At 46.0% G+C, this 64,509-nt stretch overlaps 1 protein-coding gene and 3 long non-coding RNA genes across 7 annotated transcripts; 3 read left to right on the top strand and 1 right to left on the bottom strand.

The window, feature by feature from the left end:
* Positions 1-10,083: 10,083 nt before the first annotated feature.
* Positions 10,084-11,776, top strand: LOC120694273. 2 transcript variants are annotated; one of them, XR_005683412.1, is made up of 3 exons: positions 10,084-10,548; positions 11,256-11,375; positions 11,464-11,776. It is a non-coding gene; the product is annotated as an uncharacterized LOC120694273 (long non-coding RNA). The 2 variants fall into 2 exon arrangements; XR_005683411.1 differs by lacking the exon at positions 10,084-10,548 and having other exon boundaries at positions 10,775-11,375.
* Positions 11,777-21,853: 10,077 nt separating this feature from the next.
* On the top strand, positions 21,854-23,527 carry LOC120694272. The gene is made up of 2 exons (XR_005683410.1): positions 21,854-23,126; positions 23,215-23,527. It is a non-coding gene; the product is annotated as an uncharacterized LOC120694272 (long non-coding RNA).
* A 1,273-nt stretch (positions 23,528-24,800) lies between these two features.
* LOC120694270 lies at positions 24,801-34,608 on the top strand. Of its 2 annotated transcripts, none has more exons than XR_005683407.1 (2): positions 24,801-25,050; positions 34,055-34,608. XR_005683407.1 is itself a non-coding variant. In XM_039977443.1 (2 exons), the coding sequence occupies exon 2, from the start codon at positions 27,339-27,341 to the stop codon at positions 29,661-29,663; it is 2,325 nt and encodes a 774-aa protein (XP_039833377.1). In that variant the 5' UTR covers positions 24,801-25,050; positions 27,309-27,338; the 3' UTR covers positions 29,664-29,910. The 2 variants fall into 2 exon arrangements, 1 of the variants encoding a protein (XP_039833377.1); XM_039977443.1 differs by lacking the exon at positions 34,055-34,608 and adding an exon at positions 27,309-29,910.
* A 3,244-nt stretch (positions 34,609-37,852) lies between these two features.
* Positions 37,853-39,282, bottom strand: LOC120694271. Of its 2 annotated transcripts, none has more exons than XR_005683409.1 (3): positions 38,957-39,282; positions 38,263-38,350; positions 37,853-38,174 (listed from the first exon to the last, which is right to left on the bottom strand). It is a non-coding gene; the product is annotated as an uncharacterized LOC120694271 (long non-coding RNA). The 2 variants fall into 2 exon arrangements; XR_005683408.1 differs by having other exon boundaries at positions 38,263-38,382.
* Positions 39,283-64,509: the final 25,227 nt, after the last annotated feature.

Genomic DNA, 64,509 nt, shown 5'->3' on the forward strand with positions numbered 1-64,509 from the left:
ACTATTCTATCGTTGCTACTTGATGTGGCTTCCGTTGCAAAGGTGAGTCCTATTGCAACAAATAAAATTAAATCGTTGTATTAGATAGGATATAAACTTCATATATTACTATAACATATCGTATAAAAACATAAGTGAAAACAATCTCTTGGTTAGGAAGAGTAAGGATTTATCCTATGGATGCTAGTGTCATGCATATTTTTACTTTCTTTTGTCATATTGTCCTTTTTTTTGGCTGTTGCAATAATTAATTATGCAATGCCTCATCGCGTGGCAATTGGAACAACTATTGCAATGTAAAGCAAACCATGGTCCCAAACTTTAACAACTCAAGTACTTGCCACGCCTACCAACGATTTCTAGCATGTTGCAATTTGTATCTATTGCCATGATTTAGGCTCTATTACAATGATTTTCTACCGTTGCAATAGCCTGATTTTCTAGTAGTGCGTTCTTCAACCGAAAATGGAAACAGAAAATATGCCTTAGATTACATATGTACTCAGAAGTTATCCACTGTGCGATCTTCATCCAATGCTTCTTGTGAGGTCGCCCAACCTGTACCTTACAGGCTTCCCTTGACTGAACTTACCAGCATTGAATCCCCTTCTGAATCCTGACTGTTGATTGGCAATGCACAATGACCCCCAAGGGTCACGGCTGGCTTGTATATATATAGTTCGTACAGCAACTAAGGCCGCGTTTGGTAAAACGTCGCGTCAAGATTACACAACAAGATGAATGTCCGCATGGAGTACTAAATGTAGTCTATTTGCAAAACCTTTTCAGGATGGATGTAACTTTTCGCGATGAATCTAGTGACGGTAAATTAATTGACGATTAAGGAAGGCACAACTCCCTACGATTAAGGAATCTGCCCGTGCTAAAGATAGAATCGATTACGATATTAGAGATAGAATCTGTTACGTAATACCCCCCTCAATCTGAACGGTGACCAAGCAGGTTTAGATTGCACCGAATGGAGTTGAATGCCGGAGCAGGAAGCGCCTTCATCATGATCTGCTAATTGATCTTTAGATGATATAGTTCGTACGTCAAGCTGTTTCAATGCAACACGTTCACGCACGAAGTGATAATCAACGTCCACATGTTTCATGCGCCGATGGAAGACCGGATTAGCAGTAAGGTAAGTAGCACCAATGTTGTCGCACCAAATCTTGGAGGTCGCGACAAAGAAATCCCAAGTTCACGAAGCAAAACCTGAATCCATATAACTTCAGCAGTCGCATCAGCCACACCTTTATATTCGGCCTCCGTACTTGATCGTGAACCGTAGCTTGTTTCCTTGAACTCCATGCAATGAGATTACCACCAAAAAATATAGCATAGCACCCGTACTATGTCGATCATCCACATTGCCAGCCCAATTAGCATCCGAGAATGCACTGAGAAGCATAGAGCTGGACTTTGGTAAACTGAAGACCAAATCAATGTAGAACCAAAGATACCGAAGAATACGCTTCACGGCAACCCAATGAACGTAGTCAGGGAGGACATATATTGACACAACCCGATTGATAGAGAATGAAATATCGGGCGAGTCAAAGATAGATTACTGAAGAGCACCAACACCACTCCGATATCTGGTAGCATTTTCAGGAGAAAGGACAGTCACCATCCGCGGATTGCAGCTTGTCGGCTGGTAGCATAGGAGTAGCAAACACCATAAGCTAGCTGAGAGCATATTAGTGCGCAGCAAAAGATCATGAATGTATTTATGTTGTGTTAAGGTGAGTCCATCACGGTGGTGTAGCACTTCAATTCCCAAAAAAATACCTCAGCAGTCCTAAGTCCTCACGGCAAAATCGTCCCGAAGTTGGCCAAGAAGGTGATCAGTGCCAGTAGAAGAGGAGCTAATATTATAATATCATCAAACATAGATAAGAAAATACATCTGGATGCCACCTTTGTTAAAGAGAAAAAGTGAAACTTCTGTTTTCGAAGCCGAGAATCCCAATTGTAACAATTTGGGGCTGAGACGAGAAAAACCATGCCCGAGGTGCTTGTTTGAGGACCATATAATGAGGTTTTCAAGTTTACAGATATAATCTGGATGAGACGAGTCTTCAAAACCAGGAGGCTGCTTCATGTAGACCTCTTCATCAAGAAAACCATGAAGAAAAGCATTTTTGAATGTCAATCTGCCGAATCACCCAGCCACACGGAGGTACTGCCAATGATAATAGGAGCCGGATAGTAGTGGGCTTCACAACTGGGCTGAAAGTATCATCATAGTCAAACACCATATTGTTGTTTGAATCCCTTAGCAACCAGGCATGCTTTATAACGATCAATAGAACCATCCGGCTTCTTGATTTTAAACACCCACTTGCAGTCAATGACATTGAGCCCAGGATGAGGAGGAATATGATGCCATGTATTATTCTTTAATAACGCACGAAATTCATCGGTCATTGCTTGGCGCCAAGAGAGGATCTTTAAGAGCATAATATGCGACTTAGGCTCAGAAAAAGAAGACCTTACCACAGAATAGGTGACCGTACCATCTGTTCTCTTCTTAGGTTGGTGACTGTTGTTTTTCAGTCTGGTGCCGTAACGATGCCCATCAGCGCGTACCGTATCCTGAACCGGATCAGCATGCATCTGAACATCTAGATCAGCGTCCGGTAGGGACGATGCAGCATCTGATGAATTGTCTTCACATGCACGGGAGGCTCGTGAGGGCCAGGGAGAAGATGATGGGCTCGGTGGAGTTTCAGTCTGTACGGCCGCGTCATCCTGTGCAGAAACCAGAGGCGCACTATCTGTGCTAATGATTGGCATGCTGCTCGGAGAGGAACCAGGTAGCTGCCCAACCAAAAGAAGATAGCTGGGAATTTTCCGCACGCAAAGGATCAGTAGGCAAACGAAAACACATATGATCACAACCCAAATTAACACTGCTATCGTCCAAATTATTGTTACGCAAATTTTCATGAGACGATCCTGAATTTTTGGAATCACGATGGAAGGGAAAAACCTGCTCATCAAATATGACATCTCTAGCAGGTTTTATCTTTTGTTTTATCTTTTGTCGCACAATGGTCTTGACCAGTGGAACCTTATCCCTAGCAGTCCAACGCTGGCCTCTAGCTTTCACCCTTTCCCCCTCACACCCTTATTGTTCACGATCACTATCGTCAGACTTGTGGCCTGGTCTCAAACTCTCGATTCGATCGTTAACCACTCAAACTCCAGAGAAAGCAGGGAAACAGACAACGTACTAAACAATATAGCGACGGATGAATTTTAGAGGCAGAAAAAGAATCTATCCTCGTCTTATTATTAGCTAAAGATAAATGTTTCTGCAGCTAGCTTGATGCTTATGAGTTCTATATTTTTCCACGATAGTGTTATTAAGTACTAGTGGTGATGCGTGTGCGACAACGAACATGTGATTACCCATGTATAGCTAGGTTGCTGTATACTTCCCTCTGTTCTGCGGTACAATGTTTTTTGGGTTTGTCCAGAGTCAAACTATCCTGAGATTGACTAAATTTATACAAAAGAATAAAAATATTTCTGACACCAAATCACCTTCATTAGATTTAGTATGAACTATATTTTCGTAATTTTGTAATCTGGTGTGATGTACGTTGATATTTTTCTCTACAAACTTAGTCAAACTTAAGATTGTGACTTAGGACAAACCCAAAAAACACTATTTTGCGGGACGGATATATTTGGTGCACATTTTAGCTAATCTTGAAACTTTTCATTGAGCAGGGCTCAGTCAGTTCCTAAACGTGGGGTTAAATGTATGATTTTGATGATGTCGGAGCCGCCGAGTGCGACCAAGATGTGTTGAACTCCTTTCGCACAGACATCAATCAGAAGTTGTGGCGTGTGGACGCGCTGCTTCTTGCCAGTGCCATCATGGCGGGATTCATAGTTGGGATAGGTGCCTATGGCCAGCACTACCATCACCACCCTATCACCCGTTTTATCTTCCTCGGTGCCACCACTTTGTTCTTGCCTATCATTTCCACAGTTGTCTGCAGCAGCACTGTATTGGTCTCTACCTTGATCCCTCATGGGATCAACGACTTGAATACGTCCAGCCCTGCTTTGGTCGCATTGTGCAATCCAGCCAAACACTCAGTCATTGTAGTAACCTGGGCATTACTTGTTCAGAACATCATGATCAATACCAGCGTAGTAGTTGCTGTTGATGACAGAGAAGGTCCAAGCATAGGGCCTCCTATTGAGCTGCTTGCTCAGGGGGTCTGGACCCTTTACCTTGGCATCAGCCACCTCACAGAGGTTACTGAGAACTACCAAACCTACGTCCTCATTGTTCTTTATCAACTTGAACTCTTACTCTTTCTCGTCACGATTGCCAAACTGGTATTCAAATATTATGCGGTTAAAAACGCACAACAATCCTTTGCTTTTGGGCGCAATCCTCGTCTTGTTTTTGGGTACATGCATCAACAGCTACCTCTAATGGCAAGCGAGCATGAGCCTCCCCGTCTATTGGTTATGGGAGAGGAGACAATACAGGTGGAGAAGCAACCTCAGGGGTATGTGTTCAAGGATGACTCATCAGGGGAGACACTGCTAAAAGCCACAGGCTTGGTGACTATTGACAGAGTCTGGCAGTTTGATAGCACGAGCATGCTTCTTCCAGCACCAGCACCACAAAGGTTAAAAGACTTGTGCTTGTCTTTTGCATTGTTCAAGTTGCTGAGATGTCGATTTGCAGGATACGAGCTAGCTTACTCGGGCTTTGATAATGCAATCAGTTTTTTCTGGAGCTTGTTGCTCAAGGATTGTGAGCCTGACAGGGTATTTGGTGTGATAGCTGATGAGCTTTCTTTCCTTCACGATTGTTACTACTCATCCCTCCCGATCTCTTATTCAATGTGTTGGCTGCCCATCATGGGCATCATTATCTCACTCTCGAGCATAGGTTACTGCATCTTTCTTGCAGTGTGGATGATAATCATCAATAGGAATTGTTACAATTATCAGATGGTGTGTACTATCCGATGTGAGAATGCAACACAACTACATTTGGGAATCCTTGAGTTGGATTTGATACCCCTGGTATCGCTTTTGGTGTTTGTCGTGATAGCTGAGGTGAGGGACATAGTTTCCCACATTTACTCCAACTGGACCAAAGTAGTCCTCACTTGCCGCCTTCTGAACGATGAGCTTTCCCCTTCCATGCGCAAATGGGCTCTCCATATTTTGGGTCGACACAGGTGTAAGCTGACGAAGCATTGGGACGAGGAAATGGGTCAATGCTCAGTGCTGCCTCTTGGTCCAAGTAGAACCCCGCTTGCACTTGTCAGGCGTCTCTTCGGTCTGCCATGCCAGAAGAGGAAGGTCGACTCAGCTATGAAGGTTTCTATATTTAATGCACTAATATTCAGCAGAGATAATGCTGGACAACTGAGGAATGGCAAAGCTTCTCTCTGCCGCTGGGGTCAAGAAGGCAAAATGTTACTCTGGGCCTGCAACAGCAAGAACGTGTCTGATATTATACTTACATGGCAAATCGCCACAAGCATCCTCGAGGTGAGGTACAAAGCTTCTTCATTTGTTACTTCATGTTCTTATAGGACTACTGCCGCTTGTCTGTCACGCTACTGCACGTACCTCGTGACCTGGTGTCCGGAGTTGCTCCCTGACGAAGAAGCTTGGAGCAAGAGCCTGTATGAGGCAGTTCACAAGGATGCCCGCCAGGCGTTGGCTGATTCTTCATCGACACTGGACTATCAGCAGCTGGTCCAACTATTGAGTGCCAAGTCCAAGCATGAGGTGCTCAGGAACGGAGTGGAGCTTGGAAAGCAGCTTGTGGAGACGATCGACGGTGAGGAGCGGGCGTGGAAGTTGCTGGCCGGCTTTTGGTCGGAGATGATCCTGTACGTCGCGCCGTCAGACAATCTGAAGGGGCACAAGGAGTCCATTGCCCGTGGCGGCGAACTCATTACGCTTCTCTGGGCGTTGCTCAACCATGCCGGAATCGTCAACCGGCCAACCAGTACTGTAGATACCACCTGCAGGGCGACTGCTTCTGGGAGTCCCGGTGACGCTAGCGGCGGTGCTGGTACGTCGGCCGCAGGTGTGGTTTAATACAAATATATAATCCCTCGTTTCTTTCAATTATCTTGGTGTTTTGTGTTGTGTGTGCTTCTATATTTCTTTGTGCGAGCATGATCCATTGTATTTGTATGCTGTGGCTATATATGTTGGTGCCACTGTAATCTGCTGATGATTAGTCTGAATGTTCCTTCTGTAGCTAGCTTGTTTGGTATCTTGTCCATTATGGTACTCAAGATCGGAGAACTGCATGTGTTATGACTTGTGACTTTTGCTTCTACATGACGGACTGGAATTCTTGGATGTGACCACCAAACACGTCTACCATGATAGACCCTAGCTAGGATACCTTAGCTATCACCAATTATCTCCATCTCAGAACATATCAAATCCGTAACTTTGAATTCAACACATTAAAAATTCAGAGTACATCCGCAAAGAGATGAGTAAATACATAGGATGTCCTATTCCCAAATCCAATACAAGTCCATCAGGACCATGCATGGAGGCAGCACTAGCAACAGGACAGGGCGGGCAGGATTGTGCGGCCGGGCACGAAGCGGGTAGAGCGAACACCGCCAGTCGGTGCGAGCTCCTGCCAGATCCAGAGCCGGCAAGCAGAAAGGGCCCGGCGCAAAAAGAGAGCAGAAATAGGGATTGTGCTGGACATTGGGTTTATTTCCGTTAATTAACGTCGGCCTATGAGAACTGATGAAAATTAAATTTATGAATGCCAAATGGTGAAGACGATGATAATTAATGTATTTGATGCTGTCTTTCTATGACCAATTATAATAAGCCGATTAATATCAGCTTTTTTTGTTGAAAACAAACGAAAATTAACTAAACTGACAGAAAAATGCATATTTTCTGAAGTGACGACGTACGTACCATTGTACTATCTCTCTGTAACTGGCGTTGACTGGTCCATAAAGGAAATAAGGAAAAAAAAGCCCTCATCTTGGTCCAAAGGAATAAAGCAATAGGCTAACCCAATGAATCATGCGAGGCTGCCGTCTCTTTAACCGACAAACTCTTTTGCCTTTTTAAAACATTAACTAGACGCTAGCATCATGTCCTTGAATTCAAAACTATTTGTACGAAGTTTCAAAAAAAATTGTACTAATTAAGGCTGAAGAGGTGGCATGGAAGTATGGAACTACGTAAACTTAACACGTACTGCTTCTGTTTTACTACAGAAAATGGTTTCTCCGCTCTGTTTCAGGAAACTGATATCTTCAACTCCTTGAAGAATCTGGCTTGGCGGGCAAGCAAGAGGATTCAGTACAAGAAAGTGAAGGATACCTTTGTGGGTGAAGAGTTATATTACCGAACCAAAGGATAACAATTGAAGTGTGTTGGACCTAACAAAGCAAAGGAGTTCATGCATGAGGTACATGAGGGCATTTGTGGCACCCATCAGTCAACACACAAGATGAAGTGGCTCAAACGTTGATCAGGTTACTTCTAGCCGATCATGTGATGGAGGATGGCTTCAAGTATTAGGCGGCCTAAACCTGTCTAAATCGCATCTCCTTGCATCCTTTATAACAGTAACGACCTATTTTCAAAACTAATTTAAAAGTCTCACTAAAAAATTGAACTTTTGGAATCCCTTCAAATTCCAATTCAAAACTCCTCTGAAAAACCGTGAAATGCTCCTATTCACTTTGGGCCAGCTTTTCCATTCTCTCTGCGTGGCCCATCCCTTTCTTTTCTTCTTTTCCCTCCCGGGTCTGCGGACCAACTTCACCTTTCCCCGCGCCGCGGCCCAGGTCGGCCCATCTCCCCGCAGAACCCGCCTTCAGCCCGCTCCCTTCCGTCTCCTGTGCACGAAGGCGCCCCGAACCCCGACGCCTCCGCCGTCTTCCACCTTGCGCCCCCGTCCCCTACACTCCGCCACGCCACGCGTCGCGCAGCCTCAGCCCCGTAGCGTTCGGCCCTGTTTTCCCCCACCTCGTACAGCGCCAAAGCCGGCCCTACCCCACGCGCTCGCACACCCATCCCCAGCCCCTACAGGGCCCCCACCTAGCCTCCGCCATGAACGGCGTCTCCCGAAGCTTCACCCCTTCGCACGAACCGCCTCTCGGGCCTATAAATACCTCTCCCCGGAGCTCCCTGAGCACCACCACACCGGCCTCAAGCTCTATAGCCCCTTTCAATCACTTCGCCACTCCCTCCGTCGTTCTCCACGCGCACTACCCCGAACACCGCCACCCCTCGCCGCATCGAGCTCGCCTCCGGCTGCCTCCTGCACCCGTGAGCTGCCCGGTGAGTACGCAATACGCGCCGCCTCCCATTCTCCCTCTCAATTTGGCCTCTCCTCTACTCTACTCTCTCCCCCCCTTCGCGCGCATGGCCGAGTTCGGCCTAGCCCGAGAGCCGCAGTGCCGCCTTGCCGAGTGCACACCCCGCTCAGCTTAATGTAGGCCCGCGCAGATGCCCTAGGTAAATCACCCATGCCATGCTCTAGCTCCTGGTCCCAAGCTCGAGCTGAATCGAGGTCAGAATCGCACAGATGCGTTACTCCGATGAGTTCACCGCCGCGCACCGCCGCAGACGCGCGTCTCCGGTGACTCAGCACCGCCTCCTGCGAGCCCAACCACTCCTGGACGTCCGATCGTGAACGGACGATCCAGATTAGAACGATCCCAGATCGGGCCCGGAACGTCCGATCGTGAACGGACGATCCCGATTAGGACAATCCCAGATTGGGTCCGGAACGTCCGATCGTGAACGGACGATCCAGATTAGAATGACACCAGATGGGGTCCGGACCATCCGATCCAAATCCAACGGCCCAGATCTGTTTGAACCCGAGTCAACCGACCGGGCACCGGTCAGCGCCGCGCATATTTGCTAAAGAGCCCCTGGGTTTTCTGCAAATCAACTCGCAGTCCAGCACAGTTCAAAAGTAATTGCGTCTAGGCCCTTGTTTTTATGATTTAGCACCTGAGCTTTCACAATTTGGGGTCCGCCGTCCTTGGATGCGCAGTTTTGCGAGCTAACCCTTGGGACCTCACACCGAAGCCCCTGTAGTTTCAACTAATCACGGATAAGCCCCTACATTTGCAGTGAAGCCCCTCAAAAATCACAAACCCTTAAATCTTACGAAACAACCCCCAATAAACCTGTAATTCATAGAATTACCCCTGGGCAGGGAATATGCCAGGAGTATTCCCTCCTTCCCCTTTTTCCAGAGTTCCAATCTTTAAACCCTCATAACTTTCTCAAATTTCATCCAAAAATTGTGAAACCACCACCAAAATTCCTCTAAATTATAGTCCCTCTAAGGCTCTCCAACATACAAGAAGGAGTCCTATTCCAAATAGGATTACATGCTCAAGTCCTAGTAGAACTAGAAATCCTAGCACCCCTTTTCCTGAATCCTAATTAGAGTAGGAATTAAGTCACCCTTTTAACAATCTGTTTGTTCTATGCTTTTCTCCATGAATTAATTGTTAGCTCCGTTCCTCACATGTGGTGGGGAAAACAGCAACCGTATCTAAACAGGCAGTCACTACAACTGAACTGGTCATAGCAAACGGGCTATCACCAACGGTTCAAAACGAACCGGCGGTGATGCCTCATCACCGCCGGGTCCAAAGTAGGTGGCCGTAGTGGCCGTTGGGACCGGCAGTGATGTCCATCATCACCGCCGGTTCGTGTTACGAACCGGCGGTGATGAGGTCGCCGACCATCACCACCGGTTCCAGCCACGAACCGGCGGTGATGAGAAACATCACCGCCAGTTCTTGTTATGAACCGGCGGTGATGAGGCTGTACAGTAAAAAATTCCAACCCCTTCTTCCTCCCGTCCTCAGATCTACCCCACTGCAGTTCCCATCGCCAGCCGGCTCATCAGCCCCAGCCGGCTCTCGCTCCAACTCCCACCCTCGCCGACCGTCGTGGCTGACCCCGCCCGCCACCTTCGCTCTCAAGCGCGACCACCCCGCAGCCGCCGCCGCCACGGGTGCGCCGGCGGTCGTCGCACGCGCGAGGGGCCTCGTAGCGGCGCCGTGGCTGCCACTGCCTTCGCGCGTAGGTCCGGGCCCGCTGCCCCGGACCCTACCCCACCCGAGCCGTGGAGGGCCACCAGGAGGCTAGGGCTGGGCGGCGCTGCCCTGGACGTGTTCGCGGCCGTCCTCCGCAGGCTCGACCACGTTGAGATCCTCATGGGGCCTGCGCAGGTGTACCGCTCCTGGCGCCGAGCCACGCGTGACTACCCCAAGCTCCTCAGCGAACAGTGAGAATGCAATCCCACACCCCAGCCTCCCTGTTCTAGGATTTTAAAGTTCCGTTCTGATTTTCCTTTGTTGCGAGTATACAACATCTACTTTCCTCTGCCTGTCAGCTGTTAGGTGAAATGTCTCAAATGTAACCTGTTGTGAACAATTCATTTTCTAATAGTTGAAATTCTACAGGAGCAGAAGTGGATCATAGCTGTTGTTTATGGTGCCTGTATATGCCTTTGAATCTGTAAGTACAAGCTCCACTTGTTCATATGTCTATTTGAGGCAGCGACATGCTACTAGTACTAGGTTTGTACTCAACAACAAACTATTTTGACAAAATGCGAAGTGTAATTTTACTGCTTCTCGAGCAAACTATGCTGGTAGAGTTGTTGATTATCTTGGCATGATAAACTGAACTTTCTTATCCTGCATTTCTATACTATAAAATCGAACATTTCTTTCAATATGAGCATCTCTAAATCTGTCACTTATGTCTGCAAAGTTGTGCTCTGTAGTTAGCTTTGTATTGGACTAATCTGTTTAGTACAATACAAAAACATATATCACATAGGGATGAACCTGAAGTTTACTGACAGATGTTTCAACTAATTTTGTAGTCATACAAATTGTATGTCTTGCTATTACTTATGCACTCTTATGAATAGGTATATGTGAAACTTCTGTGCACTAGTTCAAGGTTACTTTTTACAATGACTATCCTCATCTTTAATTGTTTATGGGAAATACTAGCAGGGTTTCTACCCTTTCTTTCCCCTAATGACTGATGGCAGTTGGTGCCATAATTTGGCTACCCCAAGACAAATATGCAACACTATATTCAATTGTCTCACTCATTATCATTACAGAAAGTGCTCACTGCTCTCATCTCAATATTTTTACACATCTCCATATACTTTATTATGTGTTTACTATTTTATGTTTAACATTTAGGCAGTAGCACATCTCCATATATTTATTGTAAGTTTATTTCAAATTGAGGAAGCTGAACTGAGCATTATGAAATTGTATGCTGATTCCTAATGATATATATCAAGAAGGCGTAATTGTAAGGTAATTATGTCTTACTTTTCACCTGCATGCTTCCACCTAATATATTGTTCCATTTTCACCAATCTAATAATTTGTTTTTATGGGTTAGAGAGACATGATGGGTGCAACTTGGAGTAGCATGTGAGCTCATATGCATTGCTGAAGAATCTTTTTACGTTTGTGTTAAGTAGATCAAGTCCTGTCAGATTGATTCAATAGTTTTCAACTGAGTTGATTGTAACTTGCTACTGGAATATCTATGAATATTTCTGCTCATTAAAATTACTACATATCAGCAACAATGTATTTGTTTTCTATACCACATGTTGTTCCTGTAATATTATTGGAAGAATAATGGTATGTTGCCAGTCACTACCTTGATCAATGGAACTTGATATGGACCGGATGTTTGATGGATGCAATTTGAATTACCAATGGATCCAACAATATTATGTAGCTATTAGCCTGTAATATATTATTTTTTATTAGCTGTATGCATTTTATGGCTGAATTCTGCTGCAATAATTATATATTATATATGCTATACAAATGGTGCAATATTAATATATGAATATATTTTTTTAATGGGAAAATGGTCATCACCGCCGGTTGTAGCCCCTCCCATCACCATCGACATAAATCCAACGCCCCCCGAACCGTTGGTGATGCTCATTTCGAACCGGCGGTGATGGGGGGCGCTGGAGTAGTGAGTGAGGTTGGCGGAGCAAGCTACACACAGAAATGTTGCAGAACCAGAGGAGATTCGGGTTGAGGTGTACTGACGGGGAGAAGGCGACGGCGGAAGATGGCTGGATATGAGCAAGCGAGGCGGAGGAAGAGTGGGGAAGGGGAGGCAGCCAAATTCGGATCGGAATTGTGTGTGGACATAGGCGAGCGTGGCTCAAAAAACTCGGTATTGAGGCTCGTTTCCCCTTAGCAATACCGAAGCAATCCAAACAACTGAATTTGAGGTTACCCAATATGCCCATTCCAGATTCTATGCCTGAATTGACACACATGCATGCTCCACGTCATGTGTTGATGTTTTGGATGGTTACAATAAATATATCTTACTCCCTCCGTTTTTATATAATTGACGTTCAGACAAACTAGATTGGCCTGTTTTTAGTAGAAAAATGCTGTCCGAAACGTCAATCATTCACGAATGGAGATAGTACATAGCAGCAGTAGCAAGGACCAATGATTTTTTTATCGGCCGATATTCACCGATAAATCCGATATATCCTTTGCATCGGTGGGGTCCTTTTTTCTGTACGGGCCAAAAATTTCGGCCTTCTCCCGCCCCCGCGCGCCTAGTCCATATGTTTTAAGCGAAATTCTATCAAATTTTTCAAGCGAAATTCTATCAAATTTTTTAAAAAATTTAAATTTGTCACAATATTTCCGATATATTCTGTTTATCCTGTTTATGGGTGACCTCCGATATTTTTAATTTACCGATAAAGAAAACCTTTGCAAGGAGACTCAATTATTTCATACGTATCGAAATCAAGAGGCTCGTCGATGAATGAAACAGCTATTCCTATGACTAGGGAAATTAAGGAACATTAATTAAATATTTTATTGAAGAATTAAAATGCATGATTATATAGTATAATAAGTAGACTTAGATCATGGGAGAATCCGAGCGCCTCAGGCACATACCATTCCTGCCAGAAGTCGACGTGTGCAGGGCCCAGCCACATAAGATATCCGGCGATCGATTTGAAGATGGGCACTGACTTGCAATTGCAATAGGCAATTCAACGAATCTCAATCGCGGCCTCACCTCAGCTAGTCTCCTCCGGCTTCGTTGACTGGAACACCAGCAGACGTCGTCTCGGATCCGTGTGCGAGCCAGCGGCAGCTCCGGCAGATCAAGAGGTGTTAGAGGTGATTTGCAGCACTGTCCTCTTCTCTCTTCCTTTCAGCAATCATATCCGGAGCACTGTCCTCTTGCTCTTCCTGCTTTTCTCCAAAATGGAGTAGAGGTGATTTGTTCTGGCTTTCCGGGCTCTGGTTAATATCGGATTAAAACAGCAGATCAACGGCTGTTTCAGCATCTCGATCTGCTACTTGATTTTCCTTGCTGCCCACCGATGAGCGAGCGTTGACTCGTAGTCGTAGGGAGGAGCACTGAGCCGTACGACCCATGCATCCATCGAAGTGAGCACTGAGCGGCCACAAAAAATCGATTTCTACTCATCCCACCTGTATGCCATATAGAAGATTTTTATTTGCAGCCTGCATGATTTCAGATTATGATGCCATCGCGACTTCCATAGAAATTTGAGTACTCCTCTCACGTGTTTTGGTGTCAAAACAAATAGGGTTATTAGATGACACTCTGCTTCTTATTTCTCGTACGACTACCTTTTTAGCGTGTTCGATCTACTTAACAACCCAATACTTGTGGCGCGCGTACTCATCTTGTGTCCTGCCCTACTCCTTATTCCGTTCTAGTGTTGAGTATATTACCAAATCGAACTGCTTCATTCCTCGAGTACATCATTGTGGAATTTTTTTCATCCTAGTTTTCGTGTTTGAATTATTACATGGGTATATGCCATATATTCCTCATAAATCACAGATGAGGACTTGGATTCTAGTAAATCATTTTAAAATATTATCGTATATGATTAACCACATAAAATAGCTTAAGGTCCAATAAATTACTTACAAAACTTATGAGAGTAGTGGCATATATTATAGTAAATAAGGCATGCAAAAGGACTTTGATTCTAGAAAATAATTTATGGCATTCTCATAAAAGGATAACCACCCATAAAGTCTATCTAGTAAATTAGTTAAAAAGTTTATAGGTAGCAAAGGCATATATAGGTCCAAGTATATCACATCACCGGACAACGATTCTAGTAAACCATATCTACAATTCTATACCATACAATACTTTCGTAAAGGATAGTCACATACAAGAAACATAAATTTTAGTAAATTACTTGCAAAATCTATTACTCACTCCTCCATTCACAAATGTATGACATGGTTGACTTTTTTAAAAAAACTTTAATTCTTCGTCTCATTCAAAATATTTTACAAGTTACCATTTATTTTGTTGCGATTTGTTTTATCACCTAAGATAGTGTGATCATGACTTATAAAGTTACATGTTTAAGTAAATTTTTTGAATAAGACGAAGGATCAAAATTTTGAACAAAAGTTAACCGCGCCATACATTTGTAAGTGGCGGGAGTACATTTTTTTTAGTTGGGACTCATTGTGGAATGAACACCAGCAAGGAACAGGGACCCTGCCGATATATGACTCGGACGAAACGAAAGACTGCTACTAGGCGCTCTCATATGGAAATAGACAGTCAGTGACGAGCATGTCAACTCTATTGTTTTATTTTTATCTTTTTTCCTGATGGTCAAAAATCTTCCCCATTGCCCAGGGCCATATGGCAGGAAACCGCAATATCTTTTGTTTTATCTTTTGTCGCACAATGGTCTTGACCAGTGGAACCTTATCCCTAGCAGTCCAACGCTGGCCTCTGGCTTTCACCCTTTCCCCCTCACACCCTTATTGTTCACGATCACTATCGTCAGACTTGTGGCCTGGTCTCAAACTCTCGATTCGTCGATCGTTAACCTCTCAAACTCCAGAGAAAGCAGGGAAACAGACAACGTACTAAACAATATAGCGACGGATGAATTTTAGAGGCAGAAAAAGAATCTATCCTCGTCTTATTATTAGCTAAAGATAAATGTTTCTGCAGCTAGCTTGATGCTTATGAGTTCTATATTTTTCCACGATAGTGTTATTAAGTACTAGTGGTGATGCGTGTGCGACAACGAACATGTGATTACCCATGTATAGCTAGGTTGCTGTATACTTCCCTCTGTTCTGCGGTACAATATTTTTTGGGTTTGTCCAGAGTCAAACTGTCCTGAGATTGACTAAATTTATACAAAAGAATAAAAATATTTCTGACACCAAATCACCTTCATTAGATTTAGTATGAACTATATTTTCGTAATTTAGTAATCTGGTGTGATGTACGTTGATATTTTTCTCTACAAACTTAGTCAAACTTAAGATTGTGACTTAGGACAAACCCAAAAAACACTATTTTGCGGGACGGATATATTTGGTGCACATTTTAGCTAATCTTGAAACTTTTCATTGAGCAGGGCTCAGTCAGTTCCTAAACGTGGGGTTAAATGTATGATTTTGATGATGTCGGAGCCGCCGAGTGCGACCAAGATGTGTTGAACTCCTTTCGCACAGACATCAATCAGAAGTTGTGGCGTGTGGACGCGCTGCTTCTTGCCAGTGCCATCATGGCGGGATTCATAGTTGGGATAGGTGCCTATGGCCAGCACTACCGTCACCACCCTATCACCCGTTTTATCTTCCTCGGTGCCACCACTTTGTTCTTGCCTATCATTTCCACAGTTGTCTCCAGCAGCACTGTATTGGTCTCTACCTTGATCCCTCATGGGATCAACGACTTGAATACGTCCAGCCCTGCTTTGGTCGCATTGTGCAATCCAGCCAAACACTCAGTCATTGTAGTAACCTGGGCATTACTTGTTCAGAACATCATGATCAATACCAGCGTAGTAGTTGCTGTTGATGACAGAGAAGGTCCAAGCATAGGGCCTCCTATTGAGCTGCTTGCTCAGGGGGTCTGGACCCTTTACCTTGGCATCAGCCACCTCACAGAGGTTACTGAGAACTACCAAACCTACGTCCTCATTGTTCTTTATCAACTTGAACTCTTACTCTTTCTCGTCACGATTGCCAAACTGGTATTCAAATATTATGCGGTTAAAAACGCACAACAATCCTTTGCTTTTGGGCGCAATCCTCGTCTTGTTTTTGGGTACATGCATCAACAGCTACCTCTAATGGCAAGCGAGCATGAGCCTCCCCGTCTATTGGTTATGGGAGAGGAGACAATACAGGTGGAGAAGCAACCTCAGGGGTATGTGTTCAAGGATGACTCATCAGGGGAGACACTGCTAAAAGCCACAGGCTTGGTGACTATTGACAGAGTCTGGCAGTTTGATAGCACGAGCATGCTTCTTCCAGCACCAGCACCACAAAGGTTAAAAGACTTGTGCTTGTCTTTTGCATTGTTCAAGTTGCTGAGATGTCGATTTGCAGGATACGAGCTAGCTTACTCGGGCTTTGATAATGCAATCAGTTTTTTCTGGAGCTTGTTGCTCAAGGATTGTGAGCCTGACAGGGTATTTGGTGTGATAGCTGATGAGCTTTCTTTCCTTCACGATTGTTACTACTCATCCCTCCCGATCTCTTATTCAATGTGTTGGCTGCCCATCATGGGCATCATTATCTCACTCTCGAGCATAGGTTACTGCATCTTTCTTGCAGTGTGGATGATAATCATCAATAGGAATTGTTACAATTATCAGATGGTGTGTACTATCCGATGTGAGAATGCAACACAACTACATTTGGGAATCCTTGAGTTGGATTTGATACCCCTGGTATCGCTTTTGGTGTTTGTCGTGATAGCTGAGGTGAGGGACATAGTTTCCCACATTTACTCCAACTGGACCAAAGTAGTCCTCACTTGCCGCCTTCTGAACGATGAGCTTTCCCCTTCCATGCGCAAATGGGCTCTCCATATTTTGGGTCGACACAGGTGTAAGCTGACGAAGCATTGGGACGAGGAAATGGGTCAATGCTCAGTGCTGCCTCTTGGTCCAAGTAGAACCCCGCTTGCACTTGTCAGGCGTCTCTTCGGTCTGCCATGCCAGAAGAGGAAGGTCGACTCAGCTATGAAGGTTTCTATATTTAATGCACTAATATTCAGCAGAGATAATGCTGGACAACTGAGGAATGGCAAAGCTTCTCTCTGCCGCTGGGGTCAAGAAGGCAAAATGTTACTCTGGGCCTGCAACAGCAAGAACGTGTCTGATATTATACTTACATGGCAAATCGCCACAAGCATCCTCGAGGTGAGGTACAAAGCTTCTTCATTTGTTACTTCATGTTCTTATAGGACTACTGCCGCTTGTCTGTCACGCTACTGCACGTACCTCGTGACCTGGTGTCCGGAGTTGCTCCCTGACGAAGAAGCTTGGAGCAAGAGCCTGTATGAGGCAGTTCACAAGGATGCCCGCCAGGCGTTGGCTGATTCTTCATCGACACTGGACTATCAGCAGCTGGTCCAACTATTGAGTGCCAAGTCCAAGCATGAGGTGCTCAGGAACGGAGTGGAGCTTGGAAAGCAGCTTGTGGAGACGATCGACGGTGAGGAGCGGGCGTGGAAGTTGCTGGCCGGCTTTTGGTCGGAGATGATCCTGTACGTCGCGCCGTCAGACAATCTGAAGGGGCACAAGGAGTCCATTGCCCGTGGCGGCGAACTCATTACGCTTCTCTGGGCGTTGCTCAACCATGCCGGAATCGTCAACCGGCCAACCAGTACTGTAGATACCACCTGCAGGGCGACTGCTTCTGGTAGTCCCGGTGACGCTAGCGGCGGTGCTGGTACGTCGGCCGCAGGTGTGGTTTAATACAAATATATAATCCCTCGTTTCTTTCAATTATCTTGGTGTTTTGTGTTGTGTGTGCTTCTATATTTCTTTGTGCGAGTATGATCCATTGTATTTGTATGCTGTGGCTATATATGTTGGTGCCACTGTAATCTGCTGATGATTAGTCTGAATGTTCCTTCTGTAGCTAGCTTGTTTGGTATCTTGTCCATTATGGTACTCAAGATCGGAGAACTGCATGTGTTATGACTTGTGACTTTTGCTTCTACATGACGGACTGGAATTCTTGGATGTGACCACCAAACACGTCTACCATGATAGACCCTAGCTAGGATACCTTAGCTATCACCAATTATCTCCATCTCAGAACATATCAAATCCGTAACTTTGAATTCAACACATTAAAAATTCAGAGTACATCCGCAAAGAGATGAGTAAATACATAGGATGTCCTATTCCCAAATCCAATACAAGTCCATCAGGACCATGCATGGAGGCAGCACTAGCAACAGGACAGGGCGGGCAGGATTGTGCGGCCGGGCACGAAGCGGGTAGAGCGAACACCGCCAGTCGGTGCGAGCTCCTGCCAGATCCAGAGCCGGCAAGCAGAAAGGGCCCGGCGCAAAAAGAGAGCAGAAATAGGGATTGTGCTGGACATTGGGTTTATTTCCGTTAATTAACGTCGGCCTATGAGAACTGATGAAAATTAAATTTATGAATGCCAAATGGTGAAGACGATGATAATTAATGTATTTGATGCTGTCTTTCTATGACCAATTATAATAAGCCGATTAATATCAGCTTTTTTTGTTGAAAATTAACTAAACTGACAGAAAAATGCATATTTTCTGAAGTGACGACGTACGTACCATTGTACTATCTCTCTGTAACTGGCGTTGACTAGTCCATAAAGGAAATAAGGAAAAAAAAGCCCTCATCTTGGTCCAAAGGAATAAAGCAATAGGCTAACCCAATGAATCATGCGAGGCTGCCGTCTCTTTAACCGACAAACTCTTTTGCCTTTTTAAAACATTAACTAGACGCTAGCATCATGTCCTTGAATTCAAAACTATTTGTACGAAGTTTCAAAAAAAATTGTACTAATTAAGGCTGAAGAGGTGGCATGGAAGTATGGAACTACGTAAACTTAACACGTACTGCTTCTGTTTTACTACAGAAAATGGTTTCTCCGCTCTGTTTCAGGAAACTGATATCTTCAACTCCTTGAAGAATCTGGCTTGGCGGGCAAGCAAGAGGATTCAGTACAAGAAAGTGAAGGATACCTTTGTGGGTGAAGAGTTATATTACCGAACCAAAGGATAACAGTTGAAGTGTGTTGGACCTAACAAAGCAAAGGAGTTCATGCATGAGGTACATGAGGGCATTTGTGGCACCCATCAGTCAACACACAAGATGAAGTGGCTCAAACGTTGATCAGGTTACTTCTAGCCGATCATGTGATGGAGGATGGCTTCAAGTATTAGGCGGCCTAAACCTGTCTAAATCGCATCTCCTTGCATCCTTTATAACAGTAACGACCTATTTTCAAAACTAATTTAAAAGTCTCACTAAAAAATTGAACTTTTGGAATCCCTTCAAATTCCAATTCAAAACTCCTCTGAAAAACCGTGAAATGCTCCTATTCACTTTGGGCCAGCTTTTCCATTCTCTCTGCGTGGCCCATCCCTTTCTTTTCTTCTTTTCCCTCCCGGGTCTGCGGACCAACTTCACCTTTCCCCGCGCCGCGGCCCAGGTCGGCCCATCTCCCCGCAGAACCCGCCTTCAGCCCGCTCCCTTCCGTCTCCTGTGCACGAAGGCGCCCCGACCCCCGACGCCTCCGCCGTCTTCCACCTTGCGCCCCCGTCCCCTACACTCCGCCACGCCACGCGTCGCGCAGCCTCAGCCCCGTAGCGTTCGGCCCTGTTTTCCCCCACCTCGTACAGCGCCAAAGCCGGCCCTACCCCACGCGCTCGCACACCCATCCCCAGCCCCTACAGGGCCCCCACCGAGCCTCCGCCATGAACGGCGTCTCCCGAAGCTTCACCCCTTCGCACGAACCGCCTCTCGGGCCTATAAATACCTCTCCCCGGAGCTCCCTGAGCACCACCACACCGGCCTCAAGCTCTATAGCCCCTTTCAATCACTTCGCCACTCCCTCCGTCGTTCTCCACGCGCACTACCCCGAACACCGCCACCCCTCGCCGCATCGAGCTCGCCTCCGGCTGCCTCCTGCACCCGTGAGCTGCCCGGTGAGTACGCAATACGCGCCGCCTCCCATTCTCCCTCTCAATTTGGCCTCTCCTCTACTCTACTCTCTCCCCCCCTTCGCGCGCATGGCCGAGTTCGGCCTAGCCCGAGAGCCGCAGTGCCGCCTTGCCGAGTGCACACCCCGCTCAGCTTACTGTAGGCCCGCGCAGATGCCCTAGGTAAATCACCCATGCCATGCTCTAGCTCCTGGTCCCAAGCTCGAGCTGAATCGAGGTCAGAATCGCACAGATGCGTTACTCCGATGAGTTCACCGCCGCGCGCCGCCGCAGACGCGCGTCTCCGGTGACTCAGCACCGCCGCCTGCGAGCCCAACCACTCCTGGACGTCCGATCGTGAACGGACGATCCAGATTAGAACGATCCCAGATCGGGCCCGGAACGTCCGATCGTGAACGGACGATCCCGATTAGGACAATCCCAGATTGGGTCCGGAACGTCCGATCGTGAACGGACGATCCAGATTAGAATGACACCAGAAGGGGTCCGGACCATCCGATCCAAATCCAACGGCCCAGATCTGTTTGAACCCGAGTCAACCGACCGGGCACCGGTCAGCGCCGCGCATATTTGCTAAAGAGCCCCTGGGTTTTCTGCAAATCAACTCGCAGTCCAGCACAGTTCAAAAGTAATTGCGTCTAGGCCCTTGTTTTTATGTTTTAGCACCTGAGCTTTCACAATTTGGGGTCCGCCGTCCTTGGATGCGCAGTTTTGCGAGCTAACCCTTGGGACCTCACACCGAAGCCCCTGTAGTTTCAACTAATCACGGATAAGCCCCTACATTTGCAGTGAAGCCCCTCAAAAATCACAAACCCTTAAATCTTACGAAACAACCCCCAATAAACCTGTAATTCATAGAATTACCCCTGGGCAGGGAATATGCCAGGAGTATTCCCTCCTTCCCCTTTTTCCAAAGTTCCAATCTTTAAACCCTCATAACTTTCTCAAATTTCATCCAAAAATTGTGAAACCACCACCAAAATTCCTCTAAATTATAGTCCCTCTAAGGCTCTCCAACATACAAGAAGGAGTCCTATTCCAAATAGGATTACATGCTCAAGTCCTAGTAGAACTAGAAATCCTAGCACCCCTTTTCCTGAATCCTAATTAGAGTAGGAATTAAGTCACCCTTTTAACAATCTGTTTGTTCTATGCTTTTCTCCATGAATTAATTGTTAGCTCCGTTCCTCACATGTGGTGGGGAAAACAGCAACCGTATCTAAACAGGCAGTCACTACAACTGAACTGGTCATAGCAAACGGGCTATCACCAACGGTTCAAAACGAACCGGCGGTGATGCCTCATCACCGCCGGGTCCAAAGTAGGTGGCCGTAGTGGCCGTTGGGACCGGTAGTGATGTCCATCATCACCGCCGGTTCGTGTTACGAACCGGCGGTGATGAGGTCGCCGACCATCACCACCGGTTCCAGCCACGAACCGGCGGTGATGAGAAACATCACCGCCAGTTCTTGTTATGAACCGGCGGTGATGAGGCTGTACAGTAAAAAATTCCAACCCCTTCTTCCTCCCGTCCTCAGATCTACCCCACTGCAGTTCCCATCGCCAGCCGGCTCATCAGCCCCAGCCGGCTCTCGCTCCAACTCCCACCCTCGCCGACCGTCGTGGCTGACCCCGCCCGCCACCTTCGCTCTCAAGCGCGACCACCCCGCAGCCGCCGCCGCCACGGGTGCGCCGGCGGTCGTCGCACGCGCGAGGGGCCTCGTAGCGGCGCCGTGGCTGCCACTGCCTTCGCGCGTAGGTCCGGGCCCGCTGCCCCGGACCCTACCCCACCCGAGCCGTGGAGGGCCACCAGGAGGCTAGGGCTGGGCGGCGCTGCCCTGGACGTGTTCGCGGCCGTCCTCCGCAGGCTCGACCACGTTGAGATCCTCATGGGGCCTGCGCAGGTGTACCGCTCCTGGCGCCGAGCCACGCGTGACTACCCCAAGCTCCTCAGCGAACAGTGAGAATGCAATCCCACACCCCAGCCTCCCTGTTCTAGGATTTTAAAGTTCCGTTCTGATTTTCCTTTGTTGCGAGTATACAACATCTACTTTCCTCTGCCTGTCAGCTGTTAGGTGAAATGTCTCAAATGTAACCTGTTGTGAACAATTCATTTTCTAATAGTTGAAATTCTACAGGAGCAGAAGTGGATCATAGCTGTTGTTTATGGTGCCTGTATATGCCTTTGAATCTGTAAGTACAAGCTCCACTTGTTCATATGTCTATTTGAGGCAGCGACATGCTACTAGTACTAGGTTTGTACTCAACAACAAACTATTTTGACAAAATGCGAAGTGTAATTTTACTGCTTCTCGAGCAAACTATGCTGGTAGAGTTGTTGATTATCTTGGCATGATAAACTGAACTTTCTTATCCTGCATTTCTATACTATAAAATCGAACATTTCTTTCAGTATGAGCATCTCTAAATCTGTCACTTATGTCTGCAAAGTTGTGCTCTGTAGTTAGCTTTGTATTGGACTAATCTGTTTAGTACAATACAAAAACATATATCACATAGGGATGAACCTGAAGTTTACTGACAGATGTTTCAACTAATTTTGTAGTCATACAAATTGTATGTCTTGCTATTACTTATGCACTCTTATGAATAGGTATATGTGAAACTTCTGTGCACTAGTTCAAGGTTACTTTTTACAATGACTATCCTCATCTTTAATTGTTTATGGGAAATACTAGCAGGGTTTCTACCCTTTCTTTCCCCTAATGACTGATGGCAGTTGGTGCCATAATTTGGCTACCCCAAGACAAATATGCAACACTATATTCAATTGTCTCACTCATTATCATTACAGAAAGTGCTCACTGCTCTCATCTCAATATTTTTACACATCTCCATATACTTTATTATGTGTTTACTATTTTATGTTTAACATTTAGGCAGTAGCACATCTCCATATATTTATTGTAAGTTTATTTCAAATTGAGGAAGCTGAACTGAGCATTATGAAATTGTATGCTGATTCCTAATGATATATATCAAGAAGGCGTAATTGTAAGGTAATTATGTCTTACTTTTCACCTGCATGCTTCCACCTAATATATTGTTCCATTTTCACCAATCTAATAATTTGTTTTTATGGGTTAGAGAGACATGATGGGTGCAACTTGGAGTAGCATGTGAGCTCATATGCATTGCTGAAGAATCTTTTTACGTTTGTGTTAAGTAGATCAAGTCCTGTCAGATTGATTCAATAGTTTTCAACTGAGTTGATTGTAACTTGCTACTGGAATATCTATGAATATTTCTGCTCATTAAAATTACTACATATCAGCAACAATGTATTTGTTTTCTATACCACATGTTGTTCCTGTAATATTATTGGAAGAATAATGGTATGTTGCCAGTCACTACCTTGATCAATGGAACTTGATATGGACCGGATGTTTGATGGATGCAATTTGAATTACCAATGGATCCAACAATATTATGTAGCTATTAGCCTGTAATATATTATTTTTTATTAGCTGTATGCATTTTATGGCTGAATTCTGCTGCAATAATTATATATTATATATGCTATACAAATGGTGCAATATTAATATATGAATATATTTTTTTAATGGGAAAATGGTCATCACCGCCGGTTCGTAACAACGGTTTTCGAACCGGCGGTGATGCGCCCCCCATCACCGCCGGTTGTAGCCCCTCCCATCACCATCGACATAAATCCAACGCCCCCCGAACCGTTGGTGATGCTCATTTCGAACCGGCGGTGATGGGGGGCGCTGGAGTAGTGAGTGAGGTTGGCGGAGCAAGCTACACACAGAAATGTTGCAGAACCAGAGGAGATTCGGGTTGAGGTGTACTGACGGGGAGAAGGCGACGGCGGAAGATGGCTGGATATGAGCAAGCGAGGCGGAGGAAGAGTGGGGAAGGGGAGGCAGCCAAATTCGGATCGGAATTGTGTGTGGACATAGGCGAGCGTGGCTCAAAAAACTCGGTATTGAGGCTCGTTTCCCCTTAGCAATACCGAAGCAATCCAAACAACTGAATTTGAGGTTACCCAATATGCCCATTCCAGATTCTATGCCTGAATTGACACACATGCATGCTCCACGTCATGTGTTGATGTTTTGGATGGTTACAATAAATATATCTTACTCCCTCCGTTTTTATATAATTGACGTTCAGACAAACTAGATTGGCCTGTTTTTAGTAGAAAAATGCTGTCCGAAACGTCAATCATTCACGAATGGAGATAGTACATAGCAGCAGTAGCAAGGACCAATGATTTTTTTATCGGCCGATATTCACCGATAAATCCGATATATCCTTTGTATCGGTGGGGTCCTTTTTTCTGTACGGGCCAAAAATTTCGGCCTTCTCCCGCCCCCGCGCGCCTAGTCCATATGTTTTAAGCGAAATTCTATCAAATTTTTCAAGCGAAATTCTATCAAATTTTTTTAAAAATTTAAATTTGTCACAATATTTCCGATATATTCTGTTTATCCTGTTTATGGGTGACCTCCGATATTTTTAATTTACCGATAAAGAAAACCTTTGCAAGGAGACTCAATTATTTCATACGTATCGAAATCAAGAGGCTCGTCGATGAATGAAACAGCTATTCCTATGACTAGGGAAATTAAGGAACATTAATTAAATATTTTATTGAAGAATTAAAATGCATGATTATATAGTATAATAAGTAGACTTAGATCATGGGAGAATCCGAGCGCCTCAGGCACATACCATTCCTGCCAGAAGTCGACGTGTGCAGGGCCCAGCCACATAAGATATCCGGCGATCGATTTGAAGATGGGCACTGACTTGCAATTGCAATAGGCAATTCAACGAATCTCAATCGCGGCCTCACCTCAGCTAGTCTCCTCCGGCTTCGTTGACTGGAACACCAGCAGACGTCGTCTCGGATCCGTGTGCGAGCCAGCGGCAGCTCCGGCAGATCAAGCGGTGTTAGAGGTGATTTGCAGCACTGTCCTCTTCTCTCTTCCTTTCAGCAATCATATCCGTAGCACTGTCCTCTTGCTCTTCCTGCTTTTCTCCAAAATGGAGTAGAGGTGATTTGTTCTGGCTTTCCGGGCTCTGGTTAATATCGGATTAAAACAGCAGATCAACGGCTGTTTCAGCATCTCGATCTGCTACTTGATTTTCCTTGCTGCCCACCGATGAGCGAGCGTTGACTCGTAGTCGTAGGGAGGAGCACTGAGCCGTACGACCCATGCATCCATCGAAGTGAGCACTGAGCGGCCACAAAAAATCGATTTCTACTCATCCCACCTGTATGCCATATAGAAGATTTTTATTTGCAGCCTGCATGATTTCAGATTATGATGCCATCGCGACTTCCATAGAAATTTGAGTACTCCTCTCACGTGTTTTGGTGTCAAAACAAATAGGGTTATTAGATGACACTCTGCTTCTTATTTCTCGTACGACTACCTTTTTAGCGTGTTCGATCTACTTAACAACCCAATACTTGTGGCGCGCGTACTCATCTTGTGTCCTGCCCTACTCCTTATTCCGTTCTAGTGTTGAGTATATTACCAAATCGAACTGCTTCATTCCTCGAGTACATCATTGTGGAATTTTTTTCATCCTAGTTTTCGTGTTTGAATTATTACATGGGTATATGCCATATATTCCTCATAAATCACAGATGAGGACTTGGATTCTAGTAAATCATTTTAAAATATTATCGTATATGATTAACCACATAAAATAGCTTAAGGTCCAATAAATTACTTACAAAACTTATGAGAGTAGTGGCATATATTATAGTAAATAAGGCATGCAAAAGGACTTTGATTCTAGAAAATAATTTATGGCATTCTCATAAAAGGATAACCACCCATAAAGTCTATCTAGTAAATTAGTTAAAAAGTTTATAGGTAGCAAAGGCATATATAGGTCCAAGTATATCACATCACCGGACAACGATTCTAGTAAACCATATCTACAATTCTATACCATACAATACTTTCGTAAAGGATAGTCACATACAAGAAACATAAATTTTAGTAAATTACTTGCAAAATCTATTACTCACTCCTCCATTCACAAATGTATGACATGGTTGACTTTTTTAAAAAAACTTTAATTCTTCGTCTCATTCAAAATATTTTACAAGTTACCATTTATTTTGTTGCGATTTGTTTTATCACCTAAGATAGTGTGATCATGACTTATAAAGTTACATGTTTAAGTAAATTTTTTGAATAAGACGAAGGATCAAAATTTTGAACAAAAGTTAACCGCGCCATACATTTGTAAGTGGCGGGAGTACATTTTTTTTAGTTGGGACTCATTGTGGAATGAACACCAGCAAGGAACAGGGACCCTGCCGATATATGACTCGGACGAAACGAAAGACTGCTACTAGGCGCTCTCATATGGAAATAGACAGTCAGTGACGAGCATGTCAACTCTATTGTTTTATTTTTATCTTTTTTCCTGATGGTCAAAAATCTTCCCCATTGCCCAGGGCCATATGGCAGGAAACCGCAATATCTTTTGTTTTATCTTTTGTCGCACAATGGTCTTGACCAGTGGAACCTTATCCCTAGCAGTCCAACGCTGGCCTCTGGCTTTCACCCTTTCCCCCTCACACCCTTATTGTTCACGATCACTATCGTCAGACTTGTGGCCTGGTCTCAAACTCTCGATTCGATCGTTAACCTCTCAAACTCCAGAGAAAGCAGGGAAACAGACAACGTACTAAACAATATAGCGACGGATGAATTTTAGAGGCAGAAAAAGAATCTATCCTCGTCTTATTATTAGCTAAAGATAAATGTTTCTGCAGCTAGCTTGATGCTTATGAGTTCTATATTTTTCCACGATAGTGTTATTAAGTACTAGTGGTGATGCGTGTGCGACAACGAACATGTGATTACCCATGTATAGCTAGGTTGCTGTATACTTCCCTCTGTTCTGCGGTACAATGTTTTTTGGGTTTGTCCAGAGTCAAACTGTCCTGAGATTGACTAAATTTATACAAAAGAATAAAAATATTTCTGACACCAAATCACCTTCATTAGATTTAGTATGAACTATATTTTCGTAATTTAGTAATCTGGTGTGATGTACGTTGATATTTTTCTCTACAAACTTAGTCAAACTTAAGATTGTGACTTAGGACAAACCCAAAAAACACTATTTTGCGGGACGGATATATTTGGTGCAGATTTTAGCTAATCTTGAAACTTTTCATTGAGCAGGGCTCAGTCAGTTCCTAAACGTGGGGTTAAATGTATGATTTTGATGATGTCGGAGCCGCCGAGTGCGACCAAGATGTGTTGAACTCCTTTCGCACAGACATCAATCAGAAGTTGTGGCGTGTGGACGCGCTGCTTCTTGCCAGTGCCATCATGGCGGGATTCATAGTTGGGATAGGTGCCTATGGCCAGCACTACCGTCACCACCCTATCACCCGTTTTATCTTCCTCGGTGCCACCACTTTGTTCTTGCCTATCATTTCCACAGTTGTCTCCAGCAGCACTGTATTGGTCTCTACCTTGATCCCTCATGGGATCAACGACTTGAATACGTCCAGCCCTGCTTTGGTCGCATTGTGCAATCCAGCCAAACACTCAGTCATTGTAGTAACCTGGGCATTACTTGTTCAGAACATCATGATCAATACCAGCGTAGTAGTTGCTGTTGATGACAGAGAAGGTCCAAGCATAGGGCCTCCTATTGAGCTGCTTGCTCAGGGGGTCTGGACCCTTTACCTTGGCATCAGCCACCTCACAGAGGTTACTGAGAACTACCAAACCTACGTCCTCATTGTTCTTTATCAACTTGAACTCTTACTCTTTCTCGTCACGATTGCCAAACTGGTATTCAAATATTATGCGGTTAAAAACGCACAACAATCCTTTGCTTTTGGGCGCAATCCTCGTCTTGTTTTTGGGTACATGCATCAACAGCTACCTCTAATGGCAAGCGAGCATGAGCCTCCCCGTCTATTGGTTATGGGAGAGGAGACAATACAGGTGGAGAAGCAACCTCAGGGGTATGTGTTCAAGGATGACTCATCAGGGGAGACACTGCTAAAAGCCACAGGCTTGGTGACTATTGACAGAGTCTGGCAGTTTGATAGCACGAGCATGCTTCTTCCAGCACCAGCACCACAAAGGTTAAAAGACTTGTGCTTGTCTTTTGCATTGTTCAAGTTGCTGAGATGTCGATTTGCAGGATACGAGCTAGCTTACTCGGGCTTTGATAATGCAATCAGTTTTTTCTGGAGCTTGTTGCTCAAGGATTGTGAGCCTGACAGGGTATTTGGTGTGATAGCTGATGAGCTTTCTTTCCTTCACGATTGTTACTACTCATCCCTCCCGATCTCTTATTCAATGTGTTGGCTGCCCATCATGGGCATCATTATCTCACTCTCGAGCATAGGTTACTGCATCTTTCTTGCAGTGTGGATGATAATCATCAATAGGAATTGTTACAATTATCAGATGGTGTGTACTATCCGATGTGAGAATGCAACACAACTACATTTGGGAATCCTTGAGTTGGATTTGATACCCCTGGTATCGCTTTTGGTGTTTGTCGTGATAGCTGAGGTGAGGGACATAGTTTCCCACATTTACTCCAACTGGACCAAAGTAGTCCTCACTTGCCGCCTTCTGAACGATGAGCTTTCCCCTTCCATGCGCAAATGGGCTCTCCATATTTTGGGTCGACACAGGTGTAAGCTGACGAAGCATTGGGACGAGGAAATGGGTCAATGCTCAGTGCTGCCTCTTGGTCCAAGTAGAACCCCGCTTGCACTTGTCAGGCGTCTCTTCGGTCTGCCATGCCAGAAGAGGAAGGTCGACTCAGCTATGAAGGTTTCTATATTTAATGCACTAATATTCAGCAGAGATAATGCTGGACAACTGAGGAATGGCAAAGCTTCTCTCTGCCGCTGGGGTCAAGAAGGCAAAATGTTACTCTGGGCCTGCAACAGCAAGAACGTGTCTGATATTATACTTACATGGCAAATCGCCACAAGCATCCTCGAGGTGAGGTACAAAGCTTCTTCATTTGTTACTTCATGTTCTTATAGGACTACTGCCGCTTGTCTGTCACGCTACTGCACGTACCTCGTGACCTGGTGTCCGGAGTTGCTCCCTGACGAAGAAGCTTGGAGCAAGAGCCTGTATGAGGCAGTTCACAAGGATGCCCGCCAGGCGTTGGCTGATTCTTCATCGACACTGGACTATCAGCAGCTGGTCCAACTATTGAGTGCCAAGTCCAAGCATGAGGTGCTCAGGAACGGAGTGGAGCTTGGAAAGCAGCTTGTGGAGACGATCGACGGTGAGGAGCGGGCGTGGAAGTTGCTGGCCGGCTTTTGGTCGGAGATGATCCTGTACGTCGCGCCGTCAGACAATCTGAAGGGGCACAAGGAGTCCATTGCCCGTGGCGGCGAACTCATTACGCTTCTCTGGGCGTTGCTCAACCATGCCGGAATCGTCAACCGGCCAACCAGTACTGTAGATACCACCTGCAGGGCGACTGCTTCTGGTAGTCCCGGTGACGCTAGCGGCGGTGCTGGTACGTCGGCCGCAGGTGTGGTTTAATACAAATATATAATCCCTCGTTTCTTTCAATTATCTTGGTGTTTTGTGTTGTGTGTGCTTCTATATTTCTTTGTGCGAGTATGATCCATTGTATTTGTATGCTGTGGCTATATATGTTGGTGCCACTGTAATCTGCTGATGATTAGTCTGAATGTTCCTTCTGTAGCTAGCTTGTTTGGTATCTTGTCCATTATGGTACTCAAGATCGGAGAACTGCATGTGTTATGACTTGTGACTTTTGCTTCTACATGACGGACTGGAATTCTTGGATGTGACCACCAAACACGTCTACCATGATAGACCCTAGCTAGGATACCTTAGCTATCACCAATTATCTCCGTCTCAGAACATATCAAATCCGTAACTTTGAATTCAACACATTAAAAATTCAGAGTACATCCGCAAAGAGATGAGTAAATACATAGGATGTCCTATTCCCAAATCCAATACAAGTCCATCAGGACCATGCATGGAGGCAGCACTAGCAACAGGACAGGGCGGGCAGGATTGTGCGGCCGGGCACGAAGCGGGTAGAGCGAACACCGCCAGTCGGTGCGAGCTCCTGCCAGATCCAGAGCCGGCAAGCAGAAAGGGCCCGGCGCAAAAAGAGAGCAGAAATAGGGATTGTGCTGGACATTGGGTTTAGTTCCGTTAATTAACGTCGGCCTATGAGAACTGATGAAAATTAAATTTATGAATGCCAAATGGTGAAGACGATGATAATTAATGTATTTGATGCTGTCTTTCTATGACCAATTATAATAAGCCGATTAATATCAGCTTTTTTTGTTGAAAACAAACGAAAATTAACTAAACTGACAGAAAAATGCATATTTTCTGAAGTGACGACGTACGTACCATTGTACTATCTCTCTGTAACTGGCGTTGACTGGTCCATAAAGGAAATAAGGAAAAAAAAGCCCTCATCTTGGTCCAAAGGAATAAAGCAATAGGCTAACCCAATGAATCATGCGAGGCTGCCGTCTCTTTAACCGACAAACTCTTTTGCCTTTTTAAAACATTAACTAGACGCTAGCATCATGTCCTTGAATTCAAAACTATTTGTACGAAGTTTCAAAAAAAATTGTACTAATTAAGGCTGAAGAGGTGGCATGGAAGTATGGAACTACGTAAACTTAACACGTACTGCTTCTGTTTTACTACAGAAAATGGTTTCTCCGCTCTGTTTCAGGAAACTGATATCTTCAACTCCTTGAAGAATCTGGCTTGGCGGGCAAGCAAGAGGATTCAGTACAAGAAAGTGAAGGATACCTTTGTGGGTGAAGAGTTATATTACCGAACCAAAGGATAACAGTTGAAGTGTGTTGGACCTAACAAAGCAAAGGAGTTCATGCATGAGGTACATGAGGGCATTTGTGGCACCCATCAGTCAACACACAAGATGAAGTGGCTCAAACGTTGATCAGGTTACTTCTAGCCGATCATGTGATGGAGGATGGCTTCAAGTATTAGGCGGCCTAAACCTGTCTAAATCGCATCTCCTTGCATCCTTTATAACAGTAACGACCTATTTTCAAAACTAATTTAAAAGTCTCACTAAAAAATTGAACTTTTGGAATCCCTTCAAATTCCAATTCAAAACTCCTCTGAAAAACCGTGAAATGCTCCTATTCACTTTGGGCCAGCTTTTCCATTCTCTCTGCGTGGCCCATCCCTTTCTTTTCTTCTTTTCCCTCCCGGGCCTGCGGACCAACTTCACCTTTCCCCGCGCCGCGGCCCAGGTCGGCCCATCTCCCCGCAGAACCCGCCTTCAGCCCGCTCCCTTCCGTCTCCTGTGCACGAAGGCGCCCCGACCCCCGACGCCTCCGCCGTCTTCCACCTTGCGCCCCCGTCCCCTACACTCCGCCACGCCACGCGTCGCGCAGCCTCAGCCCCGTAGCGTTCGGCCCTGTTTTCCCCCACCTCGTACAGCGCCAAAGCCGGCCCTACCCCACGCGCTCGCACACCCATCCCCAGCCCCTACAGGGCCCCCACCGAGCCTCCGCCATGAACGGCGTCTCCCGAAGCTTCACCCCTTCGCACGAACCGCCTCTCGGGCCTATAAATACCTCTCCCCGGAGCTCCCTGAGCACCACCACACCGGCCTCAAGCTCTATAGCCCCTTTCAATCACTTCGCCACTCCCTCCGTCGTTCTCCACACGCACTACCCCGAACACCGCCACCCCTCGCCGCATCGAGCTCGCCTCCGGCTGCCTCCTGCACCCGTGAGCTGCCCGGTGAGTACGCAATACGCGCCGCCTCCCATTCTCCCTCTCAATTTGGCCTCTCCTCTACTCTACTCTCTCCCCCCCTTCGCGCGCATGGCCGAGTTCGGCCTAGCCCGAGAGCCGCAGTGCCGCCTTGCCGAGTGCACACCCCGCTCAGCTTACTGTAGGCCCGCGCAGATGCCCTAGGTAAATCACCCATGCCATGCTCTAGCTCCTGGTCCCAAGCTCGAGCTGAATCGAGGTCAGAATCGCACAGATGCGTTACTCCGATGAGTTCACCGCCGCGCGCCGCCGCAGACGCGCGTCTCCGGTGACTCAGCACCGCCGCCTGCGAGCCCAACCACTCCTGGACGTCCGATCGTGAACGGACGATCCAGATTAGAACGATCCCAGATCGGGCCCGGAATGTCCGATCGTGAACGGACGATCCCGATTAGGACAATCCCAGATTGGGTCCGGAACGTCCGATCGTGAACGGACGATCCAGATTAGAATGACACCAGAAGGGGTCCGGACCATCCGATCCAAATCCAACGGCCCAGATCTGTTTGAACCCGAGTCAACCGACCGGGCACCGGTCAGCGCCGCGCATATTTGCTAAAGAGCCCTTGGGTTTTCTGCAAATCAACTCGCAGTCCAGCACAGTTCAAAAGTAATTGCGTCTAGGCCCTTGTTTTTATGTTTTAGCACCTGAGCTTTCACAATTTGGGGTCCGCCGTCCTTGGATGCGCAGTTTTGCGAGCTAACCCTTGGGACCTCACACCGAAGCCCCTGTAGTTTCAACTAATCACGGATAAGCCCCTACATTTGCAGTGAAGCCCCTCAAAAATCACAATCCCTTAAATCTTACGAAACAACCCCCAATAAACCTGTAATTCATAGAATTACCCCTGGGCAGGGAATATGCCAGGAGTATTCCCTCCTTCCCCTTTTTCCAGAGTTCCAATCTTTAAACCCTCATAACTTTCTCAAATTTCATCCAAAAATTGTGAAACCACCACCAAAATTCCTCTAAATTATAGTCCCTCTAAGGCTCTCCAACATACAAGAAGGAGTCCTATTCCAAATAGGATTACATGCTCAAGTCCTAGTAGAACTAGAAATCCTAGCACCCCTTTTCCTGAATCCTAATTAGAGTAGGAATTAAGTCACCCTTTTAACAATCTGTTTGTTCTATGCTTTTCTCCATGAATTAATTGTTAGCTCCATTCCTCACATGTGGTGGGGAAAACAGCAACCGTATCTAAACAGGCAGTCACTACAACTGAACTGGTCATAGCAAACGGGCTATCACCAACGGTTCAAAACGAACCGGCGGTGATGCCTCATCACCGCCGGGTCCAAAGTAGGTGGCCGTAGTGGCCGTTGGGACCGGCAGTGATGTCCATCATCACCGCCGGTTCGTGTTACGAACCGGCGGTGATGAGGTCGCCGACCATCACCACCGGTTCCAGCCACGAACCGGCGGTGATGAGAAACATCACCGCCAGTTCTTGTTATGAACCGGCGGTGATGAGGCTGTACAGTAAAAAATTCCAACCCCTTCTTCCTCCCGTCCTCAGATCTACCCCACTGCAGTTCCCATCGCCAGCCGGCTCATCAGCCCCAGCCGGCTCTCGCTCCAACTCCCACCCTCGCCGACCATCGTGGCTGACCCCGCCCGCCACCTTCGCTCTCAAGCGCGACCACCCCGCAGCCGCCGCCGCCACGGGTGCGCCGGCGGTCGTCGCACGCGCGAGGGGCCTCGTAGCGGCGCCGTGGCTGCCACTGCCTTCGCGCGTTGGTCCGGGCCCGCTGCCCCGGACCCTACCCCACCCGAGCCGTGGAGGGCCACCAGGAGGCTAGGGCTGGGCGGCGCTGCCCTGGACGTGTTCGCGGCCGTCCTCCGCAGGCTCGACCACGTTGAGATCCTCATGGGGCCTGCGCAGGTGTACCGCTCCTGGCGCCGAGCCACGCGTGACTACCCCAAGCTCCTCAGCGAACAGTGAGAATGCAATCCCACACCCCAGCCTCCCTGTTCTAGGATTTTAAAGTTCCGTTCTGATTTTCCTTTGTTGCGAGTATACAACATCTACTTTCCTCTGCCTGTCAGCTGTTAGGTGAAATGTCTCAAATGTAACCTGTTGTGAACAATTCATTTTCTAATAGTTGAAATTCTACAGGAGCAGAAGTGGATCATAGCTGTTGTTTATGGTGCCTGTATATGCCTTTGAATCTGTAAGTACAAGCTCCACTTGTTCATATGTCTATTTGAGGCAGCGACATGCTACTAGTACTAGGTTTGTACTCAACAACAAACTATTTTGACAAAATGCGAAGTGTAATTTTACTGCTTCTCGAGCAAACTATGCTGGTAGAGTTGTTGATTATCTTGGCATGATAAACTGAACTTTCTTATCCTGCATTTCTATACTATAAAATCGAACATTTCTTTCAGTATGAGCATCTCTAAATCTGTCACTTATGTCTGCAAAGTTGTGCTCTGTAGTTAGCTTTGTATTGGACTAATCTGTTTAGTACAATACAAAAACATATATCACATAGGGATGAACCTGAAGTTTACTGACAGATGTTTCAACTAATTTTGTAGTCATACAAATTGTATGTCTTGCTATTACTTATGCACTCTTATGAATAGGTATATGTGAAACTTCTGTGCACTAGTTCAAGGTTACTTTTTACAATGACTATCCTCATCTTTAATTGTTTATGGGAAATACTAGCATCTCAATATTTTTACACATCTCCATATACTTTATTATGTGTTTACTATTTTATGTTTAACATTTAGGCAGTAACACATCTCCATATATTTATTGCAAGTTTATTTCAAATTGAGGAAGCTGAACTGAGCATTATGAATTTGTATGCTGATTCCTAATGATATATATCAAGAAGGCGTAATTGTAAGGTAATTATGTCTTCCTTTTCACCTGCATTTTTCTAATTTTTCGTTATTTTTCTACAAAATTTTAAAGTTTTCAGCAAAAAAACAATAAAGATAACATTAAAGGGGGCTGACAGCCGGGCCCCACATGTAAGTGGGAGCCCCGCTCCCAGCCCCCTCCTCCCTTGTTTTGCCCGCTCTGCCCCGCCGTGGCCATGGCCGGTGCGCGGCCAGGCGGGCTCGCGGCGGCGCGGCGCTGGCCCCCGCCGGCGGTGGCCGGCTGGCGGCACGGCCTGGCCGGACCGCGGCCAGGGCAGCCGGGGAGCAGGGGCTCATGAGCGTGGGGGCGGCGCAGGGGCTCCCGCGACGGCGCGGCGCACCCGCCGGCGGCGAGGCTGGCTGGTGGAGGGGCGGGGCGCGCCTGCCACCAAGGCAGCCCGGCAAGGCCGGGGCGCGCGGCGGCGCTGCTCGAGGCTGCACAAGGGCGGCCCGCGGCGTACGCGCGGCGGTGGCACAATGACAGCGGTGGCGCGGCGATGTTCCGGCGGCGGCGGCGCCGGGAACGAAGGGGAAAGAGGTCGTGGAGGATGAGGGGCTCGCGAGGAAGCTCACCGCGGGCTCGGTTTGGGCGGAGGGTGGCCGGAGAGGAGAGATCGGCGAGGGAGGCAGAGCTCTGGTGAGGCAGCAATGGTGGCCGGCGATGGCGGCTCAATTTCGGTCGAGGAGAGGCTTAATTGAGCTCGTGGAGAGGTGGAGGAGGTCCGGGGCGAGGCTAGGGAGGCTTTGGCGCGAGAAATCGGAGCGGGGCAACGAGAGGGTGGCCGTCGCGGCGAGTGGTGGCACAACTCTGCTTGAGCTCGACGTGAGTGCGAGGAAGGAGAAAGGAATGGATGAGAAGCATCCAGGGCCCGCGAAACGGATAAGAATGGCGTGTGCGGAGGGCGAGGATCGCCGGCACGGTGACGCGTGGAGAGCTCGCCGGCGGCCACAGCGCCGGTATGGGCGTCGGAACTAGCACAGTGGTGCACAGGAGAAGAACTGTGTTCAATTTTGACAGAAGTTTTGACTCGATTTGACCGTCCAAAACACATAATTTCACATAGCAACATGAAATTTGGCCAAAATAAAAGTTGTAGAGAAAAAGAAGATCTACAACTTTTGTTTTGGGCGAAAGTTGATTTGAGGCTCGGATCAAGGAGAAAAACATAGTCGAACACGGCTAAAACGATGTTTAACACGCGAACTCGGTTAACGCTAACGACGCGCTTAAGCCATGATTAGAAATTAAACATGAGATTTGCGAGCATGATTAACACAGGGGTGTTACAGCCCTTCCCCCTTAAAAGAATCTCGTCCCGAGATTCACGCACGATAGAATGCATAAGGTGAGAAGATTCAAAGATGAAATACCTGAATGATCGTTTAAAAAGTCCGGATACTTGGATTTCAGAAATTCCTCTTTCTCCTAAGTAGCTTCATCTTCGGAGTGATTACTCCATTGAACTTTGTAGAATCGGTTGGTGGTGCGACGAGTAACTCGATTCTTGCGATCAATAATCTTGATAGGATGCTCAGGATAAGTGAGATCAGACTCTAACTGAATCGAGTCACTTCCTATAGCTTCAGTCGGAACTCTAAGGCACTTCTTGAGTTGCGATACATGGAAGATATTATGAATGACAGAAAGATTTGCCGGAAGATCCAACCGATAAGCCATAGGACCGCATTTTTCCACAATTGGATATGTACCAATGTAGCAGGGAGATAGCTTTCCTTTTATTCCAAACCTTTGCACACCTTTCCAAGGTGATACTTTTAAATAGACATGGTCACTGACTTTAAAGGCGAGTGGACTACTCCTTTTATCAGCGTAGCTCTTCTGCCGAGACTGCGCGATCTTCAAGTTTGCTTGGATAAGACGGACTTGTTCTTCGGCTTCTTGAACCATGTCGGGTCCAAAGATAGTTCTTTCTCCCGCCTCAGACCAATTCAAAGGTGTACGGCATCGACGACCATATAATGCTTCAAATGGTGCCATTTTGATGCTTTCTTGATAGATTTTTAAAAATTTGATAGAATTTCGCTTGAAAAATTTGATAGAATTTCTCTTAAAACATATGGACTAGGCGCCCGGGGGCGGGAGAAGGCCGGAATTTTTGGCCCGTACAGAAAAAAGGACCCCACCGATACAAAGGATATATCGGATTTATCGGTGAATATCGGCCGATAAAAAAATCATTGGTCGTTGCTACTGCTGCTATGTACTATCTCCATTCGTGAATGATTGACGTTTCGGACAGCATTTTTCTACTTAAAACAGGCAAATCTAGTTTGTCTGAACGTCAATTATATAAAAACGGAGGGAGTAAGATATATTTATTGTAACCATCCAAAACATCAACACATGACGTGGAGCATGCATGTGTGTCAATTCAGGCATAGAATCTGGAATGGGCATATTGGGTAACCTCAAATTCAGTTGTTTGGATTGCTTCGGTATTGCTAAGGGGAAACGAGCCTCAATACCAAGTTTTTTGAGCCACGCTCGCCTATGTCCGCACACAATTCTGATCCGAATTTGGCTGCCTCCCCTTCCCCACTCTTCCTCCGCCTCGCTTGCTCATATCCAGCCATCTTCCGCCGTCGCCTTCTCCCCGTCAGTACACCTCAACCCGAATCTCCTCTGGTTCTGCAACATTTCTGTGTGTAGCTTGCTCCGCCAACCTCACTTACTACTCCAGCGCCCCCATCACCGCCGGTTCGAAATGAGCATCACCAACGGTTCGGGGGCGTTGGATTTATGTCGATGGTGATGGGAGGGGCTATCACCGCCGGTTGTAGAACCGGCGGTGATGGGGGGCGCATCACCGCCGGTTCGAAAACCGTTGTTACGAACCAGCGGTGATGACCATTTTCCCATTAAAAAAATATATTCATATATTAATATTGCACCATTTGTATAGCATATATAATATATAATTATTGCAGCAGAATTCAACCATAAAATGCATACAGCTAATAAAAAATAATATATTACCGGCTAATAGCTACATAATATTGTTGGATCCATAGGTAATTCAAATTGCATCCATCAAACATCCGGTCCATATCAAGTTCCATTGATCAAGGTAGTGACCGGCAACATACCATTATTCTTCCAATAATATTACAGGAACAACATGTGGTATAGAAAACAAATACATTGCTGCTGATATGTAGTAATTTTAATGAGCAGAAATATTCATAGATATTCCAGTAGCAAGTTACAATCAACTCAGTTGAAAACTATTGAATCAATCTGACAGGACTTGATCTACTTAACACAAACATAAAAAGATTCTTCAGCAATGCATATGAGCTCACATGCTACTCCAAGTTGCACCCATCATGTCTCTCTAACCCATAAAAACAAATTATTAGATTGGTGAAAATGGAACAATATATTAGGTGGAAGCATGCAGGTGAAAAGGAAGACATAATTACCTTACAATTACGCCTTCTTGATATATATCATTAGGAATCAGCATACAAATTCATAATGCTCAGTTCAGCTTCCTCAATTTGAAATAAACTTGCAATAAATATATGGAGATGTGTTACTGCCTAAATGTTAAACATAAAATAGTAAACACATAATAAAGTATATGGAGATGTGTAAAAATATTGAGATGCTAGTATTTCCCATAAACAATTAAAGATGAGGATAGTCATTGTAAAAAGTAACCTTGAACTAGTGCACAGAAGTTTCACATATACCTATTCATAAGAGTGCATAAGTAATAGCAAGACATACAATTTGTATGACTACAAAATTAGTTGAAACATCTGTCAGTAAACTTCAGGTTCATCCCTATGTAATTTATGTTTTTGTATTGTACTAAACAGATTAGTCCAATACAAAGCTAACTACAGAGCACAACTTTGCAGACATAAGTGATAGATTTAGAGATGCTCATACTGAAAGAAATGTTCGATTTTATAGTATAGAAATGCAGGATAAGAAAGTTCAGTTTATCATGCCAAGATAATCAACAACTCTACCAGCATAGTTTGCTCGAGAAGCAGTAAAATTACACTTCGCATTTTGTCAAAATAGTTTGTTGTTGAGTACAAACCTAGTACTAGTAGCATGTCGCTGCCTCAAATAGACATATGAACAAGTGGAGCTTGTACTTACAGATTCAAAGGCATATACAGGCACCATAAACAACAGCTATGATCCACTTCTGCTCCTGTAGAATTTCAACTAGTAGAAAATGAATTGTTCACAACAGGTTACATTTGAGACATTTCACCTAACAGCTGACAGGCAGAGGAAAGTAGATGTTGTATACTCGCAACAAAGGAAAATCAGAACGGAACTTTAAAATCCTAGAACAGGGAGGCGGGGGTGTGGGATTGCAGTCTCACTGTTCGCTGAGGAGCTTGGGGTAGTCACGCGCGGCTCGGCGCCAGGAGCGGTACACCTGCGCAGGCCCCATGAGGATCTCAACGTGGTCGAGCCTGCGGAGGACGGCCGCGAACACGTCCAGGGCAGCGCCGCCCAGCCCTAGCCTCCTAGTGGCCCTCCACGGCTCGGGTGGGGTAGGGTCCGGGGCAGCGGGCCCGGACCTACGCGCGAAGGCAGTGGCAGCCACGGCGCCGCTACGAGGCCCCTCGCGCGTGCGACGACCGCCGGCGCACCCGTGGCGGCGGCGGCTGCGGGGTGGTCGCGCTTGAGAGTGAAGGTGGCGGGCGGGGTCAGCCACGACGGTCGGCGAGGGTGGGAGTTGGAGCGAGAGCCGGCTGGGGCTGAGGAGCCGGCTGGCGATGGGAACTGCAGTGGGGTAGATCTGAGGACGGGAGGAAGAAGGGGTTGGAATTTTTTACTGTACAGCCTCATCACCGCCGGTTCATAACAAGAACTGGCGGTGATGTTTCTCATCACCGCCGGCTCGTGGCTGGAACCGGTGGTGATGGTCGGCGACCTCATCACCGCCGGTTCGTAACATGATAGACATCACTGCCGGTCCCAACGGCCACTACGGCCACCTACTTTGGACCCGGCGGTGATGAGGCATCACCGCCGGGTCGTTTTGAACCGTTGGTGATAGCCCGTTTGCTATGACCAGTTCAGTTGTAGTGACTGCCTGTTTAGATACGGTTGCTGTTTTCCCCACCACATGTGAGGAACGGAGCTAACAATTAATTCATGGAGAAAAGCATAGAACAAACAGATTGTTAAAAGGGTGACTTAATTCCTACTCTAATTAGGATTCAGGAAACGGTGTGCTTGGATTTCTAGTTCTAGAAGGACTTGAGCATGTAATCCTATTTGGAATAGGACTCCTTCTTGTATGTTGGACAGCCTTAGAGGGACTACATAAACAAGGGGATAGGAGGCCATAAAGATCATCAAGCCAACACAAGGTCTCATCCAAGGCTTGCAAGAGCAATTAGGAGCGCTCAAGAGAATAGACTAGATAGTTCTATAGCACTAGATTCTTGTATAGGGCAAGAATCCAAGGGTCCTAAAGGGTCGAGTAGGGTTGTGAGAGAGCGACAATCACTTGTACTCTTTTGGAGTTGTGCTTAAAGAATTCATGGTCGGCTTCGCCAAAATCTCATTCTCTTGTCATGATTGCTCCAACGCCGTTGTTGAGAGTTTTCTACTAGGTTCATCTATATCGTTCTTGATATTTTGTTCGCTCGTGTCAAACTCACAATGTCATTCTGAGATCCAAGGGCAGCTGCGCATAACTAGGCGACTGAATTATGGAATTCGAGGTACAGAAACCCAGGGGAAAAAAACCTAGCCTAGCCTAACCCCAAGTTCTACTGATAATAGTTCATCTTCTTCGATAACTCATGCCCACGTCGGTCAGTCTCTACAAATAGACCTCCCAGTTACGGAAACAGAAAATTGCACCGTCACTACTAGAAAATAGGGCTATTGCAACGAAACTTTTTGCAACACCATAATTTTTGTTGCATTAGAGTGATGTTATTGCCTCATTTTATGAAATTGTGGCAATATGACCAATATATTACCACAAATTACTATATGTTGCTATACTATTAATTATCGTTGCAAAAGGTTTGGCCTGTTGCAACGAAAATAAAATCATGGTATTAGATAAGAAATATTGCCACACAATTTTTGTTGTTGTGATTTGATGCATGTTTCGTTGCAAAAGGTGAAACATATTGCAACAAAAAATAGTAATGTTGCATTAGATAAGATATATTACCACACTATTCTATCGTTGCTACTTGATGTGGCTTCCGTTGCAAAAGGTGAGTCCTATTGCAACAAATAAAATTAAATCGTTGTATTAGATAGGATATAAACTTCATATATTACTATAACATATCGTATAAAAAACATAAGTGAAAACAAGTTCTCTTGGTTAGGAAGAGTAAGGATTTATCCTATGGATGCTAGTGTCAATGCATATTTTTACTTTCTTTTGTCATATTGTCCTTTTTTTTGGCTGTTGCAATAATTAATTAATGCAATGCCTCATCGCGTGGCAATTGGAACAACTATTGCAATGTAAAGCAAACCATGGTCCAAACTTTTAACAACTCAAGTACTTGCCACGCCTACCAACGATTTCTAGCATGTTGCAATTTGTATCTATTGCCATGATTTAGGCTCTATTACAATGATTTTCTACCGTTGCAATAGCCTGATTTTCTAGTAGTGCGTTCTTCAACCGAAAATGGAAACAGAAAATATGCCTTAGATTACATATGTACTCAGAAGTTATCCACTGTGCGATCTTCATCCAATGCTTCTTGTGAGGTCGCCCAACCTGTACCTTACCTACAGGCTTCCCTTGACTGAACTTACCAGCATTGAATCCCCTTCTGAATCCTGACTGTTGATTGGCAATGCACAATGACCCCCAAGGGTCACGGCTGGCTTGTATATATATAGTTCGTACAGCAACTAAGGCCGCGTTTGGTAAAACGTCGCGTCAAGATTACACAACAAGATGAATGTCCGCATGGAGTACTAAATGTAGTCTATTTGCAAAACCTTTTCAGGGATGGATGTAACTTTTCGCGATGAATCTAGTGACGGTAATTAATTGACGATTAAGGAAGGCACAACTCCCTACGATTAAGGAATCTGCCCGTGCTAAAGATAGAATCGATTACGATATTAGAGATAGAATCTGTTACGTCTAATACCCCCCTCAATCTGAACGGTGACCAAGCAGGTTTAGATTGCACCGAATGGAGTTGAATGCCGGAGCAGGAAGCGCCTTCATCATGATGTCTGCTAATTGATCTTTAGATGATATAGTTCGTACGTCAAGCTGTTTCAATGCAACACGTTCACGCACGAAGTGATAATCAACGTCCACATGTTTCATGCGCCGATGGAAGACCGGATTAGCAGTAAGGTAAGTAGCACCAATGTTGTCGCACCAAAGGCTTGGAGGTCGCGACAAAGAAATCCCAAGTTCACGAAGCAAAACCTGAATCCATATAACTTCAGCAGTAGCATCAGCCACACCTTTATATTCGGCCTCCGTACTTGATCGTGAAACCGTAGCTTGTTTCCTTGAACTCCATGCAATGAGATTACCACCAAAAAATATAGCATAGCACCCGTACTATGTCGATCATCCACATTGCCAGCCCAATTAGCATCCGAGAATGCACTGAGAAGCATAGAGCTGGACTTTGTAAACTGAAGACCAAAATCAATGGTAGAACAAAGATACCGAAGAATACGCTTCACGGCAACCCAATGAACAGTAGTCAGGGAGGACATATATTGACACACCCGATTGATAGAGAATGAAATATCGGGGCGAGTCAAAGATAGATACTGAAGAGCACCAACACCACTCCGATATCTGGTAGCATTTTCAGGAGAAAGACAGTCACCATCCGCGGATGCAAGCTTGTCGGCTGGTAGCATAGGAGTAGCAACACCACTAGCTAGCTGAGAGCATATTAGTGCGCAGCAAAAGATCATGAATGTATTTATGTTGTGTTAAGGTGAGTCCATCACGGTGGTGTAGCACTTCAATTCCCAAAAAATACCTCAGCAGTCCTAAGTCCTTCACGGCAAAATCGTCCCGAAGTTGGCCAAGAAGGTGATCAGTGCCAGTAGAAGAGGAGCTAATAATTATAATATCATCAACATAGATAAGAAAATACATCTGGATGCCACCTTTGTTAAAGAGAAAAAGTGAAACTTCTGTTTTCGAAGCCGAGAATCCCAATTGTAACAATTTGGGGCTGAGACGAGAAAACCATGCCCGAGGTGCTTGTTTGAGACCATATAATGAGTTTTCAAGTTTACAGATATAATCTGGATGAGACGAGTCTTCAAAACCAGGAGGCTGCTTCATGTAGACCTCTTCATCAAGAAAACCATGAAGAAAAGCATTTTGAATGTCAATCTGCCGAATCACCCAGCCACGAGGTACTGCCAATGATAATAGGAGCCGGATAGTAGTGGGCTTCACAACTGGGCTGAAAGTATCATCATAGTCAACACCATATTGTTGTTTGAATCCCTTAGCAACCAGGCATGCTTTATAACGATCAATAGAACCATCCGGCTTCTTGATTTTAAACACCCACTTGCAGTCAATGACATTGAGCCCAGGATGAGGAGGAATATGATGCCATGTATTATTCTTTAATAACGCACGAAATTCATCGGTCATTGCTTGGCGCCAGAGAGGATCTTTAAGAGCAATAATATGCGACTTAGGCTCAGAAACAGAAGACCTTACCACAGAATAGGTGACCGTACCATCTGTTCTCTTCTTAGGTTGGTGACTGTTGTTTTTCAGTCTGGTGCCGTAACGATGCCCATCAGCGCGTACCGTATCCTGAACCGGATCAGCATGCATCTGAACATCTAGATCAGCGTCCGGTAGGGACGATGCAGCATCTGATGAATTGTCTTCACATGCACGGGAGGCTCGTGAGGGCCAGGGAGAAGATGATGGGCTCGGTGGAGTTTCAGTCTGTACGGCCGCGTCATCCTGTGCAGAAACCAGAGGCGCACTATCTGTGCTAATGATTGGCATGCTGCTCGGAGAGGAACCAGGTAGCTGCCCAACCAAAGAAGATAGCTGGGAATTTTCCGCACGCAAAGGATCAGTAGGCAAACGAAAACACATATGATCACAACCCAAATTAACACTGCTATCGTCCAAATTATTGTTACGCAAATTTTCATGAGACGATCCTGAATTTTTGGAATCACGATGGAAGGGAAAAACCTGCTCATCAAATATGACATCTCTAGCAGTGTTTTATCTTTTGTTTTATCTTTTGTCGCACAATGGTCTTGACCAGTGGAACCTTATCCCTAGCAGTCCAACGCTGGCCTCTAGCTTTCACCCTTTCCCCCTCACACCCTTATTGTTCACGATCACTATCGTCAGACTTGTGGCCTGGTCTCAAACTCTCGATTCGATCGTTAACCACTCAAACTCCAGAGAAAGCAGGGAAACAGACAACGTACTAAACAATATAGCGACGGATGAATTTTAGAGGCAGAAAAAGAATCTATCCTCGTCTTATTATTAGCTAAAGATAAATGTTTCTGCAGCTAGCTTGATGCTTATGAGTTCTATATTTTTCCACGATAGTGTTATTAAGTACTAGTGGTGATGCGTGTGCGACAACGAACATGTGATTACCCATGTATAGCTAGGTTGCTGTATACTTCCCTCTGTTCTGCGGTACAATGTTTTTTGGGTTTGTCCAGAGTCAAACTATCCTGAGATTGACTAAATTTATACAAAAGAATAAAAATATTTCTGACACCAAATCACCTTCATTAGATTTAGTATGAACTATATTTTCGTAATTTTGTAATCTGGTGTGATGTACGTTGATATTTTTCTCTACAAACTTAGTCAAACTTAAGATTGTGACTTAGGACAAACCCAAAAAACACTATTTTGCGGGACGGATATATTTGGTGCACATTTTAGCTAATCTTGAAACTTTTCATTGAGCAGGGCTCAGTCAGTTCCTAAACGTGGGGTTAAATGTATGATTTTGATGATGTCGGAGCCGCCGAGTGCGACCAAGATGTGTTGAACTCCTTTCGCACAGACATCAATCAGAAGTTGTGGCGTGTGGACGCGCTGCTTCTTGCCAGTGCCATCATGGCGGGATTCATAGTTGGGATAGGTGCCTATGGCCAGCACTACCGTCACCACCCTATCACCCGTTTTATCTTCCTCGGTGCCACCACTTTGTTCTTGCCTATCATTTCCACAGTTGTCTCCAGCAGCACTGTATTGGTCTCTACCTTGATCCCTCATGGGATCAACGACTTGAATACGTCCAGCCCTGCTTTGGTCGCATTGTGCAATCCAGCCAAACACTCAGTCATTGTAGTAACCTGGGCATTACTTGTTCAGAACATCATGATCAATACCAGCGTAGTAGTTGCTGTTGATGACAGAGAAGGTCCAAGCATAGGGCCTCCTATTGAGCTGCTTGCTCAGGGGGTCTGGACCCTTTACCTTGGCATCAGCCACCTCACAGAGGTTACTGAGAACTACCAAACCTACGTCCTCATTGTTCTTTATCAACTTGAACTCTTACTCTTTCTCGTCACGATTGCCAAACTGGTATTCAAATATTATGCGGTTAAAAACGCACAACAATCCTTTGCTTTTGGGCGCAATCCTCGTCTTGTTTTTGGGTACATGCATCAACAGCTACCTCTAATGGCAAGCGAGCATGAGCCTCCCCGTCTATTGGTTATGGGAGAGGAGACAATACAGGTGGAGAAGCAACCTCAGGGGTATGTGTTCAAGGATGACTCATCAGGGGAGACACTGCTAAAAGCCACAGGCTTGGTGACTATTGACAGAGTCTGGCAGTTTGATAGCACGAGCATGCTTCTTCCAGCACCAGCACCACAAAGGTTAAAAGACTTGTGCTTGTCTTTTGCATTGTTCAAGTTGCTGAGATGTCGATTTGCAGGATACGAGCTAGCTTACTCGGGCTTTGATAATGCAATCAGTTTTTTCTGGAGCTTGTTGCTCAAGGATTGTGAGCCTGACAGGGTATTTGGTGTGATAGCTGATGAGCTTTCTTTCCTTCACGATTGTTACTACTCATCCCTCCCGATCTCTTATTCAATGTGTTGGCTGCCCATCATGGGCATCATTATCTCACTCTCGAGCATAGGTTACTGCATCTTTCTTGCAGTGTGGATGATAATCATCAATAGGAATTGTTACAATTATCAGATGGTGTGTACTATCCGATGTGAGAATGCAACACAACTACATTTGGGAATCCTTGAGTTGGATTTGATACCCCTGGTATCGCTTTTGGTGTTTGTCGTGATAGCTGAGGTGAGGGACATAGTTTCCCACATTTACTCCAACTGGACCAAAGTAGTCCTCACTTGCCGCCTTCTGAACGATGAGCTTTCCCCTTCCATGCGCAAATGGGCTCTCCATATTTTGGGTCGACACAGGTGTAAGCTGACGAAGCATTGGGACGAGGAAATGGGTCAATGCTCAGTGCTGCCTCTTGGTCCAAGTAGAACCCCGCTTGCACTTGTCAGGCGTCTCTTCGGTCTGCCATGCCAGAAGAGGAAGGTCGACTCAGCTATGAAGGTTTCTATATTTAATGCACTAATATTCAGCAGAGATAATGCTGGACAACTGAGGAATGGCAAAGCTTCTCTCTGCCGCTGGGGTCAAGAAGGCAAAATGTTACTCTGGGCCTGCAACAGCAAGAACGTGTCTGATATTATACTTACATGGCAAATCGCCACAAGCATCCTCGAGGTGAGGTACAAAGCTTCTTCATTTGTTACTTCATGTTCTTATAGGACTACTGCCGCTTGTCTGTCACGCTACTGCACGTACCTCGTGACCTGGTGTCCGGAGTTGCTCCCTGACGAAGAAGCTTGGAGCAAGAGCCTGTATGAGGCAGTTCACAAGGATGCCCGCCAGGCGTTGGCTGATTCTTCATCGACACTGGACTATCAGCAGCTGGTCCAACTATTGAGTGCCAAGTCCAAGCATGAGGTGCTCAGGAACGGAGTGGAGCTTGGAAAGCAGCTTGTGGAGACGATCGACGGTGAGGAGCGGGCGTGGAAGTTGCTGGCCGGCTTTTGGTCGGAGATGATCCTGTACGTCGCGCCGTCAGACAATCTGAAGGGGCACAAGGAGTCCATTGCCCGTGGCGGCGAACTCATTACGCTTCTCTGGGCGTTGCTCAACCATGCCGGAATCGTCAACCGGCCAACCAGTACTGTAGATACCACCTGCAGGGCGACTGCTTCTGGGAGTCCCGGTGACGCTAGCGGCGGTGCTGGTACGTCGGCCGCAGGTGTGGTTTAATACAAATATATAATCCCTCGTTTCTTTCAATTATCTTGGTGTTTTGTGTTGTGTGTGCTTCTATATTTCTTTGTGCGAGCATGATCCATTGTATTTGTATGCTGTGGCTATATATGTTGGTGCCACTGTAATCTGCTGATGATTAGTCTGAATGTTCCTTCTGTAGCTAGCTTGTTTGGTATCTTGTCCATTATGGTACTCAAGATCGGAGAACTGCATGTGTTATGACTTGTGACTTTTGCTTCTACATGACGGACTGGAATTCTTGGATGTGACCACCAAACACGTCTACCATGATAGACCCTAGCTAGGATACCTTAGCTATCACCAATTATCTCCATCTCAGAACATATCAAATCCGTAACTTTGAATTCAACACATTAAAAATTCAGAGTACATCCGCAAAGAGATGAGTAAATACATAGGATGTCCTATTCCCAAATCCAATACAAGTCCATCAGGACCATGCATGGAGGCAGCACTAGCAACAGGACAGGGCGGGCAGGATTGTGCGGCCGGGCACGAAGCGGGTAGAGCGAACACCGCCAGTCGGTGCGAGCTCCTGCCAGATCCAGAGCCGGCAAGCAGAAAGGGCCCGGCGCAAAAAGAGAGCAGAAATAGGGATTGTGCTGGACATTGGGTTTATTTCCGTTAATTAACGTCGGCCTATGAGAACTGATGAAAATTAAATTTATGAATGCCAAATGGTGAAGACGATGATAATTAATGTATTTGATGCTGTCTTTCTATGACCAATTATAATAAGCCGATTAATATCAGCTTTTTTTGTTGAAAACAAACGAAAATTAACTAAACTGACAGAAAAATGCATATTTTCTGAAGTGACGACGTACGTACCATTGTACTATCTCTCTGTAACTGGCGTTGACTGGTCCATAAAGGAAATAAGGAAAAAAAAGCCCTCATCTTGGTCCAAAGGAATAAAGCAATAGGCTAACCCAATGAATCATGCGAGGCTGCCGTCTCTTTAACCGACAAACTCTTTTGCCTTTTTAAAACATTAACTAGACGCTAGCATCATGTCCTTGAATTCAAAACTATTTGTACGAAGTTTCAAAAAAAATTGTACTAATTAAGGCTGAAGAGGTGGCATGGAAGTATGGAACTACGTAAACTTAACACGTACTGCTTCTGTTTTACTACAGAAAATGGTTTCTCCGCTCTGTTTCAGGAAACTGATATCTTCAACTCCTTGAAGAATCTGGCTTGGCGGGCAAGCAAGAGGATTCAGTACAAGAAAGTGAAGGATACCTTTGTGGGTGAAGAGTTATATTACCGAACCAAAGGATAACAATTGAAGTGTGTTGGACCTAACAAAGCAAAGGAGTTCATGCATGAGGTACATGAGGGCATTTGTGGCACCCATCAGTCAACACACAAGATGAAGTGGCTCAAACGTTGATCAGGTTACTTCTAGCCGATCATGTGATGGAGGATGGCTTCAAGTATTAGGCGGCCTAAACCTGTCTAAATCGCATCTCCTTGCATCCTTTATAACAGTAACGACCTATTTTCAAAACTAATTTAAAAGTCTCACTAAAAAATTGAACTTTTGGAATCCCTTCAAATTCCAATTCAAAACTCCTCTGAAAAACCGTGAAATGCTCCTATTCACTTTGGGCCAGCTTTTCCATTCTCTCTGCGTGGCCCATCCCTTTCTTTTCTTCTTTTCCCTCCCGGGTCTGCGGACCAACTTCACCTTTCCCCGCGCCGTGGCCCAGGTCGGCCCATCTCCCCGCAGAACCCGCCTTCAGCCCGCTCCCTTCCGTCTCCTGTGCACGAAGGCGCCCCGAACCCCGACGCCTCCGCCGTCTTCCACCTTGCGCCCCCGTCCCCTACACTCCGCCACGCCACGCGTCGCGCAGCCTCAGCCCCGTAGCGTTCGGCCCTGTTTTCCCCCACCTCGTACAGCGCCAAAGCCGGCCCTACCCCACGCGCTCGCACACCCATCCCCAGCCCCTACAGGGCCCCCACCTAGCCTCCGCCATGAACGGCGTCTCCCGAAGCTTCACCCCTTCGCACGAACCGCCTCTCGGGCCTATAAATACCTCTCCCCGGAGCTCCCTGAGCACCACCACACCGGCCTCAAGCTCTATAGCCCCTTTCAATCACTTCGCCACTCCCTCCGTCGTTCTCCACGCGCACTACCCCGAACACCGCCACCCCTCGCCGCATCGAGCTCGCCTCCGGCTGCCTCCTGCACCCGTGAGCTGCCCGGTGAGTACGCAATACGCGCCGCCTCCCATTCTCCCTCTCAATTTGGCCTCTCCTCTACTCTACTCTCTCCCCCCCTTCGCGCGCATGGCCGAGTTCGGCCTAGCCCGAGAGCCGCAGTGCCGCCTTGCCGAGTGCACACCCCGCTCAGCTTAATGTAGGCCCGCGCAGATGCCCTAGGTAAATCACCCATGCCATGCTCTAGCTCCTGGTCCCAAGCTCGAGCTGAATCGAGGTCAGAATCGCACAGATGCGTTACTCCGATGAGTTCACCGCCGCGCACCGCCGCAGACGCGCGTCTCCGGTGACTCAGCACCGCCTCCTGCGAGCCCAACCACTCCTGGACGTCCGATCGTGAACGGACGATCCAGATTAGAACGATCCCAGATCGGGCCCGGAACGTCCGATCGTGAACGGACGATCCCGATTAGGACAATCCCAGATTGGGTCCGGAACGTCCGATCGTGAACGGACGATCCAGATTAGAATGACACCAGATGGGGTCCGGACCATCCGATCCAAATCCAACGGCCCAGATCTGTTTGAACCCGAGTCAACCGACCGGGCACCGGTCAGCGCCGCGCATATTTGCTAAAGAGCCCCTGGGTTTTCTGCAAATCAACTCGCAGTCCAGCACAGTTCAAAAGTAATTGCGTCTAGGCCCTTGTTTTTATGATTTAGCACCTGAGCTTTCACAATTTGGGGTCCGCCGTCCTTGGATGCGCAGTTTTGCGAGCTAACCCTTGGGACCTCACACCGAAGCCCCTGTAGTTTCAACTAATCACGGATAAGCCCCTACATTTGCAGTGAAGCCCCTCAAAAATCACAAACCCTTAAATCTTACGAAACAACCCCCAATAAACCTGTAATTCATAGAATTACCCCTGGGCAGGGAATATGCCAGGAGTATTCCCTCCTTCCCCTTTTTCCAGAGTTCCAATCTTTAAACCCTCATAACTTTCTCAAATTTCATCCAAAAATTGTGAAACCACCACCAAAATTCCTCTAAATTATAGTCCCTCTAAGGCTCTCCAACATACAAGAAGGAGTCCTATTCCAAATAGGATTACATGCTCAAGTCCTAGTAGAACTAGAAATCCTAGCACCCCTTTTCCTGAATCCTAATTAGAGTAGGAATTAAGTCACCCTTTTAACAATCTGTTTGTTCTATGCTTTTCTCCATGAATTAATTGTTAGCTCCGTTCCTCACATGTGGTGGGGAAAACAGCAACCGTATCTAAACAGGCAGTCACTACAACTGAACTGGTCATAGCAAACGGGCTATCACCAACGGTTCAAAACGAACCGGCGGTGATGCCTCATCACCGCCGGGTCCAAAGTAGGTGGCCGTAGTGGCCGTTGGGACCGGCAGTGATGTCCATCATCACCGCCGGTTCGTGTTACGAACCGGCGGTGATGAGGTCGCCGACCATCACCACCGGTTCCAGCCACGAACCGGCGGTGATGAGAAACATCACCGCCAGTTCTTGTTATGAACCGGCGGTGATGAGGCTGTACAGTAAAAAATTCCAACCCCTTCTTCCTCCCGTCCTCAGATCTACCCCACTGCAGTTCCCATCGCCAGCCGGCTCATCAGCCCCAGCCGGCTCTCGCTCCAACTCCCACCCTCGCCGACCGTCGTGGCTGACCCCGCCCGCCACCTTCGCTCTCAAGCGCGACCACCCCGCAGCCGCCGCCGCCACGGGTGCGCCGGCGGTCGTCGCACGCGCGAGGGGCCTCGTAGCGGCGCCGTGGCTGCCACTGCCTTCGCGCGTAGGTCCGGGCCCGCTGCCCCGGACCCTACCCCACCCGAGCCGTGGAGGGCCACCAGGAGGCTAGGGCTGGGCGGCGCTGCCCTGGACGTGTTCGCGGCCGTCCTCCGCAGGCTCGACCACGTTGAGATCCTCATGGGGCCTGCGCAGGTGTACCGCTCCTGGCGCCGAGCCACGCGTGACTACCCCAAGCTCCTCAGCGAACAGTGAGAATGCAATCCCACACCCCAGCCTCCCTGTTCTAGGATTTTAAAGTTCCGTTCTGATTTTCCTTTGTTGCGAGTATACAACATCTACTTTCCTCTGCCTGTCAGCTGTTAGGTGAAATGTCTCAAATGTAACCTGTTGTGAACTATTCATTTTCTAATAGTTGAAATTCTACAGGAGCAGAAGTGGATCATAGCTGTTGTTTATGGTGCCTGTATATGCCTTTGAATCTGTAAGTACAAGCTCCACTTGTTCATATGTCTATTTGAGGCAGCGACATGCTACTAGTACTAGGTTTGTACTCAACAACAAACTATTTTGACAAAATGCGAAGTGTAATTTTACTGCTTCTCGAGCAAACTATGCTGGTAGAGTTGTTGATTATCTTGGCATGATAAACTGAACTTTCTTATCCTGCATTTCTATACTATAAAATCGAACATTTCTTTCAATATGAGCATCTCTAAATCTGTCACTTATGTCTGCAAAGTTGTGCTCTGTAGTTAGCTTTGTATTGGACTAATCTGTTTAGTACAATACAAAAACATATATCACATAGGGATGAACCTGAAGTTTACTGACAGATGTTTCAACTAATTTTGTAGTCATACAAATTGTATGTCTTGCTATTACTTATGCACTCTTATGAATAGGTATATGTGAAACTTCTGTGCACTAGTTCAAGGTTACTTTTTACAATGACTATCCTCATCTTTAATTGTTTATGGGAAATACTAGCAGGGTTTCTACCCTTTCTTTCCCCTAATGACTGATGGCAGTTGGTGCCATAATTTGGCTACCCCAAGACAAATATGCAACACTATATTCAATTGTCTCACTCATTATCATTACAGAAAGTGCTCACTGCTCTCATCTCAATATTTTTACACATCTCCATATACTTTATTATGTGTTTACTATTTTATGTTTAACATTTAGGCAGTAGCACATCTCCATATATTTATTGTAAGTTTATTTCAAATTGAGGAAGCTGAACTGAGCATTATGAAATTGTATGCTGATTCCTAATGATATATATCAAGAAGGCGTAATTGTAAGGTAATTATGTCTTACTTTTCACCTGCATGCTTCCACCTAATATATTGTTCCATTTTCACCAATCTAATAATTTGTTTTTATGGGTTAGAGAGACATGATGGGTGCAACTTGGAGTAGCATGTGAGCTCATATGCATTGCTGAAGAATCTTTTTACGTTTGTGTTAAGTAGATCAAGTCCTGTCAGATTGATTCAATAGTTTTCAACTGAGTTGATTGTAACTTGCTACTGGAATATCTATGAATATTTCTTGCTCATTAAAATTACTACATATCAGCAACAATGTATTTGTTTTCTATACCACATGTTGTTCCTGTAATATTATTGGAAGAATAATGGTATGTTGCCAGTCACTACCTTGATCAATGGAACTTGATATGGACCGGATGTTTGATGGATGCAATTTGAATTACCAATGGATCCAACAATATTATGTAGCTATTAGCCTGTAATATATTATTTTTTATTAGCTGTATGCATTTTATGGCTGAATTCTGCTGCAATAATTATATATTATATATGCTATACAAATGGTGCAATATTAATATATGAATATATTTTTTTAATGGGAAAATGGTCATCACCGCCGGTTCGTAACAACGGTTTTCGAACCGGCGGTGATGCGCCCCCCAATCACCGCCGGTTGTAGCCCCTCCCATCACCATCGACATAAATCCAACGCCCCCCGAACCGTTGGTGATGCTCATTTCGAACCGGCGGTGATGGGGGGCGCTGGAGTAGTGAGTGAGGTTGGCGGAGCAAGCTACACACAGAAATGTTGCAGAACCAGAGGAGATTCGGGTTGAGGTGTACTGACGGGGAGAAGGCGACGGCGGAAGATGGCTGGATATGAGCAAGCGAGGCGGAGGAAGAGTGGGGAAGGGGAGGCAGCCAAATTCGGATCGGAATTGTGTGTGGACATAGGCGAGCGTGGCTCAAAAAACTCGGTATTGAGGCTCGTTTCCCCTTAGCAATACCGAAGCAATCCAAACAACTGAATTTGAGGTTACCCAATATGCCCATTCCAGATTCTATGCCTGAATTGACACACATGCATGCTCCACGTCATGTGTTGATGTTTTGGATGGTTACAATAAATATATCTTACTCCCTCCGTTTTTATATAATTGACGTTCAGACAAACTAGATTGGCCTGTTTTTAGTAGAAAAATGCTGTCCGAAACGTCAATCATTCACGAATGGAGATAGTACATAGCAGCAGTAGCAAGGACCAATGATTTTTTTATCGGCCGATATTCACCGATAAATCCGATATATCCTTTGTATCGGTGGGGTCCTTTTTTCTGTACGGGCCAAAAATTTCGGCCTTCTCCCGCCCCCGCGCGCCTAGTCCATATGTTTTAAGCGAAATTCTATCAAATTTTTCAAGCGAAATTCTATCAAAATTTTTTAAAAATTTAAATTTGTCACAATATTTCCGATATATTCTGTTTATCCTGTTTATGGGTGACCTCCGATATTTTTAATTTACCGATAAAGAAAACCTTTGCAAGGAGACTCAATTATTTCATACGTATCGAAATCAAGAGGCTCGTCGATGAATGAAACAGCTATTCCTATGACTAGGGAAATTAAGGAACATTAATTAAATATTTTATTGAAGAATTAAAATGCATGATTATATAGTATAATAAGTAGACTTAGATCATGGGAGAATCCGAGCGCCTCAGGCACATACCATTCCTGCCAGAAGTCGACGTGTGCAGGGCCCAGCCACATAAGATATCCGGCGATCGATTTGAAGATGGGCACTGACTTGCAATTGCAATAGGCAATTCAACGAATCTCAATCGCGGCCTCACCTCAGCTAGTCTCCTCCGGCTTCGTTGACTGGAACACCAGCAGACGTCGTCTCGGATCCGTGTGCGAGCCAGCGGCAGCTCCGGCAGATCAAGAGGTGTTAGAGGTGATTTGCAGCACTGTCCTCTTCTCTCTTCCTTTCAGCAATCATATCCGTAGCACTGTCCTCTTGCTCTTCCTGCTTTTCTCCAAAATGGAGTAGAGGTGATTTGTTCTGGCTTTCCGGGCTCTGGTTAATATCGGATTAAAACAGCAGATCAACGGCTGTTTCAGCATCTCGATCTGCTACTTGATTTTCCTTGCTGCCCACCGATGAGCGAGCGTTGACTCGTAGTCGTAGGGAGGAGCACTGAGCCGTACGACCCATGCATCCATCGAAGTGAGCACTGAGCGGCCACAAAAAATCGATTTCTACTCATCCCACCTGTATGCCATATAGAAGATTTTTATTTGCAGCCTGCATGATTTCAGATTATGATGCCATCGCGACTTCCATAGAAATTTGAGTACTCCTCTCACGTGTTTTGGTGTCAAAACAATAGGGTTATTAGATGACACTCTGCTTCTTATTTCTCGTACGACTACCTTTTTAGCGTGTTCGATTCTACTTAACAACCCAATACTTGTGGCGCGCGTACTCATCTTGTGTCCTGCCCTACTCCTTATTCCGTTCTAGTGTTGAGTATATTACCAAATCGAACTGCTTCATTCCTCGAGTACATCATTGTGGAATTTTTTTCATCCTAGTTTTCGTGTTTGAATTATTACATGGGTATATGCCATATATTCCTCATAAATCACAGATGAGGACTTGGATTCTAGTAAATCATTTAAAATATTATCGTATATGATTAACCACATAAAATAGCTTAAGGTCCAATAAATTACTTACAAAACTTATGAGAGTAGTGGCATATATTATAGTAAATAAGGCATGCAAAAGGACTTTGATTCTAGAAAATAATTTATGGCATTCTCATAAAGGATAACCACCCATAAAGTCTATCTAGTAAATTAGTTAAAAAGTTTATAGGTAGCAAAGGCATATATAGGTCCAAGTATATCACATCACCGGACAACGATTCTAGTAAACCATATCTACAATTCTATACCATACAATACTTTCGTAAAGGATAGTCACATACAAGAAACATAAATTTTAGTAAATTACTTGCAAAATCTATTACTCACTCCTCCATTCACAAATGTATGACATGGTGACTTTTTTAAAAAACTTTAATTCTTCGTCTCATTCAAAATATTTTACAAGTTACCATTTATTTTGTTGCGATTTGTTTTATCACCTAAGATAGTGTGATCATGACTTATAAAGTTACATGTTTAAGTAAATTTTTTGAATAAGACGAAGGATCAAAATTTTGAACAAAAGTTAACCGCGCCATACATTGTAAGTGGCGGGAGTACATTTTTTTTAGTTGGGACTCATTGTGGAATGAACACCAGCAAGGAACAGGGACCCTGCCGATATATGACTCGGACGAAACGAAAGACTGCTACTAGGCGCTCTCATATGGAAATAGACAGTCAGTGACGAGCATGTCAACTCTATTGTTTTATTTTATCTTTTTTCCTGATGGTCAAAAATCTTCCCCATTGCCCAGGGCCATATGGCAGGAAACCGCAATATCTTTTGTTTTATCTTTTGTCGCACAATGGTCTTGACCAGTGGAACCTTATCCCTAGCAGTCCAACGCTGGCCTCTGGCTTTCACCCTTTCCCCCTCACACCCTTATTGTTCACGATCACTATCGTCAGACTTGTGGCCTGGTCTCAAACTCTCGATTCGGATCGTTAACCTCTCAAACTCCAGAGAAAGCAGGGAAACAGACAACGTACTAAACAATATAGCGACGGATGAATTTTAGAGGCAGAAAAAGAATCTATCCTCGTCTTATTATTAGCTAAAGATAAATGTTTCTGCAGCTAGCTTGATGCTTATGAGTTCTATATTTTTCCACGATAGTGTTATTAAGTACTAGTGGTGATGCGTGTGCGACAACGAACATGTGATTACCCATGTATAGCTAGGTTGCTGTATACTTCCCTCTGTTCTGCGGTACAATATTTTTTGGGTTTGTCCAGAGTCAAACTGTCCTGAGATTGACTAAATTTATACAAAGAATAAAAATATTTCTGACACCAAATCACCTTCATTAGATTTAGTATGAACTATATTTTCGTAATTTAGTAATCTGGTGTGATGTACGTTGATATTTTTCTCTACAAACTTAGTCAAACTTAAGATTGTGACTTAGGACAAACCCAAAAAACACTATTTTGCGGGACGGATATATTTGGTGCACATTTTAGCTAATCTTGAAACTTTTCATTGAGCAGGGCTCAGTCAGTTCCTAAACGTGGGGTTAAATGTATGATTTTGATGATGTCGGAGCCGCCGAGTGCGACCAAGATGTGTTGAACTCCTTTCGCACAGACATCAATCAGAAGTTGTGGCGTGTGGACCGCGCTGCTTCTTGCCAGTGCCATCATGGCGGGATTCATAGTTGGATAGGTGCCTATGGCCAGCACTACCGTCACCACCCTATCACCCGTTTTATCTTCCTCGGTTGCCACCACTTTGTTCTTGCCTATCATTTCCACAGTTGTCTCCAGCAGCACTGTATTGGTCTCTACCTTGATCCCTCATGGGATCAACGACTTGAATACGTCCAGCCCTGCTTTGGTCGCATTGTGCAATCCAGCCAAACACTCAGTCATTGTAGTAACCTGGGCATTACTTGTTCAGAACATCATGATCATACCAGCGTAGTAGTTGCTGTTGATGACAGAGAAGGTCCAAGCATAGGGCCTCCTATTGAGCTGCTTGCTCAGGGGGTCTGGACCCTTTACCTTGGCATCAGCCACCTCACAGAGGTTACTGAGAACTACCAAACCTACGTCCTCATTGTTCTTTATCAACTTGAACTCTTACTCTTTCTCGTCACGATTGCCAAACTGGTATTCAAATATTATGCGGTTTAAAAACGCACAACAATCCTTTGCTTTTGGGCGCAATCCTCGTCTTGTTTTTGGGTACATGCATCAACAGCTACCTCTAATGGCAAGCGAGCATGAGCCTCCCCGTCTATTGGTTATGGGAGAGGAGACAATACAGGTGGAGAAGCAACCTCAGGGGTATGTGTTCAAGGATGACTCATCAGGGGAGACACTGCTAAAAAGCCACAGGCTTGGTGACTATTGACAGAGTCTGGCAGTTTGATAGCACGAGCATGCTTCTTCCAGCACCAGCACCACAAAGGTTAAAAGACTTGTGCTTGTCTTTTGCATTGTTCAAGTTGCTGAGATGTCGATTTGCAGGATACGAGCTAGCTTACTCGGGCTTTGATAATGCAATCAGTTTTTTCTGGAGCTTGTTGCTCAAGGATTGTGAGCCTGACAGGGTATTTGGTGTGATAGCTGATGAGCTTTCTTTCCTTCACGATTGTTACTACTATCCCTCCCGATCTCTTATTCAATGTGTTGGCTGCCCATCATGGGCATCATTATCTCACTCTCGAGCATAGGTTACTGCATCTTTCTTGCAGTGTGGATGATAATCATCAATAGGAATTGTTACAATTATCAGATGGTGTGTACTATCCGATGTGAGAATGCAACACAACTACATTTGGGAATCCTTGAGTTGGATTTGATACCCCTGGTATCGCTTTGGTGTTTGTCGTGATAGCTGAGGTGAGGGACATAGTTTCCCACATTTACTCCAACTGGACCAAAGTAGTCCTCACTTGCCGCCCTTCTGAACGATGAGCTTTCCCCTTCCATGCGCCAAATGGGGCTCTCCATATTTGGGTCGACACAGGTGTAAGCCTGACGAAGCATTGGGACGAGGAAATGGGTCAATGCTCAGTGCTGCCTCTTGGTCCAAGTAGAACCCCGCTTGCACTTGTCAGGCGTCTCTTCGGTTCTGCCATGCCAGAAGAGGAAGGTCGACTCAGCTATGAAGGTTTCTATATTTAATGCACTAATATTCAGCAGAGATAATGCTGGACAACTGAGGAATGGCAAAGCTTCTCTCTGCCGCTGGGGTCAAGAAGGCAAAATGTTACTCTGGGCCTGCAACAGCAAGAACGTGTCTGATATTATACTTACATGGCAAATCGCCACAAGCATCCTCGAGGTGAGGTACAAAGCTTCTTCATTTGTTACTTCATGTTCTTATAGGACTACTGCCGCTTGTCTTGTCACGCTACTGCACGTACCTCGTGACCTGGTGTCCGGAGTGCTCCCTGACGAAGAAGCTTGGAGCAAGAGCCTGTATGAGGCAGTTCACAAGGATGCCCGCCAGGCGTTGGCTGATTCTTCATCGACACTGGACTATCAGCAGCTGGTCCAACTATTGAGTGCCAAGTCCAAGCATGAGGTGCTCAGGAACGGAGTGGAGCTTGGAAAGCAGCTTGTGGAGACGATCGACGGTGAGGAGCGGGCGTGGAAGTTGCTGGCCGGCTTTTGGTCGGAGATGATCCTGTACGTCGCGCCGTCAGACAATCTGAAGGGGCACAAGGAGTCCATTTGCCCGTGGCGGCGAACTCATTACGCTTCTCTGGGCGTTGCTCAACCATGCCGGAATCGTCAACCGGCCAACCAGTACTGTAGATACCACCTGCAGGGCGACTGCTTCTTGTAGTCCCGGGTGACGCTAGCGGCGGTGCTGGTACGTCGGCCGCAGGTGTGGTTTAATACAAATATATAATCCCTCGTTTCTTTCAATTATCTTGGTGTTTTGTGTTGTGTGTGCTTCTATATTTCTTGTGCGAGTATGATCCATTGTATTTGTATGCTGTGGCTATATATGTTGGTTGCCACTGTAATCTGCTGATGATTAGTCTGAATGTTCCTTCTGTAGCTAGCTTGTTTGGTATCTTGTCCATTATGGTACTCAGATCAGGAGAACTTGCAGTGTTTATGACTTGTGACTTTTGCTTCTACATGACGGACTGGAATTCTTGGATGTGACCACCAAACAACGTCTACCATGATAGACCCTAGCTAGGATACCTTAGCTATCACCAATTATCTCCGTCTCAGAACATATCAAATCCGTAAATTTGAATTCAACACATTAAACATTCAGAGTACATCCGCAAAGAGATGAGTAAATACATAGGATGTCCTATTCCCAAATCCAATACAAGTCCATCAGGACCATGCATGGAGGCAGCACTAGCAACAGGACAGGGCGGGCAGGATTGTGCGGCCGGGCACGAAGCGGGTAGAGCGAACACCGCCAGTCGGTGCGAGCTCCTGCCAGATCCAGAGCCGGCAAGCAGAAAGGGCCCGGCGCAAAAAGAGAGCAGAAATAGGGATTGTGCTGGACATTGGGTTTAGTTCCGTTAATTAACGTCGGCCTATGAGAACTGATGAAAATTAAATTTATGAATGCCAAATGGTGAAGACGATGATAATTAATGTATTTGATGCTGTCTTTCTATGACCAATTATAATAAGCCGATTAATATCAGCTTTTTTTGTTGAAAACAAACTAAACTGACAGAAAAATGCATATTTTCTGAAGTGACGACGTACGTACCATTGTACTATCTCTCTGTAACTGGCGTTGACTGGTCCATAAAGGAAATAAGGAAAAAAAGCCCTCATCTTGGTCCAAAGGAATAAAGCAATAGGCTAACCCAATGAATCATGCGAGGCTGCCGTCTCTTTAACCGACAAACTCTTTTGCCTTTTTAAAACATTAACTAGACGCTAGCATCATGTCCTTGAATTCAAAACTATTTGTACGAAGTTTCAAAAAAAATTGTACTAATTAAGGCTGAAGAGGTGGCATGGAAGTATGGAACTACGTAAACTTAACACGTACTGCTTCTGTTTTACTACAGAAAATGGTTTCTCCGCTCTGTTTCAGGAAACTGATATCTTCAACTCCTTGAAGAATCTGGCTTGGCGGGCAAGCAAGAGGATTCAGTACAAGAAAGTGAAGGATACCTTTGTGGGTGAAGAGTTATATTACCGAACCAAAGGATAACAGTTGAAGTGTGTTGGACCTAACAAAGCAAAGGAGTTCATGCATGAGGTACATGAGGGCATTTGTGGCACCCATCAGTCAACACACAAGATGAAGTGGCTCAAACGTTGATCAGGTTACTTCTAGCCGATCATGTGATGGAGGATGGCTTCAAGTATTAGGCGGCCTAAACCTGTCTAAATCGCATCTCCTTGCATCCTTTATAACAGTAACGACCTATTTTCAAAACTAATTTAAAAGTCTCACTAAAAAATTGAACTTTTGGAATCCCTTCAAATTCCAATTCAAAACTCCTCTGAAAAACCGTGAAATGCTCCTATTCACTTTGGGCCAGCTTTTCCATTCTCTCTGCGTGGCCATCCCTTTCTTTTCTTCTTTTCCCTCCCGGGCCTGCGGACCAACTTCACCTTTCCCCGCGCCGCGGCCCAGGTCGGCCCATCTCCCCGCAGAACCCGCCTTCAGCCCGCTCCCTTCCGTCTCCTGTGCACGAAGGCGCCCCGACCCCCGACGCCTCCGCCGTCTTCCACCTTGCGCCCCCGTCCCCTACACTCCGCCACGCCACGCGTCGCGCAGCCTCAGCCCCGTAGCGTTCGGCCCTGTTTTCCCCCACCTCGTACAGCGCCAAAGCCGGCCCTACCCCACGCGCTCGCACACCCATCCCCAGCCCCTACAGGGCCCCCACCGAGCCTCCGCCATGAACGGCGTCTCCCGAAGCTTCACCCCTTCGCACGAACCGCCTCTCGGGCCTATAAATACCTCTCCCCGGAGCTCCCTGAGCACCACCACACGGCCTCAAGCTCTATAGCCCCTTTCAATCACTTCGCCACTCCCTCCGTCGTTCTCCACACGCACTACCCCGAACACCGCCACCCCTCGCCGCATCGAGCTCGCCTCCGGCTGCCTCCTGCACCCGTGAGCTGCCCGGTGAGTACGCAATACGCGCCGCCTCCCATTCTCCCTCTCAATTTGGCCTCTACTCTACTCTCTCCCCCCCTTCGCGCGCATGGCCGAGTTCGGCCTAGCCCGAGAGCCGCAGTGCCGCCTTGCCGAGTGCACACCCCGCTCAGCTTACTGTAGGCCGCGCAGATGCCCTAGGTAAATCACCCATGCCATGCTCTAGCTCCTGGTCCCAAGCTCGAGCTGAATCGAGGTCAGAATCGCACAGATGCGTTACTCCGATGAGTTCACCGCCGCGCGCCGCCGCAGACGCGCGTCTCCGGTGACTCAGCACCGCCGCCTGCGAGCCCAACCACTCCTGGACGTCCGATCGTGAACGGACGATCCAGATTAGAACGATCCCAGATCGGGCCCGGAATGTCCGATCGTGAACGGACGATCCCGATTAGGACAATCCCAGATTGGGTCCGGAACGTCCGATCGTGAACGGACGATCCAGATTAGAATGACACCAGAAGGGGTCCGGACCATCCGATCCAAATCCAACGGCCCAGATCTGTTTGAACCCGAGTCAACCGACCGGGCACCGGTCAGCGCCGCGCATATTTGCTAAAGAGCCCTTGGGTTTTCTGCAAATCAACTCGCAGTCCAGCACAGTTCAAAAGTAATTGCGTCTAGGCCCTTGTTTTTATGTTTTAGCACCTGAGCTTTCACAATTTGGGGTCCGCCGTCCTTGGATGCGCAGTTTTGCGAGCTAACCCTTGGGACCTCACACCGAAGCCCCTGTAGTTTCAACTAATCACGGATAAGCCCCTACATTTGCAGTGAAGCCCCTCAAAAATCACAATCCCTTAAATCTTACGAAACAACCCCCAATAAACCTGTAATTCATAGAATTACCCCTGGGCAGGGAATATGCCAGGAGTATTCCCTCCTTCCCCTTTTTCCAGAGTTCCAATCTTTAAACCCTCATAACTTTCTCAAATTTCATCCAAAAATTGTGAAACCACCACCAAAATTCCTCTAAATTATAGTCCCTCTAAGGCTCTCCAACATACAAGAAGGAGTCCTATTCCAAATAGGATTACATGCTCAAGTCCTAGTAGAACTAGAAATCCTAGCACCCCTTTTCCTGAATCCTAATTAGAGTAGGAATTAAGTCACCCTTTTAACAATCTGTTTGTTCTATGCTTTTCTCCATGAATTAATTGTTAGCTCCATTCCTCACATGTGGTGGGGGGGAAAACAGCAACCGTATCTAAACAGGCAGTCACTACAACTGAACTGGTCATAGCAAACGGGCTATCACCAACGGTTCAAAACGAACCGGCGGTGATGCCTCATCACCGCCGGGTCCAAAGTAGGTGGCCGTAGTGGCCGTTGGGACCGGCAGTGATGTCCATCATCACCGCCGGTTCGTGTTACGAACGGCGGCGGTGATGAGGTCGCCGACCATCACCACCGGTTCCAGCCACGAACCGGCGGTGATGAGAAACATCACCGCCAGTTCTTGTTATGAACCGGCGGTGATGAGGCTGTACAGTAAAAAATTCCAACCCCTTCTTCCTCCCGTCCTCAGATCTACCCCACTGCAGTTCCCATCGCCAGCCGGCTCATCAGCCCCAGCCGGCTCTCGCTCCAACTCCCACCCGCCGACCATCGTGGCTGACCCCGCCCGCCACCTTCTCTCAAGCGCGACACCGCAGCCGCCGCCGCCACGGGTGCGCCGGCGGTCGTCGCACGCGCGAGGGGCCGTAGCGGCGCCGTGGCTGCCACTGCCTTCGCGCGTTGGTCCGGGCCCGCTGCCCGGACCCTACCCACCCGAGCCGTGGAGGGCCACCAGGAGGCTAGGGCTGGGCGGCGCTGCCCTGGACGTGTTCGCGGCCGTCCTCCGCAGGCTCGACCACGTTGAGATCCTCATGGGGCCTGCGCAGGTGTACCGCTCCTGGCGCCGACGCGTGACTACCCCAAGCTCCTCAGCGAACAGTGAGAATGCAATCCCACACCCCAGCCTCCCTGTTCTAGGATTTTAAAGTTCCGTTCTGGTTTTCCTTTGTTGCGAGTATACAACATCTACTTTCCTCTGCCTGTCAGCTGTTAGGTGAAATGTCTCAAATGTAACCTGTTGTGAACAATTCATTTTCTAATAGTTGAAATTCTACAGGAGCAGAAGTGGATCATAGCTGTTGTTTATGGTGCCTGTATATGCCTTTGAATCTGTAAGTACAAGCTCCACTTGTTCATATGTCTATTTGAGGCAGCGACATGCTACTAGTACTAGGTTTGTACTCAACAACAAACTATTTTGACAAAATGCGAAGTGTAATTTTACTGCTTCTCGAGCAAACTATGTGGTAGAGTTGTTGATTATTGGCATGATAAACTGAACTTTCTTATCCTGCATTTCTATACTATAAAATCGAACATTTCTTTCAGTATGAGCATCTCTAAATCTGTCACTTATGTCTGCAAAGTTGTGCTCTGAGTTAGCTTTGTATTGGACTAATCTGTTTAGTACAATACAAAAAACATATCACATAGGGATGAACCTGAAGTTTACTGACAGATGTTTCAACTAATTTTGTAGTCATACAAATTGTATGTCTTGCTATTACTATGCACTCTTATGAATAGGTATATGTGAAACTTCTGTGCACTAGTTCAAGGTTACTTTTTACAATGACTATCCTCATCTTTAATTGTTTATGGGAAATACTAGCAGGGTTTCTACCCTTTCTTTCCCTAATGACTGATGGCAGTTGGTGCCATAATTTGGCTACCCCAAGACAAATATGCACTATATTCAATTGTCTCACTCATTATCATTACAGAAAGTGCTCACTGCTCTCATCTCAATATTTTACACATCTCCATATACTTTATGTGTTTACTATTTTATGTTTAACATTTAGGCAGTAGCACATCTCCCATATATTTGTAAGTTTATTTCAAATTGAGGAAGCTGAACTGAGCATTATGAAATTGTATGCTGATTCCTAATGATATATATCAAGAAGGCGTAATTGTAAGGTAATTATGTCTTACTTTTCACCTGCATGCTTCCACCTAATATATTGTTCCATTTTCACCAATCTAATAATTTGTTTTTATGGGTTAGAGAGACATGATGGGTGCAACTTGGAGTAGCATGTGAGCTCATATGCATTGCTGAAGAATCTTTTACGTTTGTGTTAAGTAGATCAAGTCCTGTCAGATTGATTCAATAGTTTTCAACTGAGTTGATTGTAACTTGCTACTGGAATATCTATTGAATATTTCTGCTCATTAAAATTACTACATATCAGCACAATGTATTGTTTTCTATACCACATGTTGCCTGTAATATTATTGGAGAATAATGGTATGTTGCCAGTCAC

This window comes from Panicum virgatum, unplaced genomic scaffold (assembly GCF_016808335.1).
Source record: "Panicum virgatum strain AP13 unplaced genomic scaffold, P.virgatum_v5 scaffold_4502, whole genome shotgun sequence".
NCBI lineage: Eukaryota > Viridiplantae > Streptophyta > Magnoliopsida > Poales > Poaceae > Panicum > Panicum virgatum.

What these genes read in the sequence shown, in the direction of transcription:
- LOC120694270 (XM_039977443.1), top strand. Translation starts at nt 27,339, where the DNA reads ATGTATGATTTTGATGATGTCGGAGCCGCCGAGTGCGACCAAGATGTG.